We start from the raw sequence: 63,900 nt of genomic DNA, 5'->3' as shown, positions 1-63,900 counted from the left end.
GTAGAGTACAATGAGGTCTCCCCTGAGCCTCCACTTCCGCAGACCAACCACCCCCAGCTCCCTCAGCCGCTCCTCACAGGACTTGTGCCCCAGGCCCTTCCCCAGCTTTGTAGCCCTGCTCTGGGCACACTCCAGGGCCTCGATGTCCTTCTGGTACTGAGGGGCCCAAAGCTGAGCACAGCACCTGAGGGGCGGCCTCACCATGTAATACACAATAAATGTTTGTTCATTGTCTTTTGTATTATAAAAACAAGGAGTTCTGTTTGAGGAGCAGGAGTTGCAAAAGATCCCTGCTGAAGTAAGGAGCTGTATAATACTTGGCTAGACACTATGAAAATTCTTTTGCTTAATGTAACAAAAAAGAGAACCCCCTCCCCTTCTCTCCTTCTGCATCTCAGTTGCCTCTTTCGTTCAAAGACCCTGCTGCAAAGCTCATGTAACCATCTCCTGATAAGTTGTTAAACTAGTGTATCAACATCCTGCCTTCCTGTCTCACGCTGGGCCAACATGACCAACTAAAAAAAGAAGTTGAACCACAACGCCGAGGAAGACTACGGCCTTCATCTTCACGACCACCAGAGGGACAGAGACGACCCCCTAGCAACAGTGCGCACAGTCGCAGAATATACCAGGATGTGCTGCGTAATCCCGGAATTACCAAGATATAAAAAGGGACCCTGGGGGGGGGTGAGGTGCGTGCCGTTGGTGGAGCCGAGACTCCGTTGCCGCCCAGCGCTGTTTTGCTTGCTGTTGCTTACTCAATAACTTCCTTTCTATTATTAATGCAATGCTCTCTGAAAATTAATTAAGGGGGCAACTTATAACACTGGGGAGCTCTGCTTGGGCATGGCTGGTGCGGCTGGTGGCGAAAGTGGGGTGGCTGGCGGGCAGCCTGCGATGGCAACCGATTGTGTTGCCCTTCACGGGCACCAGGCCTTGCAGCTGCCCCTGAGCAGCTCCTCTGGGAAGGATCCAGCGCTGAAGCATCTCACAGTGCTGGGAGCTCCCTTCACATCGGCCACGCTAATGCTGAAATTCCTCCTGTCCTCCTCCCTGCCAGGCGTCCAGCCAGGTGCAGGAGCACTCCATCTGCCTCTTCCAAGCCGTGGTGGAGGCTGTGCTGCGGCAAAGGACGAAGAAAATGAAGAGGACAGTTCACAGGAGCCTTCTCCCACTCTACGTTCATATGAGAGACCAGAGTGAGAGCGTAGCAAAGGTACAGATCTCAGAGCTGAGCAGTTATGTGGGCAAGGGTGTGCTGATGCCACAGGGTTGCTGTGGGGGATCTCTGGCCGGCAGCATGAGCTGCCTCCGATGGTGGCTGTCCCGTGGCCTTGCCTTGGCCACTGAACCCAGTGCACGCTGCCCCCCACCACAGCCTCCCATAACGCGCTGGGAAAGGCTCGCAGCCCTGCCAAGAGGAGGGGACAGAGGGTCTCCTTCCCAAGGCTGTGCTGCCATCTCCCAACCTCTGCTGCTCCGCAGGCCTCTGGGGAAGCTCTTGCTGTGGCTGCAGAGTTTCTGCGATGCAAGGAGCTCAAGCGATTCGTCCAGACAAAACAGACATGGAGGATTGGAGAGTGCTTGGTAAGGACCCAACTTGGTTTGCCCCAGCTGGGCAAACGCGCCCGGCCAGAGCCCGCTGCCTGCAGCCGCATCCTCGCTCCCTTCCTGCCAGCACAGAGCCCCAGGGGGCTCTTCTGCAGGCCCCTCTGCCCTCCCTGCCCCCAGGATGCTGGAGGAGACCCTGGAGAGGGTGTGCAAGCCCCGTGACCCTGCGTTCTCTCTCTCTCCAGCTGCAGCAGGACAGAGGCAGAGTAGAAGAATACCTGCAGCAGAGCCAGCCCTACCTGAAGGCCACTCAGACCCTTGTGCGACTTGAGGCCGTCAGATTCATTGGTGAGCCCAGCCCCTGGGTCCCTCTTGGGGCAGCCTTTGGCAGCCCCAGGCACTGCCCTGTTGCCCCCAGAGCCCCCCGACTGGGCCCTTGCTCCAGGGTGCAGGAGGGGGCACAGCCTGGCTGGCCAGGCCAGGGGCTGCGCTGCTGGGAGCGTGCTGGGGAGCGGGGCTCTGATGGGATCTCTGTGTCTAGGTCTTGCTGCGCGCTACTGCAAGGACCAGAGCGAGGAGAAGCTGAATGAAATCCTCAGCGGTGAGTGAGGGCAGTGGGGGGTGTGCTAGGGCTGGGGGGACAGCGGCAGAGGCCCCCGTGCCTTGCCCTGCTCCAGGGAAATGCTTCGGGGCGGAGGAGCAATGCAGCCATAGGAACGAGGGAGAGGAGACGGGGTAGCCTGTGGTGTCAGGGAATGGCCTCCCAGCCTGGAGCTGGGCAGTGCCGCTGAAAGGGTTGAGTGTCCCTGAGGAAGAGTCAGGGGAAAGGGCAGTAAGGCTGACAGAAGGTGGGAGCCTGTTGTAGAGCACGCAACCAGGACGAAGAGGGAGATGAGACAGCCTACAAGCAGCTAGGAGCAGGGTCACGATTGCTAGCCCTTGCTCTCATGGGGAAGCACAATAGCGAGAGGAAAGAGTCCAGGAGATTCCTGGAGTGTGTGAATCCTCCCAAGGGATGGAGGCAGGTGGTGAGGGAACCAGCTTGTGAAGGTGCCCCACTTGACCTGTGGTGCGCAGGTGGGGAAGGACTGGTGGCTGCATTTGGGACATTGCTGAGCAGCAGCTTTCAACGGATTCCTTTGTCCCTCCTGCTCCTCCTGGCCTGGGGAAGAGTCGAGTGGGGCTGGCATGCTCTGCAGGGGATGCCTGGGGATCTCTGCAAGGAGTGGGTTTTCATCTCTGCTCTTCTTTCTTTTGCAGTCCTCCGGCCTTCAGAGAACGACCCGGAACCCATGGTCTGTTCCCTGGCAGTTCAAACCACCCTGATCCTGACGTCAAGGCATAAGGCAATGTCAGGACGGAGATTTCCACTGCTGTGGTGCCGCTAGCCCCGCAGCAGTCCTCAAAAGAGCAATATATATTTTAATAGAACTAGGTTGTTGTCTCGTTATTCCAGCAGCTCCTTCACAGTGACTCGGTGCCATGACGCTGAGCTAACTTGGAGGCCACCAAGGACGTCTTTTCCCTGGGCCCGGTGACTGCATGGCGCCTACTCAACCAGTGAAAGAGTCACAGAACCCTTGCGCTTGGAAAAGGGCCTTCAGCTCAAGTCCAAGCGTCAGCTAACACCACCAGGCCCACCACAAAACCACGGCCCTTAGCGCCAAGTCCACGCATTTCATAGAATCATAGAATATCCTGAGTTGGAAGGGACCCTTAAGGATCATCAAGTCCAACTCTTGACACTGCACAGGTCTACCCAAAAGTTCAGACCATGTGACTAAGTGCACAGTCCAATCTCTTCTTAAATTGAGTCAGGCTCGGTGCAGTGACCACTTCCCTGGGGAGCCTGTTCCAGTGTGCAACCACTCTCTCTGTGAAGAACCCCTTCCTGATGTCCAGCCTAAACTTCCCCTGCCTCAGCTTAACTCCGTTCCCACGGGTCCTGTTGCTGGTGTTAATGGAGAAAAGGTCTCCTGCCTCTCGACACCCCCTTACGAGGAAGTTGTAGACTGCGATGAGGTCTCCCCTCAGCCTCCTCTTCTCCAGGCTGAACAGGCCCAGTGCCCTCAGCCGTTCCTCGTACGTCTTCCCCTCCAGGCCTTTCACCATCTTCGTAGCCCTCCTCTGGACACTCTCCAACAGTTTCATGTCCTTTTTATACTGTGGTGCCCAGAACTGCACACAGTACTCGAGGGGAGGCCGCACCAGCGCAGAGTAGAGCGGGACAATCACCTCCTTTGACCTACTAGCGATGCCGTGCTTGATGCACCCCAGGACACGGTTGGCCCTCCTGGCTGCCAGGGCACACTGCCGGCTCATATTCAACTTGTTGTCTACCACGACCCCCAGATCCCTCTCTTCTAGGCTGCTCTCCAGCGTCTCGTCGCCCAGTCTGTACGTGCAGCCAGGGTTTCCCCGTCCCAGGTGCAGGACCCGGCACTTGCTCTTATTGAACTTCATGCGGTTGGTGATCGCCCAGCTCTCCAACCTATCCAGATCCCTCTGCAAGGCCTTTCCACCCTCAACAGAGTCCACAACTCCTCCAAGTTTGGTGTCATCAGCAAACTTGCTCAAAATGCCTTCTATTCCTACATCCAGATCGTTTATAAAAATATTGAAAAGTACCGGCCCTAAAATGGAGCCTTGAGGGACCCCACTGGTGACCGCCCGCCAGCCTGACGCAGCGCCATTCACCATAACCCTTCGGGCCCTGCCCGTTAGCCAATTGCTCACCCATCGTATGATGTTTTTATTTAGCTGTATGGTGGACATTTTGTCCAGTAGGATCCTATGGGAAACTGTGTCAAAAGCCTTGCTGAAGTCCAAAAAAATCACATCAGCTGGTTTCCCTTGGTCCACCATACGGGTGATCTTATCATAAAAGGAAATCAGGTTAGTTAGGCAGGACCTACCCTTCACAAACCCATGCTGGCTGGGACCAATGACTGCATTGTCCCCCAGGTGCACCTCAATACGTTCGAGAACCATCTTCTCCATGATTTTACCAGGCACTGATGTGAGACTGACAGGCCTGTAATTGCTAGGGTCTTCTTTCTGACCCTTCTTGAAAATCGGCACAACATTTGCCAGCTTCCAGTCTACCGGGACCTCTCCAGACTCCCAGGATCGTTGAAAAATAATTGAGAGAGGTTCCGCGATGACGTCCGCCAGCTCCTTCAGCACCCGGGGATGAATCCCATCCGGACCCATGGACTTGTAGGGATCCAGGTGGAGTAGCAGATCCCGCACACGTTCAGGGTCGGTTGGGAGTTTGTCATCCCCACCGTCCCGGTCCTCCAGCTCGGGGCACCCTGGGTCCCGAAGCCCATCATCGGCATTGAAGACAGAGGCAAAGAAGGCGTTAAGCGTCTCTGCTTTGCCTATGTCATCGTCTGTGAGAAGACCTTCCCTATCAAGGAGCGGCCCTATGTATTCTTTAGTTCTCCTTTTTCCATTCACATATCTAAAAAAACCCTTTTTATTTTCTCTCACAGACACAGCCAGCTTCAACTCTAGGTGTGCTTTAGCCACACGAATTTTCTTCCTACAGACACGAACAGCATCCCTGTATTCTTTCCATGTCACCTGGCCCTCCTTCCAGTAGCGAAACACTCTCTGTTTCCGCCTAATCTCCATTAGAATGTTCCTGGTCAGCCACGACGGCCTCCTGCCCCGCCTGCCTGACTTGCGATATTTAGGAATTGCCTGATCTTGTGCTTCTAGGAGGCATCGCTTAAAGAGTGACCAGCACTGGTGGACATCAAGGCCTTCAAGAGCAGCTTCCCAGGGGACCTTGCTGACTAGTTCCCCGAGCAGCCTGAAGTCCGCCTTCCCCATATCTAGGGATGAGGTTTTGGTGGCACTTTTCCTTCTGTCACCGTAAATTTTGAACTCAACCACTTCATGGTCGCTATGACCGAGGCGGCCACCAATCACCACATCTCCCACCAGACCCTCTCTGTTTTCTAGCAACAGGTCTAGGAGGGCACCTTTCCTAGTTGGCTCCGTTAACACCTGCACCAAGAAGTGCAAGGAGCTATTAAAGGAGCTATTTCTTTAATAGCTCCAGGCCTGGGACTCCAGCAGTGCCCTGGGCAGCCGGTTCCACCCTTTGCATGAAGAAATTCTTCCTGACATCCCATCCTGTGAGTCCACCTGTGGTAGGTGCGCCCAGGTAGAAGAACTGCTCAGCCTCCTGGCAGAGCTTCGGGAGGACGTGGGCAGGCTGAGGAGCACCAGGGTGTCGGAGAAGGTTGAACTGTACTCTGCCAGCCCTGGGACAGATGCGTCAGGCAGACACAGCAGAGGAAATGGAGGATCCCCTACCCTCTGGCCATCAGGCAGAAGGAGTGCATCTCAGTGACGAAGGGATGGAAGTTTAGATCTGCTCGGGGCAGCAGGTGAACCCCTCCTTGCCTACCTCACCTTCCTTTCAGGTGCCCTGAAACAACAGACTCTGGAAGTAATGGACACACAAACGATGATGTGCATGAAGGTCCATCCAGGTTGGAGGGGTTTTCTAGGGCAAGTCAGCCTTCCCCAGTATCACGACCACCTCCATCAAGAAGAAGAGAAGGGTTACTGTCATACGTGACTCCCTTCTGAGCAGAACAGAGGGCCGCATATGCCGGCCTGACCCAACCCATGGAGAAGTCTGCTGCCTCCCAGGAGATCAGGGTAAAAGGTGTTTCTGGAAAGCTCACTTGCCCCGTAAGGCCCTCTGAGCATCATCCATTATTGTTCTGTCCTGACAGAATCTTCTAAGTGGCACACCAAAATGGGAGGGAGTGTGCGCTAGCGAGATCCTTCGGCCTGCTCCATGCCACGCTGGGTACACTGGAGCACATTTGGAATGTTTCTGCACCGATGCACCCAGCATGAGGGACAAGCAGGAGGAGCTGGAAGCTTCAGCTCCATCCCAGAACAAGCGAGACTTGGTGTGCTGTGATGGACGGGTATGGGCTCTTCAGGAAGGATAGGCAGGGCAGGCGAGGCAAGGGGCTGGCACAAGGACGTGGCCGAGAGCTTCTGGGTAAGGATTAAGGGAGAAAGCAATCACTTGGATGTTGCAGTGGGTGTTTGCGATACCAATGAATTATTCGCTAAGCAACTAAGAGAGACCTCTCTTAGCTCAACTGCCCTTGTCCTGATGGGGGACTTCAACTTGCCAGACGTTAACTGGGAAGACCGCACAGCTGATACAAGCAGGTCCAGGAGATTCCTCACACACCTTGATGACAACTCCTTGGTACAGCTACTGAGGGAGACAACAAGGAAAGGTGCCATCCTAGACCTGTTGCTTGTGTTATAAATGGCTCAGTCTTCAAAATAGGATTATAATCAAAGTTTACAATTTATTAAAGGAATAGAGGTAAGCAAACAGCGCTGGGTGCGCCGGGAGTCTCTGCTCCACCAGGACGCACACCAGTTACATCAAGCAGCTGATTTTTATGCTCCTAGGCTGATACATATTCATTACTACTTCTAAAAAAAATGGGTTATTATAATTAGCTTCCGGGATCCAAACCCTCCTACTGGAGCATGCGCATCAGTCTCTGGTGGTCCCCCTGGGGGTCTCTGGGGGTCTTTCATGCTGAAGGCTCGTAGTCTTCCTCTCAGTTTTTTTTTCTTGTCCTTCCCCTTTGTACTCCTTGGCAGCATGTCAAAAGCTTACACAGCGTTCCCTGCAAGTTTTGTCTTCTAGCCATCCTTCAGCTTCTTTCTTCTCCTTAATCTCCTGGCCGCCTGGCCAGATATCAGGGGCTTGCATAGTGTCCCATTCAGAAGTCATAACAGTTACTAGTTGTTAGCAGTTGTTCTGAAACCCCCAGACATCAGAGACTTCAAAGAAAGAACATACAAACACAAATAGCTCTCTATTGACACTTCACATTTAAAAATCTTTGGCGATTGGAGGAAAACTGCCAGTACGCCTGCTTTTGGCAGGGGGGTTGGACCCGATGATCTCTTGAGGTCCCTTCCAACCCCTCCAATTCTGTGAACTTTGGACACGGGGAGGGCAGAGTTCAGGCTGCTCAGGGAACTAGTTCGGAAGATCCCCTGAGAAGCTGTTTTGGAAGGTATCGGGGTCCATCTTTTTAAGCACGACCTCCTAAGAGCACAGGAGCAGGCAATTCCAAAATGTTGGAAGTCAAGCAGGCGGGGCAGGAGGCCAGCTTGGCTGAGCAGGGATCTTCTTCTAGAGCTTAAGTGGGAAAAGAAAGCGTGTGGCCACTGGAAGCGAGGTCGTGTGACATGGCAGGGCTACAGAGGTGCTGTTTGCCTCTGTCAGGAGAAAATTGGTGCAGGCAAAGCTCAGGGGTGAAGCTGGCTAGTAGTGTGGGCGACAACGCAGATATATACATTAATATGTGTATTGAAGATGTGAACTGCTAAAGGAGGGCTAGAGGAAACATTGGTCCGTTACTTGCTGAGGATGGTCACCTCACAAACACAGACATAGGCGAAGCAGAGCCATTTAATGTCTCTTTTGCCTCTGTCTTCAAGAGCAATGATGGGCTCTGGGACCCAAGGGGCCCAGAGTTGGGGGGCCATGAGTGCGGTAACAAAAACCTCCTAGCCAAACCCACACTGGATGCATATGAGTCTACGGGGCCTGAGGGGATTCATTCCAGGGTTCTCAGAGGGCCGACTAATGTCCTTGTGAGACCTCTCTCAATTATTTTTCAATGGTCTTGGGAGCCCAGAGAGGTCCAAGTTGACTGTAGGCTGGCAATCATTGTGACAGGTTTCAAGAAGGGCAAGAAAGAAGAGCCCAATAATTACAGACCCGCCAGTCTCTCTTCAGAGCCTAGTAAAAATACGGAGAAACTCTTCTGGGCATTCCTGAAGAACACCGGAAAGACAACGCAGTCGTTGATCACAGCCCACCCAGGTTCATGAGGGGAAAGTCCTGTTTAACAAACTTAATTTCCTTTTATGACAACATCACCCGTCTAGTTGAGCAAGGGATGCCAGGTTTTGGATTTCCATCAAGTTTTCAGTACTGTTTCTCTCAGTATCCTTCTGGACAAAATGTCCATTGTACAGCTAGATAAATACATGCGGTTTAGGGTGAAAAGTTGGCTGATGGGTTGGGCTCAAGGGGTTACAGAAATGGGGTTGCATCAGGCTGTTGACCAGTCCCTAGTGGGGTTCCCCAGGGTTCCACTTAGGGCCAGCAGAAGAGGCTGGAGAGCAGCCTTGCAGAAAGGGATCTGGGGGTTTTGGTCGACAGCAAGTTGAATACGTGTCAGAAAAATAAAGTGTGTGGCCACTGGAAGCGAGGTCGTGTGACATGGCAGGGCTACAGAGGTGCTGTTTGCCTCTGTTGGGAGAAAATTCCACCATACACCAGCCACAGGACTCATCCCACCAGGTTTCACTTATGCCGATGATGTCGTAGCTGTGGGACAGGGCCAAGACTTCTAGCTCATCCATTTGATTCCTCATAGTGCCTGCGTTTGTGTAGAAGCACTTCAAATGCGCCTCCCTACACACTGCGCCTTGTGGAGCTGACCGCAGGACCTCACTAGCACACCGTCCCTCTGATTCTAGCGCACCATCCCTCAGCTTAGCAGCGGTGTGTCTGGTTTTATCCCCTTCCTCCTTCGACTCTAGTTTAAAGCCCTATCTATCAGCCCTGCCAAGTCCTGAGCAAAAATCCTTACCCCTCTCTGAGAGAGTGTGGTGGTTTTACTTGGGTGGGCAGCCGAGCTTCACCCCTCCTCAAAGAGGAACGGGGAGAAAATACGATGAAAAGGGCTCAAGGGTTGAGATAAGGACGAGGAGATGGCACAGTAATTATCGTGACGGACAAAACAGACTCAGCATAGGGAGATGGTAAGATTTATTGCTTATTACTAACAAGCTAGAGAAGTGAGAAACAAAGGAGAGAAGCCAAAAGCACCTTCTCCCCCGTCTACCCTCTTCCACCTCCTCCCCCCGAGCAGTGCAGGGGAACGAAGGAACGGGGGTTATGGTCAGTCTACAGCGCTTCTTCTCTGCCGCTCCTTCTCGGTCACTCTCGCCCCCTGTGCTGTGGGATCCCTCCCACGGGATGCAGTCCTTGATGAACTGATCCGGCGTGGGCTTCCCACAGGCAGCAGCTCTTCCAGAACTGCTCCAGATATGGGTCCGTAGCACGGGGTCCATCCCTCAGGAGCAGACTGCTCCAACCTGGGTCCCCCATGGGCAGCAGCTCCTGCCAGACCCCCTGCTCCTGCGTGGGCTCCTCTCCACAGGCTACAGGTCCGGCCCGGAATCTGCTCCGGCAGGGGTCTTCCACAGGCCGCAGCCTCCATCGGTGCAGGGCCACCTGCTCCACCGTGGTCTCCTCCACGCGCTGCAGCGTGGAACCCTGCTCCACCGTGGTACTCCATGAGGCTGCAGGGAGACAACCTGCTTCACCAGGGTCCTCACCACAGGCCGCAGGGGACTTCTGCTCCGGCGCCTGGAGCACCTCTCCCCCTCCTTCTTCACTGACCTTGGCGCCTGCAAGGCCGTTCCTCACTCCTCTCACTCTCCCAGCTGCTGTGTGGCGCAGCGTTTTTTTACTGGCTGGAGAACAAGAAACCCGAGCCTGCATGGAGTCTCCTGAATCACCCTTCTTGGTTCCCTCTAAACTCTTTTACATTCCTGATGGCCTCCTCGTTAAGAGTCTAATTTTATCTCAACCACAGGGCTTTCCAAGCCCCATGGCCACACTCCCAAATCTCCCCCTTCTTTATTAATATCAACCATTTTCTCCACACGAATTACCACTCCATATATCACAATCCCTCATTTTCTTTTGAATATCATTAATCCGTGTCTTGTTTTCAGATTTGGCCAAGGCCAACTGAACCACAAGAGAATGCTTTCACAATATTCCCTGCAAGATTTATAAACCAGTTTTTAACAATTGTTGGACTCCCATATCTAGAATTACGGGTCACAAAATAAGAGTTCTTGGTTCTTTACTTGCTTCTTATGTTCGAAATCTTGTTGGACTCTAGCACCGCTATCGGCAAGGGCCACTGTGTGGGGCGCCTCCCTTTGCCGGTCACAGATCCAAAGTCCAAGAAGATCACGTCGGGGTCACCAATTTGTTATAAATGAGGTCTCAACTCAATCTGAATTTTGTAATATTTATAAAACAAATATTTCTAAAAGGTAGAAAAGGCATAAAAGCTATAAAAGGTAGAAAAGGCAAGTAAACAGTGCTGGGTGTGTTCTCATCAACCACGGGGCTTGCCGACCCCCATGGCCACACTCCCACATCTCTCCCTTCTTTATTAATATCAACCAGCATCTCTCCACGAATTACCACTCCATATATAACGTAAGTACCTTAAAGAAGGTACCCCAGGATGCTGTTGGCCTTCTTGGCCCCAAGGGGATGGCTCGTGGTCCACCAGGACCCCCAGGTCCCTCTCCCCTTCCCTGCCCTCCGGCAGGCCAGCCCCCAACTTAAACTTTGGACTCCATGATCCTTATGGGTCCCTCCCAGCTGGGGATATTTTGTGATTCTAAGCGTGACGCCCAGCATTTGGCCTCGAATGCCACGCAGCTGGATGCGGCCCTCTGCACAGCCTTCCTGCCCTCATGCGGGGCCCACCCAGCCCAGGCGCGTGTCACAGTGGCACCCATTGTGACGTCACTTGGTGACACCCCAGGGCTCCGCTTTATAAGAGCGCAGCCGTGGCTCGGACCCTCAGTGTTGGTGCACGGCAGCGATGGATATGGAAGGAGCACAGGAGCCTCAAGGAGACCCTGAGCGCAGTCCAAGTCCCACAATGCCGCTGACACCCACGCGGAGGAGCCACCAGTTCCTCCTTACGAGCTCTCCCACTCCAGAGGAGGCTTCTGAATGGGATGAGGAGGGAGGCATGCCCCCCAGGCAGCCCAGGCTGGCCTGGCAGGAGACCTGGTCTTCTGAGGGCAGCAACCGGCCAGCAGAGGACAGCTTGCTGGAAGAAGGCTACATCGCAGATGAGGACAGCATCCTGTCTGAGGACAGCGAGGGGAGCCTGGACGACCTGCTGGATGTGGAACGCAGCCTGCCAGAGGACACGGCCCTGTCAGAGCCCACCAATACGGCCCAGTTGCTGGAGGATGCTGGTAAGTGAGGGTCCCTGTGAGACAAGGTGGGGGCCCAGTGTGGGAGAGAGCTGGGGGGCCCCATCCCATCCCATCCCATCCCATCCCATCCCATCCCATCCCATCCCATCCCATCCCATCCCATCCCATCCCATCCCATCCCATCCACCTGCGGTGGGGCCGGGCAGCGAGAGGCACCCATGGGGAGGCTGTGCCAGGGAGAAATCCCTGCCTGTCCGAAAGAAACCTGCCCTCTTTGAGGTTAAGGCCGTCACCCCTTGTCCTGTCGCTGCAGTCCATGATGAAGATCCCCCCCCAGCTTTCCTGGAGGCCCCTTTGGGCACGGGGAGGCCGCAGCGAGGTCCCCCCGCAGCCTTCTCCAGGCTCCACAAGCCCAGCTCCCTCAGCCTCTCTTCCCAGCGGAGCTGCTGCAGCCTCTGGGCATCCCCGCGGCCTCCCCACGGCCTTCTGGGGCTGGGGCCCTTCCTCTCCTCTCCCCTGCATTCAGCCCCTCTCTGCAGCACTCTTTGCTTTCCTCCTTTCCAGGTAAGGCATGGAAACTGTGCAAATACTCAGCCGTGGAATTCATCAGGGCGTATGTCAGAGGCACAGAAAAGGTAATGGCAGCCGCTTGCATCACAGCTGTGCTCCTGGCGCTGCCCTCCAGGGGTCCCACACAGCCCCAGACCCCTCAAGGCTTTGGTCCTGCTGGCCGTGGGTGTCCCCCTAATGCTCTGTTGGTGTCTTTGTGGCTGCCAGGACGACGAGGAGCAGAAGATGCTGTTCCTCAGCAAAATCTGCGATCTGTGCAGATGTGTCACCAAGAAGGGTGTGCCGCTGAACTTGCATGGCTTCTGCAGCAAACATAAGCTGGTGGAGAACATCATGGTGAGAGGATGCGCAGCGGGTTGGGGAAGGGGCAAGGCCCCCCGGCACCAGCCCCCTGGGAGGCGAGGGCTGGGGCAGCGCTGGCTCTGCTGCTGCTGGGTGCCGGCGGCTCCAAGGTCTCATCCTGCTTGTGCTCTGCAGGCGCTGCTGGAAAAGGAGCCCATGGACAGCTTGCGCACAGCATTCCGGCAGAAGGCCATGGAGACTGTCGCCCTCCTCAGGTGCGTGCCCAGCCCCTGGTGGCAATGTCCTGGTGGCCCTGAAGCTGGCAGGGAGGCTGCCCGTCCCTCCCAGGGATGCCTGGCCAAGGTCCGTGTCCTCCTTCATAAGCCTCGAGGCACTGCGTCCAACAGGCTCCTCTCTCTCTCTTCTTCAGCAAGACCGTGCCAACAGCACTGTGTGGCGAAAAGGAGAGACTCCTAAACATTTGCTTCAAGAGCATCTTCTTTCTACCTCCCAAGTCGGACATGCCAGAGACAGAAGGAGCGCTCTACACCAAGGTATGTGCTGGGTGAGGTACCGGCACCCCCAGTCCTGCTGAGCTGCTGCCTTGCTTCCCCGTGCTGACACAACCAGAGACCAGTGCAGGGCCGGGGCCCAGATTTGCTTTCCCAGCCTCGCCCCTTCCCCGACCTGATCTTGTGCTGCAGGAGGTCTGCAGGCAGCGGCTTTTTAGCCCCAAAGCCACCCCTGAACTCCCGAGGGGCTCAGAGCCAGCTCCTGGGGGTGAGGAGGGCCACAGAAATAATTCGATGCTCTTCTGTCCTCCCTGCAGACTATGAAAGCCATGGACACCATGCTGGTGGCCTTCGTACTCAACTGTCCAAAGACCAGTTTCAGCACAGAGTTGGAGAATATCTTGGAGGTTTGGCATTTGCAAAGAATTTCCAAAGAATCCTCTCAGGTCTCATTTGCAGACCACTGTCAACCCAGCAACTTCTCTCCTCGCAGGCGCTGCTGGACTTTGCCCTCTCCAAAAACCCAGCTGTGTGTGAGAGAGCTGTGAGGAGGATTGAGAGGCTGGGTGATTTCATCATCAGTTATTTTTTGAGCGAGGTAAGGCACAAGGAACCCTCCACCCTTTCCTGCATCCCAGAGCATCCTGCCACTCAGGGGTGCCTGTGAGGCAAGCCTCGATGCACGTGAGTGCCTCAGAACCGTGAATCGAGGGTCTTCGTCCCTTCTTCGCCCCTGCTCTTCCCTCCCCAGGCCCTGCTATCTCAGGGGCTGGCTCTGCCTCCACTAAGCCCTTTGTCTCTCGTCCCTTCCTCACCCAGAACTCAGATGACTATGAAAAATACAAGCACAGCTACAATGATTCCAGAGAGCTCTACATCCCCATCCTGGGACAGCTGCTGGGCCACCTCTTCATTTTCTTCAGTGGCGATATATCCATGAGACACGCAGCTTTGGATACACTTTATCGCTTCCTCACAATCTTAGAGGAAACAAGAGGTAAGAAGGTGTGGTGGGCAGCGTCTGTCCGCACACAGACATCTCCTGGTATGTCTGCTTGTTCTCCTGAGTATTGTGAAGGATTGCTTTTGTGCTTGGTGGAGGCTGCCCACGGAATTCTGCCAGGTTCCCTGGCCTCCTCTGCTCCTCACAGCAGCTTCCCGCAGCATTCTGGCTATCGTTTTCCGCAGGAGCTAGACGCTCACCTGCCGTCCAGGAGCAGTTCTCTGCTGCTGTCCTTCCCAACCCTCCCCAGATCACCTACCACGCTGTTTTGTGGTGTCCCCCAGTCTAAGCCATCGATCGATGAGCACTTCCCAAACGGCATCTTCCCCGAGGAGTGAACAGCAGAGCCAGCCGTGCATCACCAGGGATGGTGACGCCCTCCAGAATGCTCCCTGACTGTTTGCTCCCTGCCGTCTTAAAGGCAGGTGTCAGGGGGCTTCCTGCACATCCTGACCCCGAGCAGAAGGGGGTCTGTGACACGCTGCTACCCCCACGGCACCCAACGCCACTGCTTCTCCTCCTTCTGCATCATCCCTGAGGTCCCTCTTGCTCCCAGCACTCCTCACCTTGTGCTTTACATCCCTGCCCACCACTCTCCTCGCCGTGGGTCTGAGCCTCCCTCCTCAGCCATTCCTAGTGAAAGTGCTTTTCACCATTTGGCAAGCTTGTTGGCAAAGATGCGCTTCCCTACTGACTCTTTGGTGTTTCCCCCTGTTTAGAAAGCTCACAGACAAAGGACATGAAAAATTATGGGCTGCTCCGCATGATATCGAAGGATTCAAAACCTCCATTTTCTATACCATCAACTCCGTGTGAAATTGCCAAGGTAATGAGCTCTGGCCTTGCTGGGGATCTTGTCCGCAGCATCAGCAGGCATCTCGTGTGAGCAAAGGGGTCCAGAACCGGTGGGGCTGGCACGGCCTCACTCGCCCTGCTGAGAGGGTTCCTCTTGTCCCCAGGCTGGGGCTATGCGAAGGCTGCTCCCCTGTGTCCCGGCAGCAGCTCCACCCTCCTGGCCACCAGCAAGCCCTGGTTACCTGCAGGGCCAGCACTCTGGCCCCATATGCCCCATCCTCACCCCTTCCCCCGAGGGCCCTCTCTCCGGAGCTGCCCTTGCTGCTCAGCTAAGCAGCACCCTTGGGACACTCAGTGAGGCATGTCTTCGCTCCTCCTTCTTCCCACAGTGGTTTGGAGGACATCTCTTCCCTGATGAGAGGCTGGACATCGTCCTCACAGCCCTGGAAGCTTTACAAGACTCCAGCACCCATGACAAGCAGGGGGCCTGCAGCGTGCTGGACGCAGCCTTGGAGGTCCCTGACTACTGGCTGACAGATGTAAGTGGCCTGTGGCCATGGCCCTGCCCTTGAGCTCTTCCAGGCATGGTTCCTCTCTCCTTCCCTGCCTCCCTCCCTGCCTCCCTCGCACATCGGGGTCTCTTGGGCTCCAGAAGCCACCTGAAGCCAGCAGAGAGCAATGGAAGGGGTCAAAGTTTGAGTGGCAGCTGTGGCAATGGCTGCGGTCTGCTGGCAACACCATTCCCACTTTGTCCCCCAAGGTGCCAACGATCATGGAGTGCATCAGGAGAAACCTGGGCAGCATCCACACGGCATCGGCGCGGCAGTGCCTGGACTCCCTGCTTCTCCAGATGACCAACATGATGCCCTGGAGAGAAGTCATGAACCTGCTGCAGTTCTCTCCGCCACGTGACAGGTCCTGGCCTTAACATCCTTGAGGGCTTGTTCCGCGTCGGGAGATGCACCTGGAGACTCTCTGCTTGCCACACCAATGGCAAAGGGCAGGACATCCCCAAGGAGCACAGCCCTCCTTCCCACCAATGTGTTCCAGCCCTACTGGGCCAGCCAGGGCTGCAGCAGCCCAGCTGTCCAAGGCAGCCCAGAGTCCCCCTGCCCCCAGGGAACACCAGCTCAGCCCCCTCCTGCCTGCCCAGGCTGGGCCCTCAGTGCTCCCCAAGTCACAGGGGCTGCAGGACAGCCTGGGTCCTCTGGGGCTGGCCCAAGTTTGTGGCCCTGCGGCTGAGGCAGCCTCACTGACAGAGTCTTCTGGGCTTGCAGCACTGACCTGGCCATGTGGGAGGTGATCCTGGCCATGCCGAAGACCTTGAAGAGGGTTTTGAACGACATGATGGAAGACTTGCCGCTGCGCTACTGGTGCACCGCAGTCACCGAAGACACGTGCATCCGTCGCTTGGCTGTGAGTTCCCAGATGAAACCTTGCTCCCAGCAGGGCTACGTGTGCCCCTTCAGGCACACAGGCACAGCCCTGTGCCCATCTACCCCCAAATTGCCAGCTCCCGCAGGACGTACGGACACATGGTCCCTGGGGCCGGCAAGCCCCCGTAGCTCCCCGCGCCTGGTGCCTCTTTGGTGCCAGCTGGCGCTGCCCCATCCCTGCCCAAAGGTGGGAGAAGAAGAGGCTGCAGGGGGCCCTGCAGGCCCTGCCAGGCTCTCACTGCTCTTTCTTGCAGATGCTGGCCCAGAATGACATTTCTGAGGAGGACTTTGTTAACCCAGTGCACCTCCTGAGCTACCTGAGGCACCCAAGCCCAGAGATGCGCTTGATGGTTCTGAAAGGGCTCTGCACCGTGTCAGAGAGCCCTAAGAAGGTGAGCGGGCCATCGTCAAGCAAAGCCATGTTGGCAGCCTGGGGCTTTGCTCTTCTGCCCTCCCGTCCCTCCCCGCTGCCAGGAAGCAAGGCAGGAGGCTGGTGCTCAGGAACCAGAGCCCTTTGCCCAGGGTGGTCTCTCACTGCCTCACGGAAGGGAAATGGTGTCTTTCCTACAGGCAAGGGAAATTCAGGTCCTGCTGCCAGACATCCTGGAGGCCCTGCAGGACACCAACACAGACGTGGTGCTGAAGGCCCTGCCTGTGCTGAGAAACGTGATGGCTCATGTGGAGAGGAGGGAGGCCAGTGGCCCGGCTCTGCAGCTGGCTGAGAAGCTCCTGCCACTCTTTGACCACGTAAGTGTGCTGCGGGAGCCCGAGCCCTCAGCTGGGCCCCCTGTAACGAGGGCTGCCCTTCAGCCCGGCCCTGTGGGCAGCACTCAGGCAGGGCCTTCCCAGTCTCCTCGTCAGCCCAGGCGCTGGGGAGCTCTGCTTGGGCATGGCTGGTGCGGCTGGTGGCGAAAGTGGGGTGGCTGGCGGGCAGCCTGCGATGGCAACCGATTGCGTTGCCCTTCACGGGCACCAGGCCTTGCAGCTGCCCCTGAGCAGCTCCTCTGGGAAGGATCCAGCGCTGAAGCATCTCACAGTGCTGGGAGCTCCCTTCACATCGGCCACGCTAATGCTGAAATTCCTCCTGTCCTCCTCCCTGCCAGGCGTCCAGCCAGGTGCGGGAGCACTCCATCTGCCTCTTCCAAGCCGTGGTGGAAGCTGTGCTGCGGCAAAGGACGAAGAAAATGAAGAGGACAGTTCACAGGAGCCTTCTCCCACTCTACATTCATATGAGAGACCAGAGTGAGAGCGTAGCAAAGGTACAGATCTCAGAGCTGAGCAGTTATGTGGGCAAGGGTGTGCTGATGCCACAGGGTTGCTGTGGGGGATCTCTGGCCGGCAGCATGAGCTGCCTCCGATGGTGGCTGTCCCGTGGCCTTGCCTTGGCCACTGAACCCAGTGCACGCTGCCCCTCACCACAGCCTCCCATAACGCGCTGGGAAAGGCTCGCAGCCCTGCCAAGAGGAGGGGACAGAGGGTCTCCTTCCCAAGGCTGTGGTGCCATCTCCCAACCTCTGCTGCTCCGCAGGCCTCTGGGGAAGCTCTTGCTGTGGCTGCAGAGTTTCTGCGATGCAAGGAGCTCAAGCGATTCGTCCAGACAAAACAGACATGGAGGATTGGAGAGTGCTTGGTAAGGACCCAACTTGGTTTGCCCCAGCTGGGCAAACGCGCCCGGCCAGAGCCCGCTGCCTGCAGCCGCATCCTCGCTCCCTTCCTGCCAGCACAGAGCCCCAGGGGGCTCTTCTGCAGGCCCCTCTGACCTCCCTGCCCCCAGGATGCTGGAGGAGACCCTGGAGAGGGTGTGCAAGCCCCGTGACCCTGCGTTCTCTCTCTCTCCAGCTGCAGCAGGACAGAGGCAGAGTAGAAGAATACCTGCAGCAGAGCCAGCCCTACCTGAAGGCCACTCAGACCCTTGTGCGACTTGAGGCCGTCAGATTCATTGGTGAGCCCAGCCCCTGGGTCCCTCTTGGGGCAGCCTTTGGCAGCCCCAGGCACTGCCCTGTTGCCCCCAGAGCCCCCCGACTGGGCCCTTGCTCCAGGGTGCAGGAGGGGGCACAGCCTGGCTGGCCAGGCCAGGGGCTGCGCTGCTGGGAGCGTGCTGGGGAGCGGGGCTCTGATGGGGTCTCTGTGTCTAGGTCTTGCTGCGCGCTACTGCAAGGACCAGAGCGAGGAGAAGCTGAATGAAATCCTCAGCGGTGAGTGAGGGCAGTGGGGGGTGTGCTAGGGCTGGGGGGACAGCGGCAGAGGCCCCCGTGCCTTGCCCTGCTCCAGGGAAATGCTTCGGGGCGGAGGAGCAATGCAGCCATAGGAACGAGGGAGAGGAGACGGGGTAGCCTGTGGTGTCAGGGAATGGCCTCCCAGCCTGGAGCTGGGCAGTGCCGCTGAAAGGGTTGAGTGTCCCTGAGGAAGAGTCAGGGGAAAGGGCAGTAAGGCTGACAGAAGGTGGGAGCCTGTTGTAGAGCACGCAACCAGGACGAAGAGGGAGATGAGACAGCCTACAAGCAGCTAGGAGCAGGGTCACGATTGCTAGCCCTTGCTCTCATGGGGAAGCACAATAGCGAGAGGAAAGAGTCCAGGAGATTCCTGGAGTGTGTGAATCCTCCCAAGGGATGGAGGCAGGTGGTGAGGGAACCAGCTTGTGAAGGTGCCCCACTTGACCTGTGGTGCGCAGGTGGGGAAGGACTGGTGGCTGCATTTGGGACATTGCTGAGCAGCAGCTTTCAACGGATTCCTTTGTCCCTCCTGCTCCTCCTGGCCTGGGGAAGAGTCGAGTGGGGCTGGCATGCTCTGCAGGGGATGCCTGGGGATCTCTGCAAGGAGTGGGTTTTCATCTCTGCTCTTCTTTCTTTTGCAGTCCTCCGGCCTTCAGAGAACGACCCGGAACCCATGGTCTGTTCCCTGGCAGTTCAAACCACCCTGATCCTGACGTCAAGGCATAAGGCAATGTCAGGACGGAGATTTCCACTGCTGTGGTGCCGCTAGCCCCGCAGCAGTCCTCAAAAGAGCAATATATATTTTAATAGAACTAGGTTGTTGTCTCGTTATTCCAGCAGCTCCTTCACAGTGACTCGGTGCCATGACGCTGAGCTAACTTGGAGGCCACCAAGGACCCTGAGAAGTTCCCTGTGTTCCCCTGAGAAGGCAACTTCCTTGTGAGGGGAACAGAGGGCCCTATTTGTTAGCCTGACCCTACCCGTAGGGAAGTCTGCTGCCTCCCTGGGGCTAGGGTCATGGACGTTGCCAGAAAGCTTCCCAACCTGGTTTTCCCCTCTGATTACTATCGTCTTTTGATAGTCCAGGCCGGCAGTGATACTACTGAAGATAGAAGCCTGAAGACTATCGAGCGGGACTTTAGGGGACTGGGACGGGTAGTGGATGGAGTGGGAGTTCAGGTGGTGTTTTTGTCCACCCCTACAGTGGCAGGGAGGGGTACAGAGAGGACTCACGACTCACTGGGATCCACCAACTGCAACTCCTTCTTGCTGTCCTCTGTCAAACCTCTGTTCTCTACCACTAAGCTGTCCTCTGCTGGTCTCCTGTCCTCTGCCAGGCTGCTGTCCTCTACCGGGCTGCTGCCCTTTGACAGCAAGCTGTCCTCTGCTGGGCTTCTGTCCTCTGCCGGCAAAATGTCCTCTACCGGGGTGCTGTCCTCTGCCAGCAAGCTGTCCTCTGCTGGCCGGTTGCTGCCCTCAGAAGACCAGGTCTCCTGCCAGGCCAGCCTGGGCTGCCTGGGGGGCATGCCTCCCTCCTCATCAGATTCAGAAGGAGCCTCTGGAGTGGGAGAGTTCTCAAATAGAAAACGGAGGCTCCTTCGGGCAGGCGTGGGCTATGCTCGGGGACTCCTCGAAGGCCCAGTGCTCCTGCCCTGTCCGTCACTGCCGTGCACCGACGCTGAGGGTCCGAGCCACAGCTGCAGTCATATAAGGCGGACCCCTGGGGTGTCACCAAGGGAGGTCACCAAGGGTCCCATGTGACACGTGCCTGGGCTGGATGGGCCCCACCGGGCGCTGTAAGTTCGTGGGCGACACCAAGCTGGGCAAGGGGATCTGGACAGGCTGGATCAACGGGCCGCATCCAGCTGCGTGGCATTCAAGGCCAAATGCTGGGTTCCACACTTGGAATCATACAATATCCTGAGTTGGAAGGGGGCAGACCTGAAGGGATGAAAGACACGGTCTCCCGATGCCTCTTGAGCAGAAGGCCTTTATTGCCATTTTTCTCTGCTACATATACTTTCCCCGTAACCACATGCGCTGTCCACGCGCCCGAATCAGTCATACAATTCATTAGAGACCCTCAGCCACGCGCCTCAAGCCAGCCAGCAATTGACCACTGCGCAAAGCTCATCTTTAATGCTGTAGCCAAGTTAATTTATCTCCACCTTGTTCAAGTTTTTGTTACTAATGCCTAGTAAAAAAAGGGGCTTTAGGGCTTTGGGGCGACTACTTAAAGGATCAGGGGCACAGGTTGTGTTTGCCTCTGTCCTTCCGATAGGGGGGATCGATGCTGACAAGCAGACTCATCACATTAACACGTAGCTTCGGGACTGGTGCAACTGGTAGAACTTTGGGCTTGCTGATCATGGGAGGGTCTATGTGACACTGGCCTGCTACCACCAGATGAGATGCGCCTCCCTGTAGTGGTTTTACCTGGCAAGGTTTTGGTAGCACGGGGCCATAGGAGTGGCTTTTGTGAGAAGGATCTGGAAGCTGCCCCATGTTTGCTAAGGGCCCCTCTGCTGACCAGAGCTGAGCCAATAAGTCACAGAATCACAGAATTTCTAGGTTGGAAGAGACCTCAAGATCATCGAGTCCAACCTCTGACCTAACGCCAACAGTCCCCACTAAACCATATCCCTAAGCTCTACATCTAAACGTCTTTTAAAGACTTCCAGGGATGGTGACTCCACCACTTCCCTGGGCAGCCTGTTCCAGTGTCTAACAACCCTTTCGGTAAAGAAGTTCTTCCTAAGATCCAACCTAAAACTCCCCTGGCGCAACTTTAGCCCATTCCCCCTCGTCCTGTCACCAGGCACGTGGGAGAACAGGCCAACCCCCACCTCACTACAGCCTCCTTTAAGGTATCTGTAGAGAGCGATAAGGTCGCCCCTGAGCCTCCTCTTCTCCAGGCTGAACAAGCCCAGCTCCCTCAGCCGCTCCTCATAGGACTTGCTCTCCAGGCCCCTCACCAGCTTCGTCGCCCTTCTCTGGACCCGCTCAAGCACCTCCATGTCCTTCTTGTAGCGAGGGACCCAAAACTGAACACAGTACTCGAGGTGCGGCCTCACCAGAGCCGAGTACAGCCCCCCGTAGCCACCCATAGCCCCCTATAGACCCCCAGAGCCCCCTATAGCCCCCCGCAGCCCCCTATAGCTCCCCGCCGCCCCCCCCCACCCCCCCCAATTCTCCCCCCACCCCCCCTTATCCCGCTCCTCACGTTCCGGTCCACGATGTCCCGGCCCTGGCTGGCCAAGCTGCTGCCGTAGGCGGCGGCCAGGCTGGACACGGGCTCGGCCAGGAAGGCGGCGGCGGGGGGGGGCAGGCGGGATGCGGAGGACGCCGGGGGGGCCGCCGGGGGGGCCCCGTAGGCCCGGGCCGGGCCGTGGGGGGGGGGGGCGGCCCCGCCGCTGGTGTCGTCGAAGAGCGGCCGCGGCTCCGCCATCCGCGGAGGGGCCGGGCCCGGGCCGCGGCGCTTGGGGGCTGCGGGGAGAGGAGAGGAGAGGAGAGGGGGGGTCGGGGGGGGTCGGGGGAGGGGGGGGGCGCCGGGGGGTCCGCACCGAGCCCCGCCGCCGCTCCCGGGGGCTCCATGGCGCTTCCGCTTCCGGTCACGTGAGGAGCGCGGGAGGAAGCTGTTGGCGGAGCGGCGGGGCGGGGCCGGAAGTGGCGGTTGCCATGGGGACGGGCGCGCGGGGCCGTGACGTCAGCAAGGGTGTGATGTCAGCAAGGCCACCGTGCCACCAAGGTGATGACGTCACCAAGGCCACCACGTCACCAAAGCCATGATGGCAACCAAAGCCATGACGTCACCAAGGCCACCATGTCCCCAGGGCCACCACGTCCCCATAGCCCCCATGGCCCCATAGCCCCCACGGCCCCATATCCACCATGTCCCCAGCGCCATCTTATCCCCAAGGCCACCACGTCCCCAAGGCCACACGGTGGCCGTGGTGGCCCTAGGGCTGTCCCTGAGGTGTCGTGGCCATTTCCTGGCCACGGCGGCCATCTTGTCCCCAAGGCCACCACGTCCCCAGGGCTACCACTTCCCCAAGACCACCATGTCCCCAGATCCACCACATCCCTGTTGCCACCACATCTCCGTGGCCACCACATCCCCAAGGCCACACGGTGGCCGTGGTGGCCCTAGGGCTGTCCCTGAGGTGTCGTGGCCATTTCCTGGCCACGGCGGCCATCTTGTCCCCAAGGCCACCATGTCCCCATGGCCACCACATCCCCATGGCCACCATGTCTCCGTGGCCACCATGTCCCCAGGATGACCATGTCCCCATATCCACCATGTCCCCATGGCCACCACGTCCCCAAGGCCACACGGTGGCCCAGGGGGGGCTGCTGCTGCTGGGCACCCTGGGGCTCTGGGTGCTGGAGGGGGGGGCGCGGACCCTCGGGACCCCCCCCGGGACCCTCAACGCCTCCGGGACCCCGCGGTGGGACCTGGCCTCCGCCTTCTTCTTCTCCACCACCCTGCTCACCACTGTGGGTAAGGAGCCCCCCCGCCCCCAAATCGGGACCCCCCCTCCGAATTGGGACCCTCCTAAAGAACCCCATGGGCACCAGGACCCCCCCAAGGGCATTGAGACCCCCGGGACCCCCATGAACCCCAGGACCCCCATGAGCACCAATTCCCCCAGGACGCCTCTGAGCACCAGGCCCCCCCGGGACCCCCCCAAGAACACCGGGACCCCCATGAACACCAGGACCCCCGTGGGCACCAGGACCCTCCATGGCCCCCCATAGGCACCGAGCCCCCTGAGAACCTCAGGACCCCCATGGGTTTTGGGACCCCCTTTAGCACTGGGACCCCCAGGCCCCCCCCCAGCCCCACCAGGACCCCCCCAGCCCACAGAGCCCCCCAGTTCGCCCAGGACCCCCATCACCACCAAGCCCCCAACCTCCCCCCACCACCCCCAGGGGTCCCCCCTCCCCTTTCACTTACCGGGGGGGGTCCCCCCCCTAAATTTCCCCCCCCCCCCCAGGCTACGGCCCCGTGGCCCCCCTGTCCCCGGGGGGCAAAGCCTTCTGCTTGGCCTACGCGGCGCTGGGCGTCCCCTTCACGGTGTTGACGTTGGCGGTGGTGGCCCGGTGGCTTTCGGTGCCGGTCACCCGGTGGCCCCGGCGCTACCTGAGGACGCGGTGGGGTTGGAGCCCCCGGGGGGCCGCCGGGCTCCATTTGGGGCTGCTGGCGGTGGCGGTGGCGGGGGGCTTCGTGCTGCTGCCTGCCGCCGCCCTGTGGGCCCTGGGGGGCTCCGGGAGCTTCTTGGACGCCGTCTTCTTCTGCGGCATGGCCGTCACCACCGTGGGGCTGGGGGACGCGGCGGGGGCACCGGAGGGGCAGCCCCCGCGCCACCTCTACCGGGTGGCCTTGGCCGGTGAGCGGGGGCGGGGGGTTGGGGGGGGGCGTTGGGGTGGGGGGCGTTGGGGTTTGGGGATCTGGGGTTGGGGTTATGTGGGGGTTGGGGCTATGTGGTTGGGGTCTTCTTGGTGGGGGGGGTCTTCATTGGGGTGGGGTCTTTATGGTGGTGGGGTCTTCATGGTTGGGGTCTTCATGGTTGGTGTCTCCATGGTTGGGGTTTAGGTGGTTGGGGTCCTCATGGTTGGGGTCTTCATGGTGGTTGGATCTTCGTGGTTGGGGGTCTTCATGGTTGGGTTCTCCATGGTGGTTGGGGTCTTCATGGTTGGGGTCTTTATGGTTGGGGTCTTCATGGTTGGGGTCTTCATGGTTGGGGTCTCCATGGTTGGGGTTTAGATGGTTGGGGTCTTCATGGTTGGGGTCTTTATGGTTGGGGTCTTCATGGTTGGGGTCTTCGTGGTTGGGGTCTTCGTGGTTGGGGGACTTCATGGTTGGGGTCTCTATGGTGGTTGGGTTCTCCATGGTTGGGGTCTCCGTGGTTGGGGTTTAGATGGTTGGGGTCTTCATGGTTGGGGTCTTTATGGTTGGGGTCTTCATGGTTGGGGTCTTCATGGTTGGGGTCTCCATGGTTGGGGTTTAGATGGTTGGGGTCTTCATGGTTGGGATCTTCGTGGTTGGGGTCTTCGTGGTTGGGGTCTCCATTGGGGTGGTGTCTTTATGGTGGTTGGGTCTCCATGGTTGGGGTCTCCATGGTGGTTGGGTCTCCACTGGGGCGCGGTCTCCATTGGGGTGGGGTCTTCATGGTTGGGGTCTTCGTGGTTGGGGTCTTCGTGGTTGGGGGACTTCATGGTTGGGGTCTCTATGGTGGTTGGGTTCTCCATGGTTGGGGTCTCCGTGGTTGGGGTCTCCATTGGGGTGGGGTCTTTCTGGTGGTGTCTTTATGGTGGTTGGGGTCTTCATGGTTGGGGTCTCCATGGTGGTTGGGTCTCCATTGGGGTGGGGTCTTCATGGTGGCGGGGTCTTCATGGATGGGGTCACCATGGCGGATTGGGTCTTCATTGGGGGGGGGTCTCCATGGGGATCTCTCCATGGGGTGGGGGTCTCCACGGGGGGGTGGGGGTCTCTGACCGCTGTGTCCCCCCCCCCCAGCCTACCTGCTGCTGGGGGTGACGGCGGCGCTGCTGCTGCTGGCGGCCTTCCAGCAGCTGCTGGAGCTGCACGGGGTCAGCGCCGCGCTGCGCCCCCCCCCGGACCCCCCCGAGGAGGACGGGGGGCTGCTGGACGAGGGGGGGCAATAAACGGGGGGCTCGAAGCGCGACGGGCTCGCTGTGGTCACTGGGGGGGGTTGGGGGTCCCAGATGCATGGGGGGGGGGTCCCAGACACATGGGGGGGGTCCCAGACACATGGGGGGGGTCCCAGGTCCAATAGGGGGGTTCCCGGTCCCATTGGGGGGTCACAGACCCATGGGGGGGGGGGGTCACAGCACCATTGGGGTGGGGATCCTGATCCCATTGGGGGGGGTCCCCAAACCCATGGAGAGGTCCCAGACACATGGGGGGCTCCCAGTCCCATTGGGGGGGCAGACACATTGAGGGGGGGAGCAGATACATGGGGGGGGTCCCAGTCCCACTGGGGGGGGTCCCAAACCCATAGAGGGGTCCCAGTCCCAAGTAGAGGGGTCCAGACTCATGAGGGGGGGGTCCCATTTGGGGTCCCAGTCCCTGTGACACCACAGCCCCCCCCCCACCCGACCCTATTAGGATGAAAGAACTCCCCCCCCCCAGCTCATTTTATAGAAAACCTTTATTCTGTAAAAATTGGGGGGGAAGTGAGGGGGGGCTCACATGGACGGGGGGGGAGGGAGCGGGGGGCCGGGCACCCCCATGGGCACCCCCAGGAGCCCCCCCCCCACCTCACCCCACAGCGGGCGGGGGGGGGATGCCGGACGGTGCCCCCCAGTGTCTCTCCATCCCCCCCCCCCCCCAGCTCCGATATATACAGACAATAAATACAGGGCCCCCCCCCCGGGATGGGGAGGGGGGGGCTCAGGCCGGGGGGCGCGCGGGGATGCAGCGGGGGGGTCCCTGCGCCGGGACAGAGCCGGGGGGGCAGAGGCAGCGGAAGGAGCCGGGGGTGTTGAGGCAGCGCCCCCCCCGGCACAGGGCGGCCTCCGAGCACTCGTCGAGGTCTGCGGGGAAAAGGGGGGGGGTCAGGGGGGGTCGGGGAGGGGGATTAAGGGGGGTTGGGGGGGATTTGGGGTGGGATTGGGGTGGGATTGGGGGGTTTTGGGGGGATTGGGGGAGATTGGGGGGGGAATGGGGTGGGATTTGGGGTGGGATTGGGGGGGGGGTTGGGGGGGATTGGGGTGGGATTGGGATTGGGGGGGATTGGGGTGGGATTGAGGGGGATTGGGATGGGATTGGGATGGGATTGGGGTGGGATTGGGGTGGGGTGGAATTGGGATTGTGTGGGTTTTGGGGTGGGATTGAGGGGGATGGGGATGGGATTGGGGTGGGATTTTGGTGGGGATTGGGATTGTGGGGGATTGGGATGGGATTGGGGTGGGATTGGGATTGGGGGGGATTTGAGGGGGGATTGGGGTGGGATTGGGGTTTGATTGGGATTGGGTAGGATTTGGGGTGGGATTGGGGTTGGGATTGGATTTGGGGTTAGACTGGGGTGGGGAGGGGTTGCGGATGGGATTGGGGTGAGATTTGGGATGGGATTGGGGTGGGATTAGGATGGGTTTGTGTTGGGATGGGAAGGGATTTGGGGTGGGACTGAGATTGGTTGGGATTTGGGGCGGGATTGGGATTTAGTTGGGATTTGGGGTGGGATTGGGATTGGATTTGGGGTCGGACTGGGGTGGGAAGGGGTTGCAGATGGGATTGGGGGGGGTGGGGATGGGATTGGGGTGGGATTGGGATTGGGGGTATGGAATGGGCATGGGATCGGGATTTGGGGTAGGATTGGGGTAGGATTGGGGTAGGATTTGGGGTTGGATTAGGGTGGGATTGGGGGTTGGATTAAAGTGGGATTGGGGATGGGATGGGGTGGGATTTGGTCTGGGACTGGGGTTTGGGATGGGATGGGATTGGGATGGGAACAGGCTGGGATTATGCCGGGATCAGGCCGGAATCAGGCCGGAATCAGGCCGGGATTAGGCCAGGATTAGGCTGGGATCAGGCCGGGATCAGGCCGGGATTAGGCCTGGATTATGCCAGATTAGGCCGGGACTAGGCCGGGATTATGAAGGAATTAGGACGGGATCAGGCCGGGATTATTCCGGGATCAGGCCGGGATTAGGCCGGATTAGGCCGGGATTATGCCGGGACTAGGCCGGATTAGGCCGGGATTAGGCCGGATTAGGCCGGATTAGGCTGGGATTAGGCCGGATTAGGCCGTATTATGCCGGGATTATGCCGGGACTAGGCCGGATTAGGCCGGATTAGGCCGGGACTAGGCCGGATTAGGCCGTATTATGCCGGGATTATGCCGGGACTAGGCCGGATTAGGCCGGATTAGGCCGGGATTATGCCGGAATCAGGCCGGGATTATGCCGGGACTAGGCCGGGACTAGGCCGGATTAGGCCGGATTAGGCCGGATTAGGCCGGGATTATGCCGGGACTAGGCCGGGACTAGGCCGGATTAGGCCGGATTAGGCCGGATTAGGCCGGGATTAGGCCGTGTCTCACCCACGCAGGCCACGCGTGCCGCGTCCAGCCGGTAGCCGGGGTCGCAGGCGCAGGTGAAGCCCTGGGGCACCCGCACGCAGTGCCCATGCTCGCAGCCGCTCAGCACCCCGCACAGCTCCGGCGGCAGCGCCTCGTCCCGGGGGTCTGCGGGGGGGGGTCCCCGTCAGCCCCCTCCCCATAAAAAAAACAAAATCCCCCCCCAAAACCCCTCAATCCCGCCCCCCCCCAAACTCACCATCCTCGCTGGCTCGCCCCGGCCGCTCGGCCACACCATGGGGCTGGAAGAGCCACGGGGGGGGGTCCTGGGGGGCGCTGGGGGGGCTGCGGGGCCGGGAGGAGCGGGGGGGGCCCCGGCGGGACCCCTCGAAATCCTCCAAGTCCTCGTAGCGGGGGGGGGCGGCGTAAAGGGCGTCCCCGCGGGGGTCGTAGCCCCCCCCCAGCCCATAGGGGTCGTAGTCGGCGCGCAGCCCCGGGGGGGGCAGGCGGGGGCCCGGACCCCCAAAGGGGAGGGGGCCGTAGGGCAGCCCGTAGTGGGGGGGGTATTCGGGGCCGTATTCGTAGGGGGGGCCCAGCCCCGGGCCGGGGGGGCGCAGGACGTTGCAGAGGAACTCGAAGTCATCTGGGGGGGGGGGGGGGGGGAGAAAAAAAAATGGGGGGGGGGGCAGGTTGTGGGGTGGGGTCCTAAAAATTGGGGATGCTAAGGGGGGGGGTGTAAAGAGGTGGGGGGGGCACTGTTATATGGGGGGTACCCAAGGGGTCTCCATTAGGGGGGGGGCGTTGTGGGGTGGTGGGAGGGGTTCCCATTATTGGGGGGGGCAAAGGGGTCCCTGTTATGGGGGGGGTCCAAGGGGTCCCAATCATGGGGGGGGTGTCTAAGGGGGACCCACTCTGGGGGGTGCCCATGGGGTCCCCATTATGGGGGTCTGGGGGGGGTCCCTATTGCTGGGGTAGGAGGGGGGCAGGGTGGGGGTCCCCCTGTGTGGGGTCTTGGGGACATGGGGACATGGGGACATGGGTATAGGGGATGGGGGGGTCGTGGGCATGGGAGGGGGCATGGGGACGTGGGCATGGGGGGGGGGACAGGGACATGGGGGGACATGGGGACACAGGGATGTGAGGCTATAGGGCCTTAGGGACATGGGGACATGGGGACGAGGGGACAAGGGGCCGTAGGGGACACGGGTGCATGGCAACATGAGGCTATGGGGCCACGTGGCTGTGGGGTCATAGGGACGTGGGGACATGGGGACACGGGGACATGGGGACACAGTGAGGTGGGGACATGGGGAGGTGATGTGGGATGTGGGGAGACAATGGGGGACACTGGGATGAAGGGATGTGGGACATGGGGACATGGGGACACGGGGATATGGTGACGTGGGACAGGGGGATGTGGGACAAGGGGAGGCGACGTGGGACATGGGGACACAGGGACACGGGGATTTGGGGACATGGGGGATACAGCGCCATGGGGGTATGGGGACACAGGACGTGGGGACACGGTGACGTGGGACATCAGGATGTGGGACATGGGGACACGGGGACACGGGGATTTGGGGACATGGGGGATACAGCGCCATGGGGATATGGGGACACAGGACGTGGGGACACGGTGACGTGGGACATCAGGATGTGGGACATGGGGACACGGGGACACGGGGATTTGGGGACATGGGGGATACAGCGCCATGGGGGTATGGGGACACAGGACGTGGGGACACGGTGACGTGGGACATCAGGATGTGGGACATGGGGACACGGGGGGGGCATCAGGGGACAGTGCCGGGACACGGGGATGGGGGGCCACGGGGACATAGGGCAGGGATATGGGGACACGTGGGGACAGGGCGACACGGGGGGGGTGACGGTGACACGGGGGGGGTGACAGGGGGTGGCCTCACCCATGGCGCGGGTGTCGTTGGTGACGCAGCGGCGCTGGGAGCCGTCCAGCACCAGGGGGGGGGCGCAGGAGCAGAAGTAGGAGCCCACCGTGTTGACGCAGCGGCCCCCGATGCACGGCTCCGCGTCCTCGTCCTGGCACTCGTCGTTATCTGGGGGGGGGGCGGTGGTGGTCGGCAAGGGGGTGGGGGGCACGGGGGGGGGGGCTGGAAGGGGGCTCGGGGGGCTGGAAGGGTGCTCGGGGGGCTGAGGGCAGGGTGCTTGGGGTGCGAGTAGGGTGCTCGGGGTGCAGACAGGGTGCAGGCAGGGTGCTGAGGGTGCAGGGAGGGTGCACTCAGGGCACAAGTTGGGTGCTCAGGGTGCAGGTATTGTGCAGGGAGGGTGCACTCAGAGCACAATTAGGGTGCTCAGGGTGCAGGTAGGGCACGCTCAGGGTGCTCAGGGTGCTGGCTGGGTGCTGGAAGGGTGTGGGCAGGGTGCTCAGGGTGTGAGCTGGGTGCAGGCAGGGTGCTCAGGGTGCAGTCAGGGTGCAAGTAGGGTGCTCAGGGTGCAGGTAGAGCGCACTCAGGGCACAAGTTGGGTGCTCAGGGTGCAAAGAGGGTGCTCAGGGTGCAGCCAGGGTGCACTCAGAGCACAATTAGGGTGCTCAGGGTGCAGGCAGGGTGCTGGCAGGGCACAAGTTGGGTGCTCAGGGTGCAAGTAGGGTGCACTCAGGGCATAAGTTGGGTGCTCAGGGTGCTGGCTGGGTGCTGGCAGGGTGCTCAGGGTGCAGGCAGGGTGCAAGTAGGGTGCTCAGGGTGCTGGCAGGGTGCTGGAAGGGTGTGGGCAGGGTGCTCTCAGGGTGTGAGCTGGGTGCAGGCAGGGTGCTCAGGGTGCTGGCAGGGTGCAAGTAGGGTGCTCAGGGTGCAGGTAGAGTGCACTCAGGGCATAAGTTGGGTGCTCAGGGTGCAGACAGGGCACGCTCAGGGTGCTCAGGATGCAAGTTGGGTGCTCAGGGTGCTGGCTGGGTGCAGGCAGGGTGCTCAGGGTGCAGGTAGGGTGCTGGCAGGGCACAAGTTGGGTGCTCAGGGTGCAAAGAGGGTGCTCAGGGTGCAGCCAGGGTGCTCTTAGGGTGCTTTCTGGGTACAGGTTGTGTGCTCAGGGTGCAGGTAGGGAGCTCAGCGTGCTGGCTGGGTGCTCAGGGTGCTCTCAGGGTGCAAGTAGGGTGCAGGCAGGGTGCAAGTAGGGCGCACTCAGGGCACAATTAGGGTGCTCAGGGTGCAGGTAGGGCGCACTCAGGGTGCAGTCAGGGCACAAGTCGGGTGCTCAGGGTGCAAAGAGGGTGCTCAGGGTGCACTCAGGGCACAATTAGGGTGCTCGGGGTGCTCAGGGTGCAGGCAGGGTGCACCCAGGGCACAATTAGGGTGCTGAGGTCAGGGTGCTGGGGGTGCTGGGGGTGCTGGGGGTGCTGGCAGGGTGCTCAGGGTGCTGAGGGCAGGGTGCTCAAGGTGCGAGTAGGGTGCTCGGGGTGCACAGGGTGCTCTTAGGGTGCAGTCAGGGTGCAAGTAGGGTGCTCTCAGGGTGCAGGCAGGGTGCTCAGGGTGCTCAGGATGCAAGTAGGGTGCTCAGGGTGCAGGCAGGGTGCACCCAGGGCACAAGTAGGGTGCTGGGGGTGCTGAGGTCAGGGTGCTGGGGGTGCTGGGGGGGTGCTGGGGGGGTGCTGGGGGTGCTGGGTGCTCACCCACGCACTGCAGGTGCTCCTGCTCGTAGTAGTAGCCGCTGGGGCAGTAGCAGCTGAAGCCGGGGGCGGCGTTGATGCAGACCCCCCCCCGGCACAGCTGCGGCGCGAACACCCGGCACTCGTCCACATCTGGGGGGTAAGGGGGTAAGGGGGGGGGCGACGTCAGGGGGAGGGTCCTCGGAATTGGGGGGGGCACCCCCGAAACGGGGGAGCCCCTATATAGGAGGGGAACCCCAAAATAGGGGGGGTATTGCCCCAAAATAGGCGGGATGCACCCAAAAGGGGAGGGGCGTAACCCCACAAAATAGGGGGGGCATCCCCAAATTGAGGGGGCACCCTGAAAAATGGGGACATCCCCAAAATGGGAGGGGTGAGTCCCCCAAATGGGGGCCATTCCCAAATTAGGGGGGGTGAGTCCCCAAAATGGGGGGCATCCCATAAATGGGGGAGCCCCAAAACAGGGGTGGCATCCCCAAAATGGGGGGGCATCCCCAACATTGGGGAACCGCTAAATACAGGGGGGAGCCCCTGAGTAGGGGGGGGAGTCCCTAAACGGAGGGAGCCCCCAAATGGGGGGGGCCCCATTGCTGTGCCCCCCCCGCGGCCGCACTGACCTGCTGCTGAGCCCTGGGGCCCCGTGGTCTGGCCGGTCCCGTGGGGGCAGAGGGCTCGGTGCTCGGCTTGGGGGGGGGGACAGAGGTGTCACCCCCCCTGCACCTTGGCACCATCCTGACCCCATCCCCAGCCCATCCCTGTCCCCATCCACACCCCGATCCCAATCCCATCCCATCCCAGTCCTAATCCCTGGCAATACCCACCCCAATCCCAATCCCTTTACAATCCCATCCCCATCCCCATCCCCATCCCAAATCCCATCACCACCCCAAACCCATCCCAATCCCTTCCCACCCCAATCCCAGTCCCATCCTCATCCCATCCCCATCCCATCCCCATTCCATCCCAGTCCCAATCCCAATCTATCTCAATCCCATCACCAACCCCATCCCAATTCCATCTCCACCCCCCCAATCCTATCCCAATCCCATCCCAATCCTAATCCTATCTCCATCCCAATCCCATCCCATCCCAGTCCCAATTGCAACTCCAATCCCATCGCCATCCCATCCCATCCCAAATCGCATCCCATCCCACTCCACTCCAATCCCAATCCCATCCCATCCCATCCCAGTCCTATCCCCATCCCTTCCCATCCCAGTCCCAATCCCCATCCCCATCCCCATCCCCATCCCCATCCCCATCCCCATCCCCATCCCCATCCCCATCCCCATCCCCATCCCCATCCCTATCCCCGTCCCCATCCCCAATCCCAATCCCCATCCCCAATCCCACTCCCACCCCAATCCCTTCCCACCCCACGCCATCCCCAATCCCCTCCCCCCCCCATAGCGTCCCCATGTCCCCACCGGTTCCAGGCGTGGGGCACGGCCTCGGGGGGGGGCAGCGGACCCCCCAGGCGCCCCCCACGCTGCAGCAGCACTGCTGCCGGCTGACGTTGGGCGCCAGCACCCCGCAGGCGGGGCTGAAGCACGCCGCCAAGCCCGGGGGGGCTTCCACGGCTCCGGGGGGGGCCGGAGGAGTGGGGTCGCTGGGGGGGGTCCCCCGCACGTCCCCGTCACCGGATCGAACTCGTGCCCCCCGTCGGGGCAGAGGCAGAGGAAGGAGCCGTCCACGTTCTCGCAGCGCGCCGCCCCGCACACCCCCGGCAGCGTCGCGCACTCGTCCACGTCTGGGGGGGAAACACGAAGGGGGGGGGCTCAGTGTCACTCTGGGTGTCCCCCCCCTGCTGTCCCCGCTGTCCCCGTACCCTGGCAGTGGTGGCCGTGCCGGGCGGCCTCGTAGCCCTGGTGGCAGGCGCACTGGAAGGAGCCGGGGAGGTTGTGGCAGGCGGCGTGGGGGCCGCAGCGGGACCCCCCCTCGGCGCACTCGTCCTCGTCTGCAAGCGGGGAGGTGACGTTTTTTTGGGGGGAGGGGGCGGTGGGGACATTGGGGGGGGGAGCGTGGAGCCGTCCCCCAAAAGCTCAGCCCCATGGGGGGGTCCCCACTGTCCCCCGATGGTCCCTGCTCTCCGTCTCCATCCTGACCCCATGGAGAAGCCCCCCTGCACCTCGACCCCATTGGCTTGTCCCCAGTGGCCCCATTGGCTTGTCCCCAATGTCCCCCATCGTTTTGTCCCCATTATCTCCCGTGGTGTTGTCCCTGATGTCCCCTGCTGCCCATCCCCATCCTGACCCCATAGAGAAGTCCCCCTGCACCTCGACCCCATTGGCTTGTCCCCAGCATCCCCGTTGTTTTTTCCATGTCCCCCATAGCTTTGTCCCTATTGTGCCCCATTGGCTTGTCCCTGATGTCCCCCATGCCATGGCCCCTCAGGGTCCCCTCAGCCTCTCCGTACCCCCATCCCCATCCCCGTGCCCCAGTCCCTGTCCCCATGGCCCCATCCCCGTCCCCATGGCCCCATCCCCGTCCCCATGGCCCTGTCCCCATCCCCATGGCCCCATCCCCATCCCCATGGCCCCATCCCCGTTCCCATGGCCCCATCCCCATCCCCATGGCCCCATCCCCATCCCCATGGCCCCATCCCCATCCCCATGGCCTCATCCCCGTCCCCATGGCCCCATCCCCATCCCCATGGCCCCGTCCCCATCCCCATGGCTTCATCCCCGTCCCCATGGCCCCATCCCCATCCCCATGGCCCTGTCCCCGTCCCTATGGCCCCGTACCCTCACACCCCCCGCCGTCCCGGGGCCGGTAGCCGGGCTGGCAGGGGGGCACGCAGCGGTAGGATCCGGGCAGGTTCTCGCAGCGCTCGGCCCCACACAACTCGGCCCCATGCTCCTGGCACTCGTCCACATCTGCGGGGACACCGGGGGGACCCCAAGCATGGGGGGGGGACAAGGTGGGGTGGGGGATGATGGGGACCACGGCCCCGGGCAGGATGAGCCCCGTGCGCATCACAGCCCTGTGTGCGGGTTCCCATCCCTGTCCCAGTCCCCATCCTCGTCCCGTTCTGGTCCCTGGACCTGTCTCCATTCCCATCCCATCCCCAACCCCATCCCAATCTCACCCTAATCCCATCCCAATCCCACCCCCTATTTTCATCCATTATTGGTCTCCATCTCCATCCCCATCCCAATCCTGTTCCAATCCCACCCCCATCCCCATTCCAAACCCATTCCATCCCCATCCCAGTCCCAGTCCCAGTCCCAGTCCCAGTCCCAGTCTCAGTCCCAGTCTCAGTCCCAGTCGCAGTCGCAGTCCCAGTCCCAGTCCCAGTCCCAGTCTCAGTCCCAGTCCCAGTCCCAGTCCCAGTCCCAGTCCCTATTTTCATCCATTATTAGTCTCCATTTCCATCCCCACCCCAATCCCATCCCCATCCCATCCCATCCCATCCCAACCCATCCCATCCCCACCCCAATCCCCTCCCATCCCCCTCCCATCCCCATCCCAATCTCACCCCAATCCCATCCCCTCCCATCCCCACCCCAATCCCCTCCCATCCCCTCCCATCCCCATCCCCATCCCAGTCCCAGTCCCAGTCCCAGTCCCAGTCCCAGTCCCAGTCCCAGTCCCAGTCCCAGTCCCAGTCCCAGTCCCTATTTTCATCCATTATTAGTCTCCATTTCCATCCCCACCCCAATCCCAATCCCATCCCCATCCCATCCCCATCCCATCCCCATCCCAATCCCACCCCAATCCCATCCCCTCCCATCCCCATCCCATCCCCATCCCAATCCCACCCCAATCCCATCCCCTCCCATCCCCATCCCATCCCCACCCCAATCCCACCCCAATCCCACCCCCTCCCATCCCCATCCTAGTCCCAGTCCCTAAACCCATCCACTATCGGTCTCTATCTCCATCCCCACCCCAATCCCAACCCCAACCCCAATCCCAATCCCCATCCCCATCCCATCCCCACCCCAATCTCCTCCCATCCCCATCCCCATCCCATCCCAATCCCATCCCAATCCCATCCCAATCCCCTCCCATCCCCACCCCAATCCCCTCCCATCCCCATCCCAATCCCACCCCAATCCCATCCCCTCCCATCCCCATCCCAATCCCAGTCCCTAAACCCATCCACTATTGGTCTCTATCTCCATCCCCAACCCCAACCCCAACCCCAACCCCAACCCCAATCCCAATCCCAATCCCAATCCCAATCCCAACCCCAACCCCAACCCCAACCCCAATCCCAATCCCAATCCCAATCCCAATCCCAACCCCAACCCCAACCCCAACCCCAACCCCAATCCCAATCCCAATCCCAATCCCAATCCCAATCCCAACCCCAACCCCAACCCCAACCCCAATCCCAATCCCAATCCCAATCCCAATCCCAACCCCAACCCCAACCCCAACCCCAATCCCAATCCCAATCCCAATCCCAATCCCCGCTCACCCTCACACCCCCCGCCGTCCCGGGGCCGGTAGCCGTGCTGGCAGGCGGGCACGCAGCGGTAGGATCCGGGCAAGTTCTCGCAGCGCTCAGCCCCACACAACTCGGCCCCGTGCTCCTGGCACTCGTCCACATCTGCGGGGACAGGGCCACCCTCGCCGCCAGCCCCAGGGTGGGGGGCACCCAAAATCCCCCCCCCCCAACCCCCCAGCCCCTCACCGTGGCACTGGGCCCGCTCGGCGTCGGTGCGGAAGCCGGCGGGGCAGTGGCACTCGAAGGCGCCGTCGGTGTTGGCGCAGCGGCCGCCCCGGCACACGTCCCCGCGCTGGCACTCGTCCACGTCTGGGGGGGGACACGGGGTGAGGACGGGGGGGACATGGGCACGGGGTGGACGTGGGTACAGGGGGGGGACACGGGGGCAGGGGGGATACGGGGAAAGAGGGGGACACAAGGGGCTGGTGGCACCCCGTGGTACCCGGATGCGTGGGTGGGTGGTGGAGGGGTGGGGTGGGATGGGATGGGACTGGGGTGGGATTGGGATTGGGATGGAAATGGGGATGGGGTGGAAAAGGGATGGGATGGGATTGGGGTGGGATTGGGATTGGGGTGGAAAAAGGGTAGGATGGGGATGGGATTGGGGTGGGATGGGGATGGGATTGGGATGGGGATGGGGACTGGGGTGGGAATGGGGATGGGATGGAGACAGAGATGGGATGGGGGTTGGGATTGGGGTGGGATGGGATGGGGACAGGGAGAGACATTGGGATGGGATAGGATGGGGATGGGATTGGGATGGGGATAGGATTGGGATTGGATGGGGACATGGATAGGCACGGGGATGGGACTGAGTAGATTAACTGGGACTAAAAAACCGCAACTGGAATAGAAACCACAATGAGAATGGGGACTGCAATGGGACCGGGATGGGTATGGGGACGGGGACAGGGACAGGGACAGGGACAGGGACCGGGACCATGCCGGGCTCTGACCAACGCATGCGGTGCCCTCGGGGGTGCTGGCATAGCCCTGGGCGCAGAGGCAGCTGTAGGAGCCCTCGGTGTTGAGGCACTCGCCGTGGGGGAAGCAGAAGTCGCCCTCCAGGCACTCGTTGACATCTGTGGGCAGATGGGGGCCGTGGGGGGGCCGTCGGGTGTGGGGGGGACACGGCACCATCCCCACGCCGCCCCCACCACTCACCCGCGCATGGCGCGCCGCCGGCACCCACCCGGTATCCGCGCCGGCACTGGCAGTGGAAGGAGCCCTCGGTGTTACTGCAGCGGCCGTGGGGACCGCAGGGCGAGCCCGTGGCGCACTCGTCCACGTCTAGGGGGTGGCACAATTAAGGGTTGGCCCCCCCCTCGGGGGGACAGGGGGGACGTGGGGGGACGCGGGTACCTGCGCAGCGCCCATGGTGCAGCTCGAAGCCGTCGCGGCACGGCCGGCACTGGAAGGAGCCCGGCGTGTTGGCGCACTCCTGGCCGGGGCAGGCCAGGTGGTTCTTGCACTCGTCGATGTCTGCGCGGCACGGAGAGGGGGCGGCGGTGGTGGCACCGCGGGGAGGGCGTGGGTGGTGGCACCACGGACGGGGACACCACGCATGGGGACACCACAGATGGGGACACCACGTATTGGGAGGTTATGGATGGGTTCACCATGGATGGGGACTCCATGGATGGGGACACCACGCATGGGGACACCACGCATGGGGACACCACGTATTGGGAGGTTATGGATGGGTTCACCATGGATGTTTAACCCCGTGGCTGGCAACACTATGGCATGGTGACCCCATGGCTGCTGACCCAATGGATGGTGACCCCATGAACGATGACCCCATGGGTGTTGAACACGCAGATGGTGTCCCCATACCCTTGGTGTCCCCATACCCTTGGTGTCCCCACACCCCGGTGTCCCCACACCCAGTGTCCCCACAGCCCGGTGTCCCCACACCCCCGTGTCCCCGCTCACCCTGGCACTGTCCCGTGGGCGTGCTGGCCTGGTAGCCGGCCGGGCAGACGCAGCGGTAGCCACCGGGCAAGTTCTCGCAGCGGCTCTGGGCGCAGGGCGAGGGGCTCTGGGCGCATTCATCCACATCTACGGGGACACGGCCACCTCAGCCCCATCCCCGTTGTCCCCATTGTCCCCCTCTGTCCCCCCCCCGTCCCTGCTGACCTTGGCAGTCGGTGCCGCCGGGGCCGGGCCGGTAGCCGGGGCCGCAGACGCAGCGGAAGCTCCCCACCGTGTTCTCGCAGCGGCCGGGGGCGCAGGGCCGGGGGCTGCGCCGGCACTCGTCCACGTCTGGGCAGGCGGGGGGACGGACGGCAATGGGGACAGACGGACGGACAGGAGCGGGGACGGATGGAGAGGTGGGTGGGAGGGAAGGGGGAGAGGGGAGTGGGGAGGTGGGTGCGCGGGGAAATGGGGGCAGGGGGAAATGGGGGCACGGGGAGGTGGGGGCATGGAGAGATGGGTGGGTGCGTGGGGAAACGGGTGCATGGGGAAATGGGGGCAGGGGGAAATTGGGGCTTGGAGAGGTGGGTGCACGGGGAGGTGGGTGCACAAGGAAGTGGATAGATGGGGAAATGGGTGCACGGAGAAATGGGTGGGTACATGGGGAGGTGGGCGCATGGGGAAATGGGTGCAGAAGGAAATGGGTGCGTGAGGAAATGGGTGCATGAGGAAATGGGTGGCTGCACGGGGAAATAGGTGCACGGGGAAACGGGTGAGTGCATGGGGAGGTGGGTGCATGGGGAAACAGGTGCACAGGGAGGTGGGTGCACAGGGAAATGGGCGCACGGGGAAATGAGTGCAGGGGGAGGTGGGTGCACGGGGACATGGGTGCCCAGGGAGGGGCCGGGCGCCGCTCACCGATGCAGTGGGTGCCCTGGGTGCTGAGCCAGAAGCCGGGGTGGCACAGGCAGGTGTAGCCGCCCTGGCGCGGGACGCAGCGCCCGGGGCCGCAGATCCGCGGGTTCCGCTCGCACACGCTGCCGGCGGCTGCAAGCGGGCACACGTGAGTAACACATGTGTGTGCAAACGGGCAGGCGTGCAGCTGTGCACACCTGTGCAAACATGCACGCATGCACACTGTGCACGTGTGTGCAATCAAGCATGCATGCAACTGTGGACATGTGTGCAAATAGGCATACAGGACACATGCACACGTGTAGGCGTGTGTAAGTAGGCATTGTGCACACGTGTGTAAGCAGGCATGCATGTAGCCGTGCACACGTGTGCAAATAGTCATGCATGCAAACCGTGCACACGTGCACAATATATTTAGCTGTGCATGCATGAGATGCACACGTGCTACTGCAGCTGCATGCAGCTGGGCAAGCCTGCAATGGTGTGCACACGTGTAACACGCACGTGTGTAACTGTGCACGCCTATAACTGTGCACAAATGAGACTGAATAAATGCAAATTGCACACGTAACTGCTTGCACATGTAACTGAGCACACGTGCACATGCAACTGCACACATGCAGCCATGCAAGCATGCAACCATGCACAAGTGCACAGCCACATGCACACACGTGTGACCTTGCACGCCTGTGCTGAGATGTGTATGTGCAACGGCGCAGAGCGTAACCACACGTGCAAAAAATAAAATAAAATGCACGCACACAGCTGCACACAGTGCAACCCTGCGCACATCTGCAACCATGCATGCGTGCAACGGTGCACACACGTGTGCAGCCGTGCACAAGTGCCCCAGCCCTACCTGGTGCCGGACCCTCCGGGCCGGGTGGCGTGGGGAGGGGTCCCAGCAGCCCCAGGGTGGGTCGAGGCACGATGACAACCTCGGGGGCTGGTGGTGGCACCTCGGGGATGCGCGGTGGCACCTCGGGGACGCGTTGTGGCACCTCGGGGACGTCTGGTGGCACCTCGGGGACACGTTGTGGCGCCTCAGGGACCCGCTGTGGAACCTTGGGGACATGTGGCACCTCAGGGACATGCGGTGGTGCCTCAGGGACACGTGGTGGCACATCAGGGACATGTGGTGACACCTCGGGGACACGTGGTGGTACCTCGGGGATGCGTTGTGGCACCTCGGGGACACGTGGTGGCACATCGGGGACCCGTGGTGGCACCTCGGGGACACGCGGTGGCACGTGTGGGACGCGTGGTGGCACCTCAGGGACGCGTTGTGGCACCTTGGGGACCCGCGGTGGCACCTCGGGGACAGGCGGTGACCTGCTGGGGGGCGGCCGACCGGGGCGCCAGCGAGCTGTGGGGCAGAGCAATGGGGTGAGGGGGGGTCCTGGCAGCCGGGGGGGGTGGGGGGGGACAAAGCGGGGGGGACAAGGGGCTCACGGGCGGCGGTCCCAGCTGGGGAGGGGACACGGGGACGCCCCAGGGGGACACGGGGCAGGTCCTGGCCCAGGTAGCGGGTGTTGTAGTGCAGGTCGGAGGCCGAGTAGTGGTAGCCGGGGCCGGCGGGGCAGATCTCCTTGAACCCCTCTGCAATTGAAGGGGGGGGAGGGGGTGTCAAAATGGACCCCCCCCCAAAAAAAATTACCCCCCTCCCCCAAAAAAAACCCCCCTCCAAAGGGTGAGCCCGTGGCTTTGGGTGCAAATCCCATGAAACGGAGGCTCCCCAAAGGGTTTTTGTTTTTTTTGGGGGGGGTCCGCCCTAAAGGGTTTTTTTTGGGGGGATCCCAAGGGGTTGGGGGGGTCCCGGGGGGGCTCACCGGAGCCGAAGGGGGGGCAGCGCTGGCACGCCGGCCCCCAGGCCTTGCCCACGCGGCTGCAGCAGCAGATCTGGCGGGTGATGTTGCGCAGGGTGGGCAGCGCGCAGCGCCCCTCCCGCAGCACCCGGTAACATGGCCCCCGCGCCTCCGAGATCACCTGGTGGGCTGGGGGGGGGGGGGGCGGGGGGGTGGTACCGGTCACCCTAATCCCAATCCCAATCCCAATCCCAGTCCTAGTCCTGGTCCTAACCCCAATCCCAATCCCAACCCCAATTCCAATCCCAACCCCAATTCCAATCCCAATCCCAGTCCTAGTCCTGGTCCTAACCCCAATCCCAATCCCAACCCCAATTCCAATCCCAACCCCAAAACCCCAATCCCAATCCCAATCCCAATCCCAATCCCAATCCCAGTCCTAGTCCTGGTCCTAACCCCAATCCCATTTCATCCTGTTCCCATCCCAATCCCACCTCATCCTACTCCATCCCCATCCCACCCCAATCCTTTCCCCTTCCTCTTCCCTTCCCTATCCCCTCCCAATCCCAATCCCAATCCCAATCCCAATCCCAATCCCTATTCCATTTCAGACCACCCCCATCCCCATCCCATCCCCATCCCCTCCCAATCCCAACTCCAACTCCAATCCCAACCCCTACTCCCTCCTCACCCCATCCCCATCCACATCCCAACCACAATCCCAATCCCAACCCTAATCCCAATTCCAACCCCAATCCCAATCCCTACCACAATTCCAGGCCTTGCCCCGACCTCAACCCCAACCCCAATTCCAATTCCAATCCCAATCCCAGCCCCAGCCCCAGCCCCTGCCCCAACCCCAATCCCAATCCCAATCCCAATCCCAATCCCAATCCCAATCCCAACCCCAACCCCAGCCCCAACCCCAATCCCAATCCCAATCCCAACCCCACCCATAATCCCAACCCCAACCTCATCCCCAATCCCACCCCCAACCCCAACCCCAATCTCAACCCCAACCCCAACCTCACCCCCAATCCCAATCCCAATCCCACCCCCAATCCCATCCCGATCCCAACCCCAATCCCAATCCCAACCCCAACCCCAATCCCAGCCCCAACCCCAACCCCAACCCCAATCCCAATCCCAATCCCAATCCCAATCCCAACCCCAACCCTACCCATAATCCCAACCCCAACCCCACCCCCAACCCCACCCCCAATCCCATCCCGATCCCACAGATGCAGCTGCTCCGGGACGAGTCCAGGATGAAGCCCTCGTGGCAGAGGCAGGCGAAGCTGCCCCGGGTGTTGGTGCAGAGCCCGTTCTTGCAGAACCCCCCCTCCTGGCACTCATCCACATCTGGGGGGGGGACGCACACACACAGGGTGGGGGTCAGCACCCCAAAACCCCCCCCATCCCCTTTTAACCCCCCCAAAAATAAATCTCCCCAAACTCACCCACGCAGGAGCCGTTGGCGCGGCGGAAACCTTTGGGGCAGGGGTGCTGCCCCACGGCGGGGGGGTTCGCTGCAAATGGGGGGGGGGGAGGGGGGGACAAAGTGAGCCCCCCCCACACACCGCAGAACCCCCCCCAACCCCATAACCCCAAAAAAAACCCCGCTGCCTTACGGGGGTCGGCGTCGCAGGGCTGGCACTCGTGCACCCCCCAGGCCACACCGGCCCCCCGGCAGCAGACGTCCTGGGTGCGCAGACCGGGCAGGGGCGAGCTGCACTGCACGGGGCGGGGGGGTCGGGGGGCGCCGGGACCCCCCCCGTGTCCCCATGTCCCCCCCCACGTCCCCATGTCCCCACCTGGATCCCCAGGTCCCCCTCCGTGTCCCCACCACGTCCCCAGCCCCACATCCTCGGCCACCTCCCCGTGCTCACGGTGCCATCCCCATGTCTCCACCCCAATGTCCCCATCCCCATGTCCCCATCCCCACCCCAATGTCCCCATCCCCATCCCAATGTCCCCACCCCAATGTCCCCATCCCCATGTCCCCATCCCCACCCCAATGTCCCCATCCCCATCCCAATGTCCCCACCCCAATGTCCCCATCCCCATGTCCCCATCCCCACCCCAATGTCCCCATCCCATCCCAATGTCCCCACCCCAATGTCCCCACCCCAATGTCCCCATCCCCATGTCCCCATCCCCACCCCAATGTCCCCATCCCATCCCAATGTCCCCACCCCAATGTCCCCACCCCAATGTCCCCATCCCCACCCCAATGTCCCCATCCCCATGTCCCCATCCCAATGTCCCCATCCCTGTCCCCATGTCCCCATCCCCGCCCCCAAGTCCCCATCCCCATCCCCATGTCCCCCATCTCCCCAGGCACAACTTGTGGCCATTTCCTCAAGTCCTATCATTAGTTATCTGAGAAAAGAGGCTGACCCCCTCCTCATCACAACCTCCCTTCAGGAAGTTGTAGAGTACAATGAGGTCTCCCCTGAGCCTCCACTTCCGCAGACCAACCACCCCCAGCTCCCTCAGCCGCTCCTCACAGGACTTGTGCCCCAGGCCCTTCCCCAGCTTTGTAGCCCTGCTCTGGGCACACTCCAGGGCCTCGATGTCCTTCTGGTACTGAGGGGCCCAAAGCTGAGCACAGCACCTGAGGGGCGGCCTCACCATGTAATACACAATAAATGTTTGTTCATTGTCTTTTGTATTATAAAAACAAGGAGTTCTGTTTGAGGAGCAGGAGTTGCAAAAGATCCCTGCTGAAGTAAGGAGCTGTATAATACTTGGCTAGACACTATGAAAATTCTTTTGCTTAATGTAACAAAAAAGAGAACCCCCTCCCCTTCTCTCCTTCTGCATCTCAGTTGCCTCTTTCGTTCAAAGACCCTGCTGCAAAGCTCATGTAACCATCTCCTGATAAGTTGTTAAACTAGTGTATCAACATCCTGCCTTCCTGTCTCACGCTGGGCCAACATGACCAACTAAAAAAAGAAGTTGAACCACAACGCCGAGGAAGACTACGGCCTTCATCTTCACGACCACCAGAGGGACAGAGACGACCCCCTAGCAACAGTGCGCACAGTCGCAGAATATACCAGGATGTGCTGCGTAATCCCGGAATTACCAAGATATAAAAAGGGACCCTGGGGGGGGGTGAGGTGCGTGCCGTTGGTGGAGCCGAGACTCCGTTGCCGCCCAGCGCTGTTTTGCTTGCTGTTGCTTACTCAATAACTTCCTTTCTATTATTAATGCAATGCTCTCTGAAAATTAATTAAGGGGGCAACTTATAACACTGGGGAGCTCTGCTTAGGCATGGCTGGTGCGGCTGGTGGCGAAAGTGGGGTGGCTGGCGGGCAGCCTGCGATGGCAACCGATTGTGTTGCCCTTCACGGGCACCAGGCCTTGCAGCTGCCCCTGAGCAGCTCCTCTGGGAAGGATCCAGCGCTGAAGCATCTCACAGTGCTGGGAGCTCCCTTCACATCGGCCACGCTAATGCTGAAATTCCTCCTGTCCTCCTCCCTGCCAGGCGTCCAGCCAGGTGCAGGAGCACTCCATCTGCCTCTTCCAAGCCGTGGTGGAGGCTGTGCTGCGGCAAAGGACGAAGAAAATGAAGAGGACAGTTCACAGGAGCCTTCTCCCACTCTACATTCATATGAGAGACCAGAGTGAGAGCGTAGCAAAGGTACAGATCTCAGAGCTGAGCAGTTATGTGGGCAAGGGTGTGCTGATGCCACAGGGTTGCTGTGGGGGATCTCTGGCCGGCAGCATGAGCTGCCTCCGATGGTGGCTGTCCCGTGGCCTTGCCTTGGCCACTGAACCCAGTGCACGCTGCCCCTCACCACAGCCTCCCATAACGCGCTGGGAAAGGCTCGCAGCCCTGCCAAGAGGAGGGGACAGAGGGTCTCCTTCCCAAGGCTGTGGTGCCATCTCCCAACCTCTGCTGCTCCGCAGGCCTCTGGGGAAGCTCTTGCTGTGGCTGCAGAGTTTCTGCGATGCAAGGAGCTCAAGCGATTCGTCCAGACAAAACAGACATGGAGGATTGGAGAGTGCTTGGTAAGGACCCAACTTGGTTTGCCCCAGCTGGGCAAACGCGCCCGGCCAGAGCCCGCTGCCTGCAGCCGCATCCTCGCTCCCTTCCTGCCAGCACAGAGCCCCAGGGGGCTCTTCTGCAGGCCCCTCTGCCCTCCCTGCCCCCAGGATGCTGGAGGAGACCCTGGAGAGGGTGTGCAAGCCCCGTGACCCTGCGTTCTCTCTCTCTCCAGCTGCAGCAGGACAGAGGCAGAGTAGAAGAATACCTGCAGCAGAGCCAGCCCTACCTGAAGGCCACTCAGACCCTTGTGCGACTTGAGGCCGTCAGATTCATTGGTGAGCCCAGCCCCTGGGTCCCTCTTGGGGCAGCCTTTGGCAGCCCCAGGCACTGCCCTGTTGCCCCCAGAGCCCCCCGACTGGGCCCTTGCTCCAGGGTGCAGGAGGGGGCACAGCCTGGCTGGCCAGGCCAGGGGCTGCGCTGCTGGGAGCGTGCTGGGGAGCGGGGCTCTGATGGGATCTCTGTGTCTAGGTCTTGCTGCGCGCTACTGCAAGGACCAGAGCGAGGAGAAGCTGAATGAAATCCTCAGCGGTGAGTGAGGGCAGTGGGGGGTGTGCTAGGGCTGGGGGGACAGCGGCAGAGGCCCCCGTGCCTTGCCCTTCTCCAGGGAAATGCTTCGGGGCGGAGGAGCAATGCAGCCATAGGAACGAGGGAGAGGAGACGGGGTAGCCTGTGGTGTCAGGGAATGGCCTCCCAGCCTGGAGCTGGGCAGTGCCGCTGAAAGGGTTGAGTGTCCCTGAGGAAGAGTCAGGGGAAAGGGCAGTAAGGCTGACAGAAGGTGGGAGCCTGTTGTAGAGCACGCAACCAGGACGAAGAGGGAGATGAGACAGCCTACAAGCAGCTAGGAGCAGGGTCACGATTGCTAGCCCTTGCTCTCATGGGGAAGCACAATAGCGAGAGGAAAGAGTCCAGGAGATTCCTGGAGTGTGTGAATCCTCCCAAGGGATGGAGGCAGGTGGTGAGGGAACCAGCTTGTGAAGGTGCCCCACTTGACCTGTGGTGCGCAGGTGGGGAAGGACTGGTGGCTGCATTTGGGACATTGCTGAGCAGCAGCTTTCAACGGATTCCTTTGTCCCTCCTGCTCCTCCTGGCCTGGGGAAGAGTCGAGTGGGGCTGGCATGCTCTGCAGGGGATGCCTGGGGATCTCTGCAAGGAGTGGGTTTTCATCTCTGCTCTTCTTTCTTTTGCAGTCCTCCGGCCTTCAGAGAACGACCCGGAACCCATGGTCTGTTCCCTGGCAGTTCAAACCACCCTGATCCTGACGTCAAGGCATAAGGCAATGTCAGGACGGAGATTTCCACTGCTGTGGTGCCGCTAGCCCCGCAGCAGTCCTCAAAAGAGCAATATATATTTTAATAGAACTAGGTTGTTGTCTCGTTATTCCAGCAGCTCCTTCACAGTGACTCGGTGCCATGACGCTGAGCTAACTTGGAGGCCACCAAGGACGTCTTTTCCCTGGGCCCGGTGACTGCATGGCGCCTACTCAACCAGTGAAAGAGTCACAGAACCCTTGCGCTTGGAAAAGGGCCTTCAGCTCAAGTCCAAGCGTCAGCTAACACCACCAGGCCCACCACAAAACCACGGCCCTTAGCGCCAAGTCCACGCATTTCATAGAATCATAGAATATCCTGAGTTGGAAGGGACCCTTAAGGATCATCAAGTCCAACTCTTGACACTGCACAGGTCTACCCAAAAGTTCAGACCATGTGACTAAGTGCACAGTCCAATCTCTTCTTAAATTGAGTCAGGCTCGGTGCAGTGACCACTTCCCTGGGGAGCCTGTTCCAGTGTGCAACCACTCTCTCTGTGAAGAACCCCTTCCTGATGTCCAGCCTAAACTTCCCCTGCCTCAGCTTAACTCCGTTCCCACGGGTCCTGTTGCTGGTGTTAATGGAGAAAAGGTCTCCTGCCTCTCGACACCCCGTTACGAGGAAGTTGTAGACTGCGATGAGGTCTCCCCTCAGCCTCCTCTTCTCCAGGCTGAACAGGCCCAGTGCCCTCAGCCGTTCCTCGTACGTCTTCCCCTCCAGGCCTTTCACCATCTTCGTAGCCCTCCTCTGGACACTCTCCAACAGTTTCATGTCCTTTTTATACTGTGGTGCCCAGAACTGCACACAGTACTCGAGGGGAGGCCGCACCAGCGCAGAGTAGAGCGGGACAATCACCTCCCTTGACCTACTAGCGATGCCGTGCTTGATGCACCCCAGGACACGGTTGGCCCTCCTGGCTGCCAGGGCACACTGCCGGCTCATATTCAACTTGTTGTCTACCACGACCCCCAGATCCCTCTCTTCTAGGCTGCTCTCCAGCGTCTCGTCGCCCAGTCTGTACGTGCAGCCAGGGTTTCCCCGTCCCAGGTGCAGGACCCGGCACTTGCTCTTATTGAACTTCATGCGGTTGGTGATGGCCCAGCTCTCCAACCTATCCAGATCCCTCTGCAAGGCCTTTCCACCCTCATTCGAGTCCACAACTCCTCCAAGTTTGGTGTCATCAGCAAACTTGCTCAAAATGCCTTCTATTCCTACATCCAGATCGTTTATAAAAATATTGAAAAGTACCGGCCCTAAAATGGAGCCTTGAGGGACCCCACTGGTGACCGCCCGCCAGCCTGACGCAGCCCCATTCACCATAACCCTTTGGGCCCTGCCCGTTAGCCAATTGCTCACCCATCGTATGATGTTTTTATTTAGCTGTATGGTGGACATTTTGTCCAGTAGGATCCTATGGGAAACCGTGTCAAAAGCCTTGCTGAAGTCCAAAAAAATCACATCAGCTGGTTTCCCTTGGTCCACCATACGGGTGATCTTATCATAAAAGGAAATCAGGTTAGTTAGGCAGGACCTACCCTTCACAAACCCATGCTGGCTGGGACCAATGACTGCATTGTCCCCCAGGTGCGCCTCAATACGTTCGAGAACCATCTTCTCCATGATTTTACCAGGCACTGATGTGAGACTGACAGGCCTGTAATTGCTAGGGTCTTCTTTCTGACCCTTCTTGAAAATCGGCACAACATTTGCCAGCTTCCAGTCTACCGGGACCTCTCCAGACTCCCAGGATCGTTGAAAAATAATTGAGAGAGGTTCCGGACCCATGGACTTGTAGGGATCCAGGTGGAGTAGCAGATCCCGCACACGTTCAGGGTCGGTTGGGAGTTTGTCATCCCCACCGTCCCGGTCCTCCAGCTCGGGGCACCCTGGGTCCCGAAGCCCATCATCGGCATTGAAGACAGAGGCAAAGAAGGCGTTAAGCGTCTCTGCTTTGCCTATGTCATCGTCTGTGAGAAGACCTTCCCTATCAAGGAGCGGCCCTATGTATTCTTTAGTTCTCCTTTTTCCATTCACATATCTAAAAAAACCCTTTTTATTTTCTCTCACAGACACAGCCAGCTTCAACTCTAGGTGTGCTTTAGCCACACGAATTTTCTTCCTACAGACACGAACAGCATCCCTGTATTCTTTCCATGTCACCTGGCCCTCCTTCCAGTAGCGAAACACTCTCTGTTTCCGCCTAATCTCCATTAGAATGTTCCTGGTCAGCCACGCCGGCCTCCTGCCACGCCTGCCTGACTTGTGATATTTAGGAATTGCCTGATCTTGTGCTTCTAGGAGGCATCGCTTAAAGAGTGACCAGCACTGGTGGACATCAAGGCCTTCAAGAGCAGCTTCCCAGGGGACCTTGCTGACTAGTTCCCCGAGCAGCCTGAAGTCCGCCTTCCCCATATCTAGGGATGAGGTTTTGGTGGCACTTTTCCTTCTGTCACCGTAAATTTTGAACTCAACCACTTCATGGTCGCTATGACCGAGGCGGCCACCAATCACCACATCTCCCACCAGACCCTCTCTGTTTTCTAGCAACAGGTCTAGGAGGGCACCTTTCCTAGTTGGCTCCGTTAACACCTGCACCAAGAAGTGCAAGGAGCTATTAAAGGAGCTATTTCTTTAATAGCTCCAGGCCTGGGACTCCAGCAGTGCCCTGGGCAGCCGGTTCCACCCTTTGCATGAAGAAATTCTTCCTGACATCCCATCCTGTGAGTCCACCTGTGGTAGGTGCGCCCAGGTAGAAGAACTGCTCAGCCTCCTGGCAGAGCTTCGGGAGGACGTGGGCAGGCTGAGGAGCACCAGGGAGTCGGAGAAGGTTGAACTGTACTGTGCCAGCCCTGGGACAGATGCGTCAGGCAGACACAGCAGAGGAAATGGAGGATCCCCTACCCTCTGGCCATCAGGCAGAAGGAGTGCATCTCAGTGACGAAGGGATGGAAGTTTAGACCTGCTCGGGGCAGCAGGCGGACCCCTCCTTGCCTACCTCACCTTCCTTTCAGGTGCCCTGAAACAACAGACTCTGGAAGTAATGGACACACAAACGATGATGTGCATGAAGGTCCATCCAGGTTGGAGGGGTTTTCTAGGGCAAGTCAGCCTTCCCCAGTATCACGACCACCTCCATCAAGAAGAAGAGAAGGGTTACTGTCATAAGTGACTCCCTTCTGAGCAGAACAGAGGGCCGCATATGCCGGCCTGACCCAACCCATGGAGAAGTCTGCTGCCTCCCAGGAGATCAGGGTAAAAGGTGTTTCTGGAAAGCTCACTTGCCCCGTAAGGCCCTCTGAGCATCATCCATTATTGTTCTGTCCTGACAGAATCTTCTAAGTGGCACACCAAAATGGGAGGGAGTGTGCGCTAGCGAGATCCTTCGGCCTGCTCCATGCCACGCTGGGTACACTGGAGCACATTTGGAATGTTTCTGCACCGATGCACCCAGCATGAGGGACAAGCAGGAGGAGCTGGAAGCTTCAGCTCCATCCCAGAACAAGCGAGACTTGGTGTGCTGTGATGGACGGGTATGGGCTCTTCAGGAAGGATAGGCAGGGCAGGCGAGGCAAGGGGCTGGCACAAGGACGTGGCCGAGAGCTTCTGGGTAAGGATTAAGGGAGAAAGCAATCACTTGGATGTTGCAGTGGGTGTTTGCGATACCAATGAATTATTCGCTAAGCAACTAAGAGAGACCTCTCTTAGCTCAACTGCCCTTGTCCTGATGGGGGACTTCAACTTGCCAGACGTTAACTGGGAAGACCGCACAGCTGATACAAGCAGGTCCAGGAGATTCCTCACACACCTTGATGACAACTCCTTGGTACAGCTACTGAGGGAGACAACAAGGAAAGGTGCCATCCTAGACCTGTTGCTTGTGTTATAAATGGCTCAGTCTTCAAAATAGGATTATAATCAAAGTTTACAATTTATTAAAGGAATAGAGGTAAGCAAACAGCGCTGGGTGCGCCGGGAGTCTCTGCTCCACCAGGACGCACACCAGTTACATCAAGCAGCTGATTTTTATGCTCCTAGGCTGATACATATTCATTACTACTTCTAAAAAAAATGGGTTATTATAATTAGCTTCCGGGATCCAAACCCTCCTACTGGAGCATGCGCATCAGTCTCTGGTGGTCCCCCTGGGGGTCTCTGGGGGTCTTTCATGCTGAAGGCTCGTAGTCTTCCTCTCAGTTTTTTTTCTTGTCCTTCCCCTTTGTACTCCTTGGCAGCATGTCAAAAGCTTACACAGCGTTCCCTGCAAGTTTTGTCTTCTAGCCATCCTTCAGCTTCTTTCTTCTCCTTAATCTCCTGGCCGCCTGGCCAGATATCAGGGGCTTGCATAGTGTCCCATTCGGAAGTCATAACAGTTACTAGTTGTTAGCAGTTGTTCTGAAACCCCCAGACATCAGAGACTTCAAAGAAAGAACATACAAACACAAATAGCTCTCTATTGACACTTCACATTTAAAAATCTTTGGCGATTGGAGGAAAACTGCCAGTACGCCTGCTTTTGGCAGGGGGGTTGGACCCGATGATCTCTTGAGGTCCCTTCCAACCCCTCCAATTCTGTGAACTTTGGACACGGGGAGGGCAGAGTTCAGGCTGCTCAGGGAACTAGTTCGGAAGATCCCCTGAGAAGCTGTTTTGGAAGGTATCGGGGTCCATCTTTTTAAGCACGACCTCCTAAGAGCACAGGAGCAGGCGATTCCAAAATGTTGGAAGTCAAGCAGGCGGGGCAGGAGGCCAGCTTGGCTGAGCAGGGATCTTCTTCTAGAGCTTAAGTGGGAAAAGAAAGCGTGTGGCCACTGGAAGCGAGGTCGTGTGACATGGCAGGGCTACGGAGGTGCTGTTTGCCTCTGTCAGGAGAAAATTGGTGCAGGCAAAGCTCAGGGGTGAAGCTGGCTAGTAGTGTGGGCGACAACGCAGATATATACATTAATATGTGTATTGAAGATGTGAACTGCTAAAGGAGGGCTAGAGGAAACATTGGTCCGTTACTTGCTGAGGATGGTCACCTCACAAACACAGACATAGGCGAAGCAGAGCCATTTAATGTCTCTTTTGCCTCTGTCTTCAAGAGCAATGATGGGCTCTGGGACCCAAGGGGCCCAGAGTTGGGGGGCCATGAGTGCGGTAACAAAAACCTCCTAGCCAAACCCACACTGGATGCATATGAGTCTACGGGGCCTGAGGGGATTCATTCCAGGGTTCTCAGAGGGCCGACTAATGTCCTTGTGAGACCTCTCTCAATTATTTTTCAATGGTCTTGGGAGCCCAGAGAGGTCCAAGTTGACTGTAGGCTGGCAATCATTGTGACAGGTTTCAAGCAGGGCAAGAAAGAAGAGCCCAATAATTACAGACCCGCCAGTCTCTCTTCAGAGCCTAGTAAAAATACGGAGAAACTCTTCTGGGCATTACTGAAGAACACCGGAAAGACAACGTAGTCGTTGATCACAGCCCACCCAGGTTCATGAGGGGAAAGTCCTGTTTAACAAACTTAATTTCCTTTTATGACAACATCACCCGTCTAGTTGAGCAAGGGATGCCAGGTTTTGGATTTCCATCAAGTTTTCAGTACTGTTTCTCTCAGTATCCTTCTGGACAAAATGTCCATTGTACAGCTAGATAAATACATGCGGTTTAGGGTGAAAAGCTGGCTGATGGGTTGGGCTCAAGGGGTTACAGAAATGGGGTTGCATCAGGCTGTTGACCAGTCCCTAGTGGGGTTCCCCAGGGTTCCACTTAGGGCCAGCAGAAGAGGCTGGAGAGCAGCCTTGCAGAAAGGGATCTGGGGGTTTTGGTCGACAGCAAGTTGAATACGTGTCAGAAAAATAAAGTGTGTGGCCACTGGAAGCGAGGTCGTGTGACATGGCAGGGCTACAGAGGTGCTGTTTGCCTCTGTTGGGAGAAAATTCCACCATACACCAGCCACAGGACTCATCCCACCAGGTTTCACTTATGCCGATGATGTCGTAGCTGTGGGACAGGGCCAAGACTTCTAGCTCATCCATTTGATTCCTCATAGTGCCTGCGTTTGTGTAGAAGCACTTCAAATGCGCCTCCCTACACACTGCGCCTTGTGGAGCTGACCGCAGGACCTCACTAGCACACCGTCCCTCTGATTCTAGCGCACCATCCCTCAGCTTAGCAGCGGTGTGTCTGGTTTTATCCCCTTCCTCCTTCGACTCTAGTTTAAAGCCCTATCTATCAGCCCTGCCAAGTCCTGAGCAAAAATCCTTACCCCTCTCTGAGAGAGTGTGGTGGTTTTACTTGGGTGGGCAGCCGAGCTTCACCCCTCCTCAAAGAGGAACGGGGAGAAAATACGATGAAAAGGGCTCAAGGGTTGAGATAAGGACGAGGAGATGGCACAGTAATTATCGTGACGGACAAAACAGACTCAGCATAGGGAGATGGTAAGATTTATTGCTTATTACTAACAAGCTAGAGAAGTGAGAAACAAAGGAGAGAAGCCAAAAGCACCTTCTCCCCCGTCTACCCTCTTCCACCTCCTCCCCCCGAGCAGTGCAGGGGAACGAAGGAACGGGGGTTATGGTCAGTCTACAGCGCTTCTTCTCTGCCGCTCCTTCTCGGTCACTCTCGCCCCCTGTGCTGTGGGATCCCTCCCACGGGATGCAGTCCTTGATGAACTGATCCGGCGTGGGCTTCCCACAGGCAGCAGCTCTTCCAGAACTGCTCCAGATATGGGTCCGTAGCACGGGGTCCATCCCTCAGGAGCAGACTGCTCCAACCTGGGTCCCCCATGGGCAGCAGCTCCTGCCAGACCCCCTGCTCCTGCGTGGGCTCCTCTCCACAGGCTACAGGTCCGGCCCGGAATCTGCTCCGGCAGGGGTCTTCCACAGGCCGCAGCCTCCATCGGTGCAGGGCCACCTGCTCCACCGTGGTCTCCTCCACGCGCTGCAGCGTGGAACCCTGCTCCACCGTGGTACTCCATGAGGCTGCAGGGAGACAACCTGCTTCACCAGGGTCCTCACCACAGGCCGCAGGGGACTTCTGCTCCGGCGCCTGGAGCACCTCTCCCCCTCCTTCTTCACTGACCTTGGCGCCTGCAAGGCCGTTCCTCACTCCTCTCACTCTCCCAGCTGCTGTGTGGCGCAGCGTTTTTTTACTGGCTGGAGAACAAGAAACCCGAGCCTGCATGGAGTCTCCTGAATCACCCTTCTTGGTTCCCTCTAAACTCTTTTACATTCCTGATGGCCTCCTCGTTAAGAGTCTAATTTTATCTCAACCACAGGGCTTTCCAAGCCCCATGGCCACACTCCCAAATCTCCCCCTTCTTTATTAATATCAACCATTTTCTCCACACGAATTACCACTCCATATATCACAATCCCTCATTTTCTTTTGAATATCATTAATCCGTGTCTTGTTTTCAGATTTGGCCAAGGCCAACTGAACCACAAGAGAATGCTTTCACAATATTCCCTGCAAGATTTATAAACCAGTTTTTAACAATTGTTGGACTCCCATATCTAGAATTACGGGTCACAAAATAAGAGTTCTTGGTTCTTTACTTGCTTCTTATGTTCGAAATCTTGTTGGACTCTAGCACCGCTATCGGCAAGGGCCACTGTGTGGGGCGCCTCCCTTTGCCGGTCACAGATCCAAAGTCCAAGAAGATCACGTCGGGGTCACCAATTTGTTATAAATGAGGTCTCAACTCAATCTGAATTTTGTAATATTTATAAAACAAATATTTCTAAAAGGTAGAAAAGGCATAAAAGCTATAAAAGGTAGAAAAGGCAAGTAAACAGTGCTGGGTGTGTTCTCATCAACCACGGGGCTTGCCGACCCCCATGGCCACACTCCCACATCTCTCCCTTCTTTATTAATATCAACCAGCATCTCTCCACGAATTACCACTCCATATATAACGTAAGTACCTTAAAGAAGGTACCCCAGGATGCTGTTGGCCTTCTTGGCCCCAAGGGGATGGCTCGTGGTCCACCAGGACCCCCAGGTCCCTCTCCCCTTCCCTGCCCTCCGGCAGGCCAGCCCCCAACTTAAACTTTGGACTCCATGATCCTTATGGGTCCCTCCCAGCTGGGGATATTTTGTGATTCTAAGCGTGACGCCCAGCATTTGGCCTCGAATGCCACGCAGCTGGATGCGGCCCTCTGCACAGCCTTCCTGCCCTCATGCGGGGCCCACCCAGCCCAGGCGCGTGTCACAGTGGCACCCATTGTGACGTCACTTGGTGACACCCCAGGGCTCCGCTTTATAAGAGCGCAGCCGTGGCTCGGACCCTCAGTGTTGGTGCACGGCAGCGATGGATATGGAAGGAGCACAGGAGCCTCAAGGAGACCCTGAGCGCAGTCCAAGTCCCACAATGCCGCTGACACCCACGCGGAGGAGCCACCAGTTCCTCCTTACGAGCTCTCCCACTCCAGAGGAGGCTTCTGAATGGGATGAGGAGGGAGGCATGCCCCCCAGGCAGCCCAGGCTGGCCTGGCAGGAGACCTGGTCTTCTAGGGGCAGCAACCGGCCAGCAGAGGACAGCTTGCTGGCAGTGGAAAGAACCCCAGTCGAGGCCTTTTTGCCATCAGAGGACAGCAGCCTGTCAGAAGACAGCTTGCTGGCAGAGGACAGCACCTCGGTAGAGGACATATTGCCGGCAGAGGACAACAGCCTGGCAGAGGACATTTTGCCGGCAGAGGCCATTGCTCAGGCAGCGGGCAGCAGCCAGGTAGAGGAGAGCCAGGACGACGTACAGTGGCTGGATCCCAGTGAGTCAGGGTCTTCGGGATGGGGTGGGGAGGGTTGGGGACACAGAGACCCCTGCCTGACTCCAGGACTCCTTCCCTGGGTAAAGCGGCGCTTGGGCTGACGGGGCCGAGCTTCCTCCGCAGCACCACAGAATGCCAGGACGCTTTGGGCTGGGGGGGACCTCGGCGATCACGATGCTTCCCCCCAGCCCAGGCTGCCCAAAGCCCACCCAGCCTGGCCGTGGGCAGTGCCAGGGAGGGGGCACCGCAGCCTGCACCAAGGCCTCACTGCCCTGGGCGTGAAGGAGAGAAATCCCTGCCTGTCCGAAAGAAACCTGCCCTCTTTGAGGTTAAGGCCGTCACCCCTTGTCCTGTCGCTGCAGTCCATGATGAAGATCCCCCCCCAGCTTTCCTGGAGGCCCCTTTGGGCATGGGGAGGCCGCAGCGAGGTCCCCCCCGCTGCGGACACCCACGCGGAGGAGCCACCAGTTACTCATTACGAGCTCTCCCACTCCAGAGGAGGCTTCTGAATGGGATGAGGAGGGAGGCATGCCCCCCGGGCAGCCCAGCCTGTTCTGGCAGGAGACCTGGTCTTCTGAGGGCAGCGACCAGCCAGCAGAGGACAGCTTGCTGGAAGAAGGCTACATCGCAGATGAGGACAGCATCCTGTCTGAGGACAGCGAGGGGAGCCTGGATGACCTGCTGGATGTGGAACGCAGCCTGCCAGAGGACACTGCCCTGTCAGAGCCCACCAATACGGCCCAGTTGCTGGAGGATGCTGGTAAGTGAGGGTCCCTGTGAGACAAGGTGGGGGCCCAGTGTGGGAGAGAGCTGGGGGGCCCCATCCCATCCCATCCCATCCCATCCCATCCCATCCCATCCCATCCCATCCCATCCCATCCCATCCCATCCCATCCCATCCCATCCCATCCCATCTACCTGCGGTGGGGCCGGGCAGCGAGAGGCACCCATGGGGAGGCTGTGCCAGGGAGAAATCCCTGCCTGTCCGAAAGAAACCTGCCCTCTTTGAGGTTAAGGCCGTCACCCCTTGTCCTGTCGCTGCAGTCCATGATGAAGATCCCCCCCCAGCTTTCCTGGAGGCCCCTTTGGGCACGGGGAGGCCGCAGCGAGGTCCCCCCGCAGCCTTCTCCAGGCTCCACAAGCCCAGCTCCCTCAGCCTCTCTTCCCAGCGGAGCTGCTGCAGCCTCTGGGCATCCCCGCGGCCTCCCCACGGCCTTCTGGGGCTGGGGCCCTTCCTCTCCTCACCCCTGCATTCAGCCCCTCTCTGCAGCACTCTTTGCTTTCCTCCTTTCCAGGTAAGGCATGGAAACTGTGCAGAGACAAGGCCGTGGAATTCATCAGGGCGTATGTCAGAGGCACAGAAAAGGTAATGGCAGCCGCTTGCATCACAGCTGTGCTCCTGGCGCTGCCCTCCAGGGGTCCCACACAGCCCCAGACCCCTCAAGGCTTTGGTCCTGCTGGCCGTGGGTGTCCCCCTAATGCTCTGTTGGTGTCTTTGTGGCTGCCAGGACGACGAGGAGCAGAAGATGCTGTTCCTCAGCAAAATCTGCGATCTGTGCAGATGTGTCACAGAGAGGGGTGTGCCAATGAACTTGCATGACTTCTGCTGCCAAACTAACCTGGTGGAGAACATCATGGTGAGAGGATGCGCAGCGGGTTGGGGAAGGGGCAAGGCCCCCCGGCACCAGCCCCCTGGGAGGCGAGGGCTGGGGCAGCGCTGGCTCTGCTGCTGCTGGGTGCCGGCGGCTCCAAGGTCTCATCCTGCTTGTGCTCTGCAGGCGCTGCTGGAAAAGGAGCCCATGGACAGCTTGCGCACAGCATTCCGGCAGAAGGCCATGGAGACTGTCGCCCTCCTCAGGTGCGTGCCCAGCCCCTGGTGGCAATGTCCTGGTGGCCCTGAAGCTGGCAGGGAGGCTGCCCGTCCCTCCCAGGGATGCCTGGCCAAGGTCCGTGTCCTCCTTCATAAGCCTCGAGGCACTGCGTCCAACAGGCTCCTCTCTCTCTCTTCTTCAGCAAGACCGTGCCAACAGCACTGTGTGGCGAAAAGGAGAGACTCCTAAACATTTGCTTCAAGAGCATCTTCTTTCTACCTCCCAAGTCGGACATGCCAGAGACAGAAGGAGCGCTCTACACCAAGGTATGTGCTGGGTGAGGTACCGGCACCCCCAGTCCTGCTGAGCTGCTGCCTTGCTTCCCCGTGCTGACACAACCAGAGACCAGTGCAGGGCCGGGGCCCAGATTTGCTTTCCCAGCCTCGCCCCTTCCCCGACCTGATCTTGTGCTGCAGGAGGTCTGCACACAGCAGCTTTTTAGCCCCAAAGCCACCCCTGAACTCCCGAGGGGCTCAGAGCCAGCTCCTGGGGGTGAGGAGGGCCACAGAAATAATTTGATGCTCTTCTGTCCTCCCTGCAGACTATGAAAGCCATGGACACCATGCTGGTGGCCTTCGTACTCAACTGTCCAAAGACCAGTTTCAGCACAGAGTTGGAGAATATCTTGGAGGTTTGGCATTTGCAAAGAATTTCCAAAGAATCCTCTCAGGTCTCATTTGCAGACCACTGTCAACCCAGCAACTTCTCTCCTCGCAGGCGCTGCTGTACTTTGCCCTCTCCAAAAACCCAGCTGTGTGTGAGAGAGCTGTGAGGAGGATTGAGAGGCTGGGTGATTTCATCATCAGTTATTTTTTGAGCGAGGTAAGGCACAAGGAACCCTCCACCCTTTCCTGCATCCCAGAGCATCCTGCCACTCAGGGGTGCCTGTGAGGCAAGCCTCGATGCACGTGAGTGCCTCAGAACCGTGAATCGAGGGTCTTCGTCCCTTCTTCGCCCCTGCTCTTCCCTCCCCAGGCCCTGCTATCTCAGGGGCTGGCTCTGCCTCCACTAAGCCCTTTGTCTCTCGTCCCTTCCTCACCCAGAACTCAGATGACTATGAAAAATACAAGCACAGCTACAATGATTCCAGAGAGCTCTACATCCCCATCCTGGGACAGCTGCTGGGCCACCTCTTCATTTTCTTCAGTGGCGATATATCCATGAGACACGCAGCTTTGGATACACTTTATCGCTTCCTCACAATCTTAGAGGAAACAAGAGGTAAGAAGGTGTGGTGGGCAGCGTCTGTCCGCACACAGACATCTCCTGGTATGTCTGCTTGTTCTCCTGAGTATTGTGAAGGATTGCTTTTGTGCTTGGTGGAGGCTGCCCACGGAATTCTGCCAGGTTCCCTGGCCTCCTCTGCTCCTCACAGCAGCTTCCCGCAGCATTCTGGCTATCGTTTTCCGCAGAAGCTAGACGCTCACCTGCCGTCCAGGAGCAGTTCTCTGCTGCTGTCCTTCCCAACCCTCCCCAGATCACCTACCACGCTGTTTTGTGGTGTCCCCCAGTCTAAGCCATCGATCGATGAGCACTTCCCAAACGGCATCTTCCCCGAGGAGTGAACAGCAGAGCCAGCCGTGCATCACCAGGGATGGTGACGCCCTCCAGAATGCTCCCTGACTGTTTGCTCCCTGCCGTCTTAAAGGCAGGTGTCAGGGGGCTTCCTGCACATCCTGACCCCGAGCAGAAGGGGGTCTGTGACACGCTGCTACCCCCACGGCACCCAACGCCATTGCTTCTCCTCCTTCTGCATCATCCCTGAGGTCCCTCTTGCTCCCAGCACTCCTCACCTTGTGCTTTACATCCCTGCCCACCACTCTCCTCGCCGTGGGTCTGAGCCTCCCTCCTCAGCCATTCCTAGTGAAAGTGCTTTTCACCATTTGGCAAGCTTGTTGGCAAAGATGCGCTTCCCTACTGACTCTTTGGTGTTTCCCCCTGTTTAGAAAGCTCACAGACAAAGGACATGAAAAATTATGGGCTGCTCCGCATGATATCGAAGGATTCAAAACCTCCATTTTCTATACCATCAACTCCGTGTGAAATTGCCAAGGTAATGAGCTCTGGCCTTGCTGGGGATCTTGTCCGCAGCATCAGCAGGCATCTCGTGTGAGCAAAGGGGTCCAGAACCGGTGGGGCTGGCACGGCCTCACTCGCCCTGCTGAGAGGGTTCCTCTTGTCCCCAGGCTGGGGCTATGCGAAGGCTGCTCCCCTGTGTCCCGGCAGCAGCTCCACCCTCCTGGCCACCAGCAAGCCCTGGTTACCTGCAGGGCCAGCACTCTGGCCCCATATGCCCCATCCTCACCCCTTCCCCCGAGGGCCCTCTCTCCGGAGCTGCCCTTGCTGCTCAGCTAAGCAGCACCCTTGGGACACTCAGTGAGGCATGTCTTCGCTCCTCCTTCTTCCCACAGTGGTTTGGAGGACATCTCTTCCCTGATGAGAGGCTGGACATCGTCCTCACAGCCCTGGAAGCTTTACAAGACTCCAGCACCCATGACAAGCAGGGGGCCTGCAGCGTGCTGGACGCAGCCTTGGAGGTCCCTGACTACTGGCTGACAGATGTAAGTGGCCTGTGGCCATGGCCCTGCCCTTGAGCTCTTCCAGGCATGGTTCCTCTCTCCTTCCCTGCCTCCCTCCCTGCCTCCCTCGCACATCGGGGTCTCTTGGGCTCCAGAAGCCACCTGAAGCCAGCAGAGAGCAATGGAAGGGGCCAAAGTTTGAGTGGCAGCTGTGGCAATGGCTGCTGTCTGCTGGCAACACCATTCCCACTTTGTCCCCCAAGGTGCCAACGATCATGGAGTGCATCAGGAGAAACCTGGGCAGCATCCACACGGCATCGGCGCGGCAGTGCCTGGACTCCCTGCTTCTCCAGCTGACCAACATGATGCCCTGGAGAGAAGTCATGAACCTGCTGCAGTTCTCTCCGCCACGTGACAGGTCCTGGCCTTAACATCCTTGAGGGCTTGTTCCGCGTCGGGAGATGCACCTGGAGACTCTCTGCTTGCCACACCAATGGCAAAGGGCAGGACATCCCCAAGGAGCACAGCCCTCCTTCCCACCAATGTGTTCCAGCCCTACTGGGCCAGCCAGGGCTGCAGCAGCCCAGCTGTCCAAGGCAGCCCAGAGTCCCCCTGCCCCCAGGGAACACCAGCTCAGCCCCCTCCTGCCTGCCCAGGCTGGGCCCTCAGTGCTCCCCAAGTCACAGGGGCTGCAGGACAGCCTGGGTCCTCTGGGGCTGGCCCAAGTTTGTGGCCCTGCGGCTGAGGCAGCCTCACTGACAGAGTCTTCTGGGCTTGCAGCACTGACCTGGCCATGTGGGAGGTGATCCTGGCCATGCCGAAGACCTTGAAGAGGGTTTTGAACGACATGATGGAAGACTTGCCGCTGCGCTACTGGTGCACCGCAGTCACCGAAGACACGTGCATCCGTCGCTTGGCTGTGAGTTCCCAGATGAAACCTTGCTCCCAGCAGGGCTACGTGTGCCCCTTCAGGCACACAGGCACAGCCCTGTGCCCATCTACCCCCAAATTGCCAGCTCCCGCAGGACGTACGGACACATGGTCCCTGGGGCCGGCAAGCCCCCGTAGCTCCCCGCGCCTGGTGCCTCTTTGGTGCCAGCTGGCGCTGCCCCATCCCTGCCCAAAGGTGGGAGAAGAAGAGGCTGCAGGGGGCCCTGCAGGCCCTGCCAGGCTCTCACTGCTCTTTCTTGCAGATGCTGGCCCAGAATGACATTTCTGAGGAGGACTTTGTTAACCCAGTGCACCTCCTGAGCTACCTGAGGCACCCAAGCCCAGAGATGCGCTTGATGGTTCTGAAAGGGCTCTGCACCGTGTCAGAGAGCCCTAAGAAGGTGAGCGGGCCATCGTCAAGCAAAGCCATGTTGGCAGCCTGGGGCTTTGCTCTTCTGCCCTCCCGTCCCTCCCCGCTGCCAGGAAGCAAGGCAGGAGGCTGGTGCTCAGGAACCAGAGCCCTTTGCCCAGGGTGGTCTCTCACTGCCTCACGGAAGGGAAATGGTGTCTTTCCTACAGGCAAGGGAAATTCAGGTCGTGCTGCCAGACATCCTGGAGGCCCTGCAGGACACCAACACAGACGTGGTGCTGAAGGCCCTGCCTGTGCTGAGAAACGTGATGGCTCATGTGGAGAGGAGGGAGGCCAGTGGCCCGGCTCTGCAGCTGGCTGAGAAGCTCCTGCCGCTCTTTGACCACGTAAGTGTGCTGCGGGAGCCCGAGCCCTCAGCTGGGCCCCCTGTAACGAGGGCTGCCCTTCAGCCCGGCCCTGTGGGCAGCACTCAGGCAGGGCCTTCCCAGTCTCCTCGTCAGCCCAGGCGCTGGGGAGCTCTGCTTGGGCATGGCTGGTGCGGCTGGTGGCGAAAGTGGGGTGGCTGGCGGGCAGCCTGCGATGGCAACCGATTGCGTTGCCCTTCACGGGCACCAGGCCTTGCAGCTGCCCCTGAGCAGCTCCTCTGGGAAGGATCCAGCGCTGAAGCATCTCACAGTGCTGGGAGCTCCCTTCACATCGGCCACGCTAATGCTGAAATTCCTCCTGTCCTCCTCCCTGCCAGGCGTCCAGCCAGGTGCGGGAGCACTCCATCTGCCTCTTCCAAGCCGTGGTGGAAGCTGTGCTGCGGCAAAGGACGAAGAAAATGAAGAGGACAGTTCACAGGAGCCTTCTCCCACTCTACATTCATATGAGAGACCAGAGTGAGAGCGTAGCAAAGGTACAGATCTCAGAGCTGAGCAGTTATGTGGGCAAGGGTGTGCTGATGCCACAGGGTTGCTGTGGGGGATCTCTGGCCGGCAGCATGAGCTGCCTCCGATGGTGGCTGTCCCGTGGCCTTGCCTTGGCCACTGAACCCAGTGCACGCTGCCCCTCACCACAGCCTCCCATAACGCGCTGGGAAAGGCTCGCAGCCCTGCCAAGAGGAGGGGACAGAGGGTCTCCTTCCCAAGGCTGTGGTGCCATCTCCCAACCTCTGCTGCTCCGCAGGCCTCTGGGGAAGCTCTTGCTGTGGCTGCAGAGTTTCTGCGATGCAAGGAGCTCAAGCGATTCGTCCAGACAAAACAGACATGGAGGATTGGAGAGTGCTTGGTAAGGACCCAACTTGGTTTGCCCCAGCTGGGCAAACGCGCCCGGCCAGAGCCCGCTGCCTGCAGCCGCATCCTCGCTCCCTTCCTGCCAGCACAGAGCCCCAGGGGGCTCTTCTGGAGGCCCCTCTGACCTCCCTGCCCCCAGGATGCTGGAGGAGACCCTGGAGAGGGTGTGCAAGCCCCGTGACCCTGCGTTCTCTCTCTCTCCAGCTGCAGCAGGACAGAGGCAGAGTAGAAGAATACCTGCAGCAGAGCCAGCCCTACCTGAAGGCCACTCAGACCCTTGTGCGACTTGAGGCCGTCAGATTCATTGGTGAGCCCAGCCCCTGGGTCCCTCTTGGGGCAGCCTTTGGCAGCCCCAGGCACTGCCCTGTTGCCCCCAGAGCCCCCCGACTGGGCCCTTGCTCCAGGGTGCAGGAGGGGGCACAGCCTGGCTGGCCAGGCCAGGGGCTGCGCTGCTGGGAGCGTGCTGGGGAGCGGGGCTCTGATGGGGTCTCTGTGTCTAGGTCTTGCTGCGCGCTACTGCAAGGACCAGAGTGAGGAGAAGCTGAATGAAATCCTCAGCGGTGAGTGAGGGCAGTGGGGGGTGTGCTAGGGCTGGGGGGACAGCGGCAGAGGCCCCCGTGCCTTGCCCTGCTCCAGGGAAATGCTTCGGGGCGGAGGAGCAATGCAGCCATAGGAACGAGGGAGAGGAGACGGGGTAGCCTGTGGTGTCAGGGAATGGCCTCCCAGCCTGGAGCTGGGCAGTGCCGCTGAAAGGGTTGAGTGTCCCTGAGGAAGAGTCAGGGGAAAGGGCAGTAAGGCTGACAGAAGGTGGGAGCCTGTTGTAGAGCACGCAACCAGGACGAAGAGGGAGATGAGACAGCCTACAAGCAGCTAGGAGCAGGGTCACGATTGCTAGCCCTTGCTCTCATGGGGAAGCACAATAGCGAGAGGAAAGAGTCCAGGAGATTCCTGGAGTGTGTGAATCCTCCCAAGGGATGGAGGCAGGTGGTGAGGGAACCAGCTTGTGAAGGTGCCCCACTTGACCTGTGGTGCGCAGGTGGGGAAGGACTGGTGGCTGCATTTGGGACATTGCTGAGCAGCAGCTTTCAACGGATTCCTTTGTCCCTCCTGCTCCTCCTGGCCTGGGGAAGAGTCGAGTGGGGCTGGCATGCTCTGCAGGGGATGCCTGGGGATCTCTGCAAGGAGTGGGTTTTCATCTCTGCTCTTCTTTCTTTTGCAGTCCTCCGGCCTTCAGAGAACGACCCGGAACCCATGGTCTGTTCCCTGGCAGTTCAAACCACCCTGATCCTGACGTCAAGGCATAAGGCAATGTCAGGACGGAGATTTCCACTGCTGTGGTGCCGCTAGCCCCGCAGCAGTCCTCAAAAGAGCAATATATATTTTAATAGAACTAGGTTGTTGTCTCGTTATTCCAGCAGCTCCTTCACAGTGACTCGGTGCCATGACGCTGAGCTAACTTGGAGGCCACCAAGGACGTCTTTTCCCTGGGCCCGGTGACTGCATGGCGCCTACTCAACCAGTGAAAGAGTCACAGAACCCTTGCGCTTGGAAAAGGGCCTTCAGCTCAAGTCCAAGCGTCAGCTAACACCACCAGGCCCACCACAAAACCACGGCCCTTAGCGCCAAGTCCACGCATTTCATAGAATCATAGAATATCCTGAGTTGGAAGGGACCCTTAAGGATCATCAAGTCCAACTCTTGACACTGCACAGGTCTACCCAAAAGTTCAGACCATGTGACTAAGTGCACAGTCCAATCTCTTCTTAAATTGAGTCAGGCTCGGTGCAGTGACCACTTCCCTGGGGAGCCTGTTCCAGTGTGCAACCACTCTCTCTGTGAAGAACCCCTTCCTGATGTCCAGCCTAAACTTCCCCTGCCTCAGCTTAACTCCGTTCCCACGGGTCCTGTTGCTGGTGTTAATGGAGAAAAGGTCTCCTGCCTCTCGACACCCCGTTACGAGGAAGTTGTAGACTGCGATGAGGTCTCCCCTCAGCCTCCTCTTCTCCAGGCTGAACAGGCCCAGTGCCCTCAGCCGTTCCTCGTACGTCTTCCCCTCCAGGCCTTTCACCATCTTCGTAGCCCTCCTCTGGACACTCTCCAACAGTTTCATGTCCTTTTTATACTGTGGTGCCCAGAACTGCACACAGTACTCGAGGGGAGGCCGCACCAGCGCAGAGTAGAGCGGGACAATCACCTCCCTTGACCTACTAGCGATGCCGTGCTTGATGCACCCCAGGACACGGTTGGCCCTCCTGGCTGCCAGGGCACACTGCCGGCTCATATTCAACTTGTTGTCTACCACGACCCCCAGATCCCTCTCTTCTAGGCTGCTCTCCAGCGTCTCGTCGCCCAGTCTGTACGTGCAGCCAGGGTTTCCCCGTCCCAGGTGCAGGACCCGGCACTTGCTCTTATTGAACTTCATGCGGTTGGTGATGGCCCAGCTCTCCAACCTATCCAGATCCCTCTGCAAGGCCTTTCCACCCTCATTCGAGTCCACAACTCCTCCAAGTTTGGTGTCATCAGCAAACTTGCTCAAAATGCCTTCTATTCCTACATCCAGATCGTTTATAAAAATATTGAAAAGTACCGGCCCTAAAATGGAGCCTTGAGGGACCCCACTG

The 63,900-nt window shown here is 59.4% G+C and overlaps 3 protein-coding genes across 3 annotated transcripts; 1 reads left to right on the top strand and 2 right to left on the bottom strand.

Moving 5' to 3' along the window:
• The first annotated feature begins 9,181 nt into the window (after positions 1-9,181).
• LOC140000203 (uncharacterized) lies at positions 9,182-14,799 on the top strand. The gene is made up of 5 exons (XM_072030001.1): positions 9,182-11,655; positions 12,181-12,251; positions 12,876-13,022; positions 13,904-13,977; positions 14,703-14,799. Exons 1-5 carry the CDS (start codon positions 11,271-11,273, stop codon positions 14,797-14,799), a joined length of 774 nt encoding a protein of 257 aa, XP_071886102.1. The 5' UTR covers positions 9,182-11,270.
• A 4,244-nt stretch (positions 14,800-19,043) lies between these two features.
• LOC139998601 (protein YIF1B-like) lies at positions 19,044-22,325 on the bottom strand. Its single transcript, XM_072030221.1, has 3 exons — positions 21,991-22,325; positions 21,651-21,913; positions 19,044-20,368 (listed from the first exon to the last, which is right to left on the bottom strand). The coding sequence occupies exons 1-3, from the start codon at positions 22,019-22,021 to the stop codon at positions 20,336-20,338; spliced, it is 327 nt and encodes a 108-aa protein (XP_071886322.1). The 5' UTR covers positions 22,022-22,325; the 3' UTR covers positions 19,044-20,335.
• A 5,379-nt stretch (positions 22,326-27,704) lies between these two features.
• Positions 27,705-33,482, bottom strand: LOC140000202 (latent-transforming growth factor beta-binding protein 4-like). Its single transcript, XM_072030000.1, has 6 exons — positions 32,940-33,482; positions 32,539-32,861; positions 31,729-31,794; positions 31,115-31,243; positions 29,397-29,546; positions 27,705-28,114 (listed from the first exon to the last, which is right to left on the bottom strand). Exons 1-6 carry the CDS (start codon positions 33,248-33,250, stop codon positions 27,705-27,707), a joined length of 1,389 nt encoding a protein of 462 aa, XP_071886101.1. The 5' UTR covers positions 33,251-33,482.
• Positions 33,483-63,900: the final 30,418 nt, after the last annotated feature.

This window comes from Anas platyrhynchos, chromosome 33 (genome assembly GCF_047663525.1).
Source record: "Anas platyrhynchos isolate ZD024472 breed Pekin duck chromosome 33, IASCAAS_PekinDuck_T2T, whole genome shotgun sequence".
NCBI classification, from domain to species: domain Eukaryota; kingdom Metazoa; phylum Chordata; class Aves; order Anseriformes; family Anatidae; genus Anas; species Anas platyrhynchos.
Note: the sequence above shows the minus strand (reverse complement) of the source record. Positions and strands in the feature narration are given on the sequence as shown.

What these genes read in the sequence shown, in the direction of transcription:
- LOC139998601 (XM_072030221.1), bottom strand. Translation starts at nt 22,021, where the DNA reads ATGGAGCCCCCGGGAGCGGCGGCGGGGCTCG. An exon ending in GGGAGCGGCGGCGGGGCTCG is followed by an intron (nt 21,914 to 21,990) that starts GTGCGGACCCCC and finishes CTCTCCCCGCAG; the next exon opens with CCCCCAAGCGCCGCGGCCCG. An exon ending in GGGACATCGTGGACCGGAAC is followed by an intron (nt 20,369 to 21,650) that starts GTGAGGAGCGGG and finishes TCATCCCTTCAG; the next exon opens with GTCTGCCCCCTTCCAACTCA.
- LOC140000203 (XM_072030001.1), top strand. Translation starts at nt 11,271, where the DNA reads ATGGATATGGAAGGAGCACAGGAGCCTCAAGGAGACCCTGAGCGCAGT. An exon ending in AAGGAGCGCTCTACACCAAG is followed by an intron (nt 13,023 to 13,903) that starts GTATGTGCTGGG and finishes CATTTTCTTCAG; the next exon opens with TGGCGATATATCCATGAGAC. An exon ending in AATCTTAGAGGAAACAAGAG is followed by an intron (nt 13,978 to 14,702) that starts GTAAGAAGGTGT and finishes CCCCCTGTTTAG; the next exon opens with AAAGCTCACAGACAAAGGAC.
- LOC140000202 (XM_072030000.1), bottom strand. Translation starts at nt 33,250, where the DNA reads ATGGGGTCGAGGTGCAGGGGGGCTTCTCCATGGGGTCAGGATGGAGAC. An exon ending in GTGCCCCACGCCTGGAACCG is followed by an intron (nt 31,795 to 32,538) that starts GTGGGGACATGG and finishes CCCCCCCCCAAG; the next exon opens with CCGAGCACCGAGCCCTCTGC. An exon ending in GCCCCAGGGCTCAGCAGCAG is followed by an intron (nt 31,244 to 31,728) that starts GTCAGTGCGGCC and finishes CTTACCCCCCAG; the next exon opens with ATGTGGACGAGTGCCGGGTG.